The 70,773-nt window shown below is 41.6% G+C and overlaps 3 protein-coding genes across 9 annotated transcripts; 1 reads left to right on the top strand and 2 right to left on the bottom strand.

Annotated features, from left to right (window-relative positions):
* Positions 1 to 1,726: 1,726 nt before the first annotated feature.
* On the bottom strand, positions 1,727 to 16,940 carry PLAC9 (placenta associated 9). Of its 5 annotated transcripts, XM_039340759.1 has the most exons (8): positions 16,209 to 16,940; positions 16,022 to 16,098; positions 15,873 to 15,932; positions 12,974 to 13,126; positions 11,412 to 11,535; positions 5,036 to 5,136; positions 3,788 to 3,908; positions 1,727 to 2,029 (listed from the first exon to the last, which is right to left on the bottom strand). In XM_039340759.1, exons 4-8 carry the CDS (start codon positions 12,983 to 12,985, stop codon positions 2,019 to 2,021), a joined length of 369 nt encoding a protein of 122 aa, XP_039196693.1. In that variant the 5' UTR covers positions 12,986 to 13,126; positions 15,873 to 15,932; positions 16,022 to 16,098; positions 16,209 to 16,940; the 3' UTR covers positions 1,727 to 2,018. The 5 variants fall into 5 exon arrangements, with proteins under 5 accessions (XP_039196693.1, XP_039196692.1, XP_039196694.1 ...); XM_039340758.1 differs by having other exon boundaries at positions 15,873 to 16,098; XM_039340760.1 differs by lacking the exon at positions 16,022 to 16,098.
* A 4,110-nt stretch (positions 16,941 to 21,050) lies between these two features.
* LOC120306832 (L-threonine ammonia-lyase-like) lies at positions 21,051 to 47,986 on the top strand. 3 transcript variants are annotated; one of them, XM_039340753.1, is made up of 12 exons: positions 21,051 to 21,897; positions 24,037 to 24,063; positions 25,353 to 25,689; positions 29,109 to 29,225; positions 30,160 to 30,401; positions 32,337 to 32,502; positions 33,633 to 33,729; positions 37,966 to 38,035; positions 39,504 to 39,629; positions 43,039 to 43,206; positions 44,235 to 44,292; positions 46,085 to 47,986. In XM_039340753.1, the coding sequence occupies exons 1-12, from the start codon at positions 21,761 to 21,763 to the stop codon at positions 46,181 to 46,183; spliced, it is 1,644 nt and encodes a 547-aa protein (XP_039196687.1). In that variant the 5' UTR covers positions 21,051 to 21,760; the 3' UTR covers positions 46,184 to 47,986. The 3 variants fall into 3 exon arrangements, with proteins under 3 accessions (XP_039196687.1, XP_039196689.1, XP_039196690.1); XM_039340755.1 differs by having other exon boundaries at positions 21,052 to 21,693; XM_039340756.1 differs by lacking the exon at positions 24,037 to 24,063 and having other exon boundaries at positions 21,052 to 21,693.
* Positions 47,987 to 58,981: 10,995 nt separating this feature from the next.
* Positions 58,982 to 65,700, bottom strand: TMEM254 (transmembrane protein 254). The gene is made up of 4 exons (XM_039340757.1): positions 65,501 to 65,700; positions 63,396 to 63,499; positions 61,220 to 61,279; positions 58,982 to 59,112 (listed from the first exon to the last, which is right to left on the bottom strand). The coding sequence occupies exons 1-4, from the start codon at positions 65,609 to 65,611 to the stop codon at positions 58,995 to 58,997; spliced, it is 393 nt and encodes a 130-aa protein (XP_039196691.1). The 5' UTR covers positions 65,612 to 65,700; the 3' UTR covers positions 58,982 to 58,994.
* Between the last annotated feature and the right edge of the window lie 5,073 nt (positions 65,701 to 70,773).

The raw sequence follows: 70,773 nt of genomic DNA, 5'->3' as shown, positions 1-70,773 counted from the left end.
CCAGCAATGTCATTGACATCTTGCTGGAATTTATGTTGCTTCGGGCACGAAATGAGACCAGGCGAACAAATAGTTCTGAGTTCCTCATGTTCTCAACCAGCACGGGAGATGAAAACACAGGCAAACAGGTCTGTCTTTATTTGTAGCTAACAATGATCCTGTCCCATCACTGGCCATATCAATGTTTTGCAACAGAGGCATGTCAGAGATACAATCTAGCCTTGTGCCAATATTAACAAAACTCAGAACTTCTGGTGACTAGGAGCTGAGGAATCAGCTATGGCAGGAGTGTCCCACTTTAGCAACTTGAAGACTTGTGGACTTCAATTCCCAGAATTCCTCAGCCAGCATGTCTGGCTGGGGGAATTGCGGGAGTTGAAGGCCACAAGTCTTAAAAGTTGGCAAGGTTGGAGACCCCTGAGTTACGGGACATCAGATGTCATGCTGGTGTACTTTTCTGCTTAAGGTAGGTGGAGAGCTCTTCAACTCATGAGTGAAGAAAGTCTCAAACATCTGACTGTTGAGTCCTTCATTGGATTAGGAGCTGTGATGGGGAATCCATGCTACAATGGATGTTCAATCATGAGTCATTCATTATGGATCTAGAGAAGATGCCCATCAATGCTGCAAGAAGAAGGGGAATCTTTAGTCTCACCCATCACCTTAGACTGACTGCATGCTGCTCCGTACGGTGCTTCCTGAAAAAAAAGGACTTCTAGGTTTAAGAAGGCAAAGGAGTTTTTCAGATTAGTCTTCTCTCCAAAGGGCATTTTTCATGAGTACCAAACTCCATTTCCCATCATGCTTAGTCATCAAGGCTGTGGCTTGTGTGAATTGTAGGACCCTAGTTGAGAAATAATTTATGGACCAGTAAGAGAGGACAGGACCCTGAAAGTACTTCTTTTCATAATATTAGTGGACGTTACAGTCAGTGGACAATGTTCACCTTGTACTTCTTCACCATGTTCTATATCAGGGGTCTTCAAACTTGGCCCTTTTATGACTTGTGGACCTCAACTCCCAGAATTCCTTTAATACTTTAATAACTAGGGGGTCCTGGGTGCGCTCTGAGCTGGGTGGGTTTTCTTGCAGGCATTTCATTACCAAACTAGGTAACGTCATCCGTGCGAGAGGGGAGTGCTTGAGGGGAACTTTAATAGCTCTTTAAGGCAGATGAAGACGTGACATAGCTGTGCATGCTGGGAAGCGTAGAAGTTCAGTGTGGGAAGAACAGGCTCACCCATTGGCCTGTTGTCCAAATGCCTACTCAGCAAATTGTTTGCCAAGTTGAGTAAGTTTATTTATTTATTAAATTTATGCGCCGGCCATCTCGAGTGAGACAGTGGGAGGTTAAGTTTCAAGAAATGGAATAACAGAATTGGAAGGGACCCTGGAGGTCTTCTAGTCCAACCCCTGCTCAGGCAGGGGACCCCAGACCATTTCAGACAAGTGCTTGCCCAATCTCTTCATAACCCCACCCCACCCCGTGTGGGACCACTGTCTCTTCTTTTTCTTTGTGACCACCCTGAGCCAAGAACATTCTAGCTTCTGTGGTAGAAGCTTTGGCTTTCTAGAACAATCCCTTGAAACCACATTAACGAGGTCGATGCCAACATTTTCACGTTAGCCTCGGACCTGAATCCAAGACTTTCTTCCGAAGCTTAATTGTGTCTTTTTTTCCTCTTGCATTTTGAATGAAACCCCGAATTACCGTAATTTGCCATCATAAAATCCCAGCCTTTGGAGATTTATTTTTTTTTAATTTTCAACTTCCCAATCTAGTTTTATCGGTCTCCTGTGGAAGGACTGATCAAGGCCCACCTTGCTTCGTCTAACATGCACCTACGGACATGCTTTCAACTGACATGACAAATGTTTACTCAATGCTGCTGTCCATCACAACACTTTATAGACCAGCTGGGTTTCAAGGCTGAGGCAATATCAAAAGGCAACTGGGAAGGCTGACTCTGCTGAAGTAAAAGTTCACAATCTGGATTTTCAGCCCATCGACTGGAAGCTCAACTAGGATCTAGAAAGAGAAAAGGAAGCTGGGTTGATAACCTTTTCAGGCACAGCAAAGGCCACAGTTGCTGACAAAAGACAGCAACGGATAACATTCAGTCTGGTCCTTCCAATAACCAAAAAGAGGGAAGGGAGGGGAAGGGAAGGAAAGGAAAGGAAAGGAAAGGAAAGGAAAGGAAAGGAAAGGAAAAGAAAGGAAAGGAAAAGAAAGATAGGGATGACTTCTTCAAATTGTTCATCCTTCTCCACCCCTTGGTAGACTATTCCAAAGTTCAACCACTTTTTTTGAAGCAGTTTTTCAGAGGCCTTTAGTCTTTCTGTTTGCTAAAGCCTTTATTTTATTTTATTTTTAAAAAATGTCAAGTCAACTCCTGATGGCCACACAATCACATCCTATGTGTAGCAGTGGTTTGAAACTGTTCCTCCAGGATGTTCTTTTACCTTTTTCATTCTATCTTATAATGCTAGGACATCCTTCTAATCTTCTGTCCAAATATAGATGTCACCTGGCTTAAGCTATGGGTCCAAAGTCAGTTATTTATTCATCAAAGGACATTTGATTCATGGAACGGAGAAGCAATTCTTATGTTTCCATCCCTGTATCTAACGGCGCCTGGATATTCCTATTTGCACTTAGCTTATGGACGATGTATATAAATGCAATAGTTTTAATGGCTAACAATCTCCTCAAATGCATGCCATGATTACACCTTTATCCTCGGAGAAATGTCTATGGAGATTCTCAGTCATTCAGGTCCTGGTTGTCCCAAAGGTGCTTTAGGATATGATACCACCCATCTCCAGTCTACTACACAGTCCTTTCAGCAGTTCCAAGAAGATTCCACACCCATTGTCACTGTTATTCTATTCTATTCTATTCTATTCTATTCTATTCTATTCTATTCTATTCTATTCTATTCTATTCTACAAATGAACGTACATGATGCCATCAAGAGAGTCAAAGAATGGAAATAGAAATGGGCTCGTCACATGGCAAGAAGAAATGAGGGCAGGTGGACCAAGACAGTCACAGAATGGATCCCCCTTGATGAGTAGCATACATGAAAGAGATCTAAAACAAGATGGATTGATGACATCAGCAAGTATGGTGGACCCAATTGGCAAAAGGAAGCTCAGGACTATTATGGTTGGAAACATGTGGAAGAGGTCTTCATCCTGCAGTGGATGGACCATGGCTAGAATGATGGTGATGATGATGATAATGATGATGATGATGATGATAATGATGATGATGAAACCCATCTTAATGCAGATTCTCAGTCCTCTAGTCATGGTTGTCCCAAAGGTGCTTTTTCAAGAGGCAACTGGAGTTTCTTTGTCATTTTCTTTCCTTGAAGACATTTTGCTTCTCATCCAAGAAGCTTCTTCAGTTCTTCACTGAAGTGAAGTCAACTTGCAGAAACTTCAATGAACTGAGGAAGCTTCTTGGATGAGAAGCAAAACACATTCAAGGAAACAACAAAGAAAGGACAGTTGCTTTTTTGGGGAAAACATCTATGGGGAAACCCTTGTTAGTTTGTGAGTGCAACAGTACTACAAAACCCATATTTCAAGTCCATCCTATACATGGACCTCCACACAATGGCGGAAGCCCCCCAGAGGGTTTGTCCAGTAGCAGAGTTTCTAAAAAGGGAGAGCTGTGCTTTCAAAATAGTTGGAGAACTTCTGAGAACACTTGCACCCCATATCTCAACTCCTCGATTGGGTGGGGACATTCCACTTGGCTTGGCTCCCGACTTCCTACCTTCGAAGAGATCCACCAGTGGGGTCCCAGGAGCAAGTGGCTTGGTCCACGCAGTTTCACTAACATCGTTGAGCAATGACTTGACTTCGGAGTCCAAATGTTCAACTGTTTTTTCCAGTTGCTGATGGAAGAAGGAGAGAAGAAATTTGGCCTTGCTACTTCATGCTTAAGACCTAGTAACTCACTCACCCGACATGCTAAGGTTAGTGGTAAGCTTGATTTGGTTTCCCTGCGGCTTAAAGTGTTATGGAAACTCAACCTTTTTGGTTAGCCTCTAATTCAATTTATTGGGCAAGCTTACATAGATTAATTCAGGAACCAGGCTAAGAAAGTTGTCTAAATCGTGCCAAAAAACCCCCACTTAATTGCAAATAATAGGAAAATCAGAATTAAAGGATTATTTGTTCTCACTGTCAGGAAATTCTGGGGAAAAAATGGACAGAGATGGCTTTTGTCAACCGATCACTTATGTTGGAAGCAAGTCTTGTTGAAGACCACACAACTTCCAAGTTGTAGTTTGCAGCAAATGCTTCTTCTTCTATTCAAGTAATTTATCAAGGGGTATAGTCAGAGATGCCAGAATAAGAATTGTACAAGAAAGTCCTTAATCCAGGACTAATGCATCCATTGCGACATTGCATAACGGCTGCCTTGGAATCAACATACTCTGACTTAATTCTGAATGGAAAGGGAACATTCTTAATCGTTGCTCACTAATGGATTTCCATCAAATCACATATGACCCTGTTCAGCTTCTTTCACAATTGCTCAGAGTCAGCTAGGAGTCATCATCTGAGCTGGACAATACATGCAGTTTTTTTCTAAGTTATATGACCACGAATCATATAACTCATTTTTGTCTATTTTATCAGCAGGTCTCCATTCTTTAAGGTAAAGGTGATATTCCTAAATTTGCTACTCAAGTCCTTCCTTCCTTCTTCCTTCCTTCCTTCCTTCCTTCCTTCCTTCCTTCCTTCCTTCCTTCCTTCCTTTCTTCCTTCCTTCCTTCCCAAAATCTTCTCAATAGATTACCTCCCTCTATCTGGAAGCTGAAGTCCACAAAGCTTAAGGGTTGCTGAGATGGAAAAATACTGCTTTAGACCTTCTGATTTTGTTTTCCATTTTTCCATTTCCTGCAGCCCATCTCCAGAACTCTGAGCTTCCGTTTCCCCCATGGAACCGGGACCCTCTTTTGCGCAGGGAGGTGGCGATAAGCATTCTGCACCTTGTGCCATGGCATCTTCTTACCTCTTGAACAGTATCCAAACGCTTGTGAATAGTGCTGGGATCATCACACCAGTCATCTTGCTCTGAGGTTCCCTGGTGGTCAGCAGCAGGACCAGCTGCAACTGGGAAAAGGAGAAAAACAAATGATCTTACGGTTTTAAAGCTCTTGGTGAAACTTTTTCATCGTTGGGTTCATCCATCGTTCCCCCTCCTTGTTGTTATTTCTGTTTGGGTTCTTTTGGCTTTTCTGGTGCTCTCGGTGTTGACTCGGGGTCACCGCCTGCAAAGGTCCCTGTGGTTTTCCTGGCCATATTTCAGAAGCGGGGTGGCATTGCTCTTGTCTTCCTCGGATTGAGAGAGATTCCTCTGTTGGCTTTGTGCCTGATGACTAGAACTCACGGTCTCCCAGTTTCCTAACCTGCTGTCTTTAACCACTACATCAAACTCACGCTCTTGTTTTTATTCATTTAAGATGAACCAGTCAGACCCAGTTCAGGATCACAGTTGGAAAGCAGTTGGAAACCTCCCTCTCCAACTATTTCTCCGGAGATTAAAAAGATCTCTGAAGACTTTCCACTTCTCTTTTAGCTCTCTTCCTCCCTCCGAGTAATCAACTAGAAAAAGGTCCAGGTCTTTTATGAACTCCGTCTTGACCTGTGCAGCAGTTCTGTGTACTTGTAAATAAATAAAAACAAATGGGTAAGATACATACTTCGTTTTCAAATAACATGTCATTTGACCGTGTCTTAGAAGGAGCTCTGCAGCTGGCAACGTTTATACAATCATGAAGAAATTAAGAAGGTTTATGTTTGGTGAGGACATAGATTTTCTAGACTTACTAGAAAGTCTTATAGCTGTGGGCTAGATTGAGTATTCCCAAAGGTGCTTTTTCAGGAGGCAACTGGTGGGGAAGGGAAGGATTTATATTCCTTGCAGACAGCTGGTCATTTGCCTTCTTTTAGAGAGTCATTGAGGCCACTTGGAGGTTTACCTATGTCTTCAGGGTCACCTGAGTGGTGCAAATGTGTGTGGAGTCTCCTTGGCTGCAGAATGTTTTCTGCCCTGTCTCCCTTCAACACAGCATCCTGCAGCCATGAAGGCTCCACACCCATTTGCTCTACTCAGGTGACCCTGAGGACACAGATAAACCTCCAAGTGGCCTCAACGACTCTCTAAAACAGTGGTTCTCAACCTTTCTAATGCCGCGACCCCATAATACAGTTCCCCATGTTGTGGTGATCTCCAACCACTTATACATCACTGGGTGCCAGGGGCGTGGCCAAAGAAAAGGGGAAAAAAATGGCGGACAGCCTTGTTTGGCGACCCCCATGAAATGGTCATTCGACCCCAAATGGGGTCCCGACCCACAGGTTGAGAACCACTGCTCTAAAAGAAGGCAAATGACCAGCTGTCTGCAAGGAGTATAAATCCTTCCATTCCCCACCATCCAGTCAGAGCTGAAGAAGCTTCTTGGATGAGAATCAAAAGGTCTTCAAAGAGAAACAAGAAAGTCCCATTTAGTGAACTCTAGCTTGGAAAAATCCCAGATTCCATCAGTCCTTTTTTTTTAAAAAAAAAAAGTTGGAAAGACTACTTTCTTTGTTTTCTTCTCAATGGTTCCTTTCTCTCCTTCTTTTTTTATCCTACAAAGTTTTGCCCTCACCTCTTAAAAGGCAGAATAAGTTCCCCACTAAGGAAGAATAACGAGCCGAGCCGTGATTATAAAAGCAGGAGAAGCTTTCTCTTTTAACTCCTTGGACGTCCATCAAGCCTTAAATCTGATTTGTAGTTGAGTTCCCCACCCACTTAAGAATGAGGACAAGCCAAAACTATGTCCATCTTGCTGGTTTCAACATCAGGGAGTTGGCTTCAAAGAGGGCAGAAAGCCATTCCCCACACCCCCAAGACATTTGCAGCTTGAAATGGAAGGGAAGAGGCTTTCGACAAAGTCTTTCCTGACAAAGAAAGAAACCACTTTACAAAGGATTTTTTTTCCCATCATCGTGTCGTTATAAACTAAAAGCAAGCTCTGCGATTGCAAAAAGCATAGGTTGCCAAGCTTACAACTTGGCACTGAGTTTGTAACTTCTCAATTTCAGCCCTCAGGCACAACAAAGTTAAATCTCCATCTAGTAGTTGAACTTAACTCAGGGTGACTACAGTCCATGGATACATGTTTTTTGCTTGGCAACAACAACAACATCAGCATAACCGGCCACGACTTTCTTCTGTGCTGTTCCCTCCAGCTTCCCACACGAGGGACTTCAGGCTTAGATCTGACTAAGCTTTTTTAGGAGTCATCAAACTGGTTAGGTGCCGTGATCTCCTCTTGGCAGAAATCAATTATCAAATTGGGCCAGCTATCCAACTGTGAAACAAAGCCTGTGAGGCCTGGTCGCATCCGGACTGGTCGGAGCCGACGCTGGTCCACCATCCGGTGAGGCCCTGGTTACCTGCCCCTATCGCACTGCTGCTGCCAGTGTTGCTGTTGTTGGTCTCCTGTCGGGGAACGCCATCGAGACGTGCCTGACTATGATAACATCATCAAGGTGCCCCTGACTATGATGACGTCATCAAGGCGTGCTTGGCCGTAAACGAGGGCCTCGGAGAACGCCTTGCCATACCAACACTCTTCCATGTGCAACCAGCCGGTTCCAAGGGGCCGCAATGAGTTGGTGGGCCACAGCGGGCAGCGAGCAGTGTCCAGACTGTTGAACAGCCGACCTCACGCTTAGGACCAAGACGAGGACACTAGTGCATGGGGCTGGTGCTTGGAGATTGGATGGTGGCTAGGGTGGTGGGGTGGGGACAGGCAAGGGAGGGGCGGCTTTAGGGTGGGGCGCGTGTATGGTATATAAGGCACTTGGAGCAAGCCACTTCCAGTGTTAACTTTATTTCCAATATTGCAATAAAGCTGTTGGTGGTCTACACATTCCTGTTTACTGGCTTACTTGCTGAGAAGCTCAAATAGGACGGTTTGACAGCCTAATTGCAAAGAGAAGCTCTATTCAGATACTGATCTGTTTCCAAGATAGGCCAGCCTAGTCTGAAAGAGGAGGACAAATTCTTTGGCAGTAGAAATGGATGAAGGAAAAAGGTAAAAATTGCATTTTTTTTCCCCTTTGGTTCCAGAATTAACCTTCAAACTAGGTAATAATTAACTTCAGTTAGGGCCAACAAGAGAAAGCTTTCCTGCCAGTGGAACACAAAGGGGAAGGGAAATCAGTGCAAGAGAAATAATTTTTTCCACATGAGGTCCCAACATCTGCTCGGAATTTCACGGGCCACTGAGAACACACCAAGCCAACTTCAATCCTTACTCGGCACGCCCTCCTGACTTCACCGTGATTTTCTCCTTATTAAAATGCCTCTCGGTTCTGCTCAGATAACATCTGCAAATTCAAAATCTGGCCATTTCACCCGACTAACCAAGGAGGTAAGGGAGATGGCAGTGAGCAATCTTCCAATATCTCAGGTGTTGCCACAGAAAAAGAGGGGGTCGAGCTATTCTCCAAAGCACCAGAAGGCAAGACAAGAAACCACGGATGGAAATTAATCAAGGAGAGAAGCCACCTAGAACTAAGGAGAAAATTCATAACAGTGAGGACACTTAAACAGTGGAACAACCTGCCTCCAGAAGTCGTGGGTGTTCCATCACTGGAGGCTTTTAAGAAGAGACTGGACAACCATTTGTCTGAAATGGTCTAGGGTCTCCTGCTTGAGCAGGGGGCTGGACTAGAAGACCTCCAAGGTCCCTCCAGCTCTATTCTATTCTATTCTATTCTATTCTATTCTATTCTATTCCATTTCTATATTCCATTCTACTCGATTTCTATTCTATTCTATTCTATTCTATTCTATTCTATTCTATTCTATTCTATATAATAATAATAATAATAATAATAATAATAATAATAATAATAATAATAATAATAATAATAATAATAATAATGTTGGAAGGGATGTTGGAGGTCATCTAGTCCAACCCCTTGCTCAGGCAGGAAACCCTATACCATTTCGGACAAATGGCTGTCCAGTCTCTTCTTGAAAACTTCCAATGTTGGAGCATTCATAACTTCTGGAGGCAGGTTGTTCCACTGGTTAATTGTTCTAACTGTCAGGAAATTTCTCCTTAGTTCTAGGTTGCTTCTCTCCTTGGTTAGTTTCCATCCGTTGCTTCTTGTCCTGCCTTCAGGCGCTCTGGAGAATAGCTTGACTCCCTCTTCTTTGGGGCAGCCCCGAGATATTGGAACACTGCTATCATGTCCTCCCTCGTCCTTCTCTTCATTAAACTGGACATACCCAATTCCAGCAACTGTTCCTTATATGCTCTAGCCTCCAGTCCCCTGATCATCTTTGTTGCTCTTCTCTGCACTCTTTCTATTCTATTCTATTCTATTCTATTCTATTCTATTCTATTCTATTCTATTCTATTCTATTCTATTCTATTTGCATCTATGCAAATGAGGTACATAGTGCAATTTACTCTTTTCTCAATTTAGGTTTTTTTTTGTTTTGTTTTGGTGGGAAAAGAATACAGGGAACTGTGAGGACTCAGAGATGAACATCTGGACTTGTCTTCACGCTGACCAACTTTGCCAAAAGCATTCCTGTGTCCCCAATTTGGAACGCAACGGAGTTCCTCTGCAAACAGATCAAACGTCTATTGTTACCCTAAGATGGTCTGATTCATTCCATTCTGGTCTGTTTACTGGTGAAGGCTTCCTCTCTCCAACAGATGACATCAGTGGGGTAAAAATGATCTTGGCTTAAACAAGTGTCTGCTGTGGTTATGCTTGCTTGTGTGCCCAGAAAGCAGATAAATCTGTATTCGGATACTCACGTATTTTCAAGAGCACTGAATTAATGGGTCTTGTTGGGATTATAATACTTTGCCCTCAATATATTGTGGGTGTTTTCAAGCCCTTTATATTTCACTCTAATTCTTTTAACAATTCTGGGAGAACTGGGGTCTCTCCATTGACCTGTTAATAAAATCTGCTTATAACTTGTCCTCAGAATCCATTTTTTTAGAAGTCTGCAGCTCCCTAAATGCTATGTAAATATTTTTTAAAAAGCAATTAAATATTTAAACATATAAGTCTAGTAAGGCCACAGTGTAGTGGAAACATGTTCCCAGTGTTAATGCCTCGTTTAATTTGTGTTGGCTTGTTAAAAGTATGTTCCCTGTCTCAGGACAGCAGAGTAAATATTCCCAGGAGGTTATTTTAAGATGCATTTCTGATTCCTTCTCCGTCTGAGCCTACAATAAAAACACCTTTAAAGAATACTTTTGTGGTTTTGCCAAGATCAGAAAAGGTTTGAAAAGGTTCTCAAAAGAAAATGGATTTCTGCTTTGGCTCTCAAAACTTAACAATCCTATGACCTGCTAAAAGGCTTCAATGAATTTGCGATATCCACCCAAGTCCAGGAATAAATAAATAAATTTCATGGACTTCAAGTGAAACAATGGTAGAACTTCACAAGTTCTTAGAATAAAGGGAAGGAAGGAAGGAAGGAAGGAAGGAAGGAAGGAAGGAAGGAAGGAAGGAAGGAAGGAAGGAAGGAAGGAAGGAAGGAAGGAAAGATGAGGGAATGGGAGGGAGGGAGAGGGAGAGAGGGAGGACGGAAGGAAGGAATGAAGGAGAGAAAGGGAGGAGGGAGGAAGGGAAGGAAGATGAGAGAATGGGAGGGAGGGAGGGGGAGAGGAAGGGAGGAAGAGAGGAAGGAAGGAAGGAAGGAAGGAAGGAAGGAAGGAAGGAAGGAAGGAAGGAAGGAAGGAAGGAAGGAAGGAAGGAAGGAAGGAAGGAAGGGCTAGCTCCAAGTCAAGCTCAGATCTTGCTGGCTTCATGGTCCTGTCTCTGCACAGGATGATGGTCAAGGTGTAGTCAAATCAAAATGGCAGTTGTAATGGTTGGATCAAAGCTTTTTCTGTTTTTTATATTTGTCACAGGGAAAAAATAGCATGGGGAAAATCACACCGATAAAAAGGTTTGCTTCCTTTTCAGCAACTTTTCAACTTTTTGCCTCTAAACCTGGATTTGGAGCAAACTCGGATTTAAATATATAGTTTTGCTGAACATTTGGGCTATAGCTTTGGCTTTATAAGGCCAAATGATGCATTTAGAATATCGAAAACTGATTTGGCTGAGGCAAGTGTTAAAATTCAAAACCTCCTGAGGCATCTCGAATAAGCTGCAAAAGTTTTATAGGATTCTTGTGTTTTGACAGGCCAACTAAGCAGTTGAGTTGACCAGGAGTGGGACAACCTGTTCTCCAAAGCGCCTGAAGGCAGAACAAGAAGCAACAAACGGAAACAAACCAAGGAGAGAACCAACCTAGAACCTAAGGAGGAATTTCCTGACAGTGAGAACAAATAATCAGTAAAATGACTTGCCTCCAAAAGTTGTGGATGCGCCAACACTGGAGGTTTTAAAGAAGAGATTGGACAACCGTTTGTCTGAAATGGTGTAGGGCTTCTTGCTTGAATAGGCGTTTGAAGACCTTCCAGTTCTGTTATTCTGTTAAGCATCCAGCAATAGCAACAGTACTTAGACTTATATGCCGCTTCACAGAGCTTTACAGCCCTCTCTAAGCAGTTTGCAGAGTCAGCCTATTTGCCCCCCAATAATCGGGGTCCTCATTTTACAAGCCTCGGAAGGCTGAGTCAATACAAATAGCGATAGCACTTTGGCTTATAGACCACTTCACAGTGCTTTACGGCCCTCTCTAAGCAGTTTACAGAGTCAGCCGATTTGACCCCGACAATCTGGATCCCCATTTTACAGACCTCAGAAGGAGGCTGAGTCAACCTTGAGCCAGTCAGGATCAAACTGCCGAAAGTGGGCAGAGTCAGCCTGTAATGGTGCCTTCAGACCACCGTGACACCATTCTAGTTGATCTTGACTGGTCGGGAAAACCAAGCAGAGTTGATCTTGGCCAGGATTTGGATGGGGGACCATCAGGAATCCCTAAAGACACATCTTAGAAAAAGCCAAGGGCAAACCACTTCCATATCAAGCAAAAACAAAACCCCAACCCATTTAAATGTATCCGGGAAGAATCCGACTTGGCTTAAATTGAACATTACATATTATTGCCTGGAGCTATCTGATAAAGCGGTATTGTTCTTATCCAGACATACCACTACAGCTAGTAACCATACCTTTCTAAGAGTAGGACGTTACATCTGTGGGATTTTCTATGCAAGACTAAAAATGTTCTCCTTGGGGAAGGAAAAAGAGATGCTGGAATGTCACATATGCCTGTGTGTTTGTATCTGTGTGTATTTTGACGAGACATTTATGATCTTGCAAAATGCTCTACCGAAAGACCTGGAAACATTCCTTTGAGCTATGTGTCATCTGAATATAGCAATATTTACTCTCAGGTAAATAATTACAGGCTTGATGCCTTCCTAAAGTTAGAGGGCAACTTTTCAAACTGATCTGATATAAATACACTTCAAAACCATTCCTGCGTGTTGAGCGTCAGATTCAGTGTTTGCTTTGCAAAAAAGCATTCTCCCCCAGCAGCGGCTGTGCTATTTATTTAAGCAGATGTTGTGCAAGCAAATTCTTATTAGTGCATTAGCCAAGGAAAAGATTAGTTGTTGATTTATTCAGTTCCCTGTTAATTGGGCCACCGAGACCTTCCTATCAATAGAGCTTCTTTGCAAAACCCTCACAGCCGAATGCGTTTCCAGCAACATTTGCATCTGCAAAAGGGATAATAATCCTCTAACCTGGCTTCTGTCTTGTTAATATCACTCTTAAGATTTGGGGAAAGGTTTGCATGCCTCCTTGTTGTTAGGAAATCCATCCACTTTTTTTAAAAAAAGAAAAAAAACCTCCACCCAGTTCAAACAAACACCTTTTTCTCTCTTGCAGAACCCTCTGGATTATTTCACCTTTGCAAAAGAACGCAGAATGTTGCAAGCAAGCGTTTAAAAACACTTACCCAAGTCTCCATGGTTGAATGTGAAAAGTAAAAAAAGAGACACGGTGTAAAGCATGGTTTCACCGCCTCTGTCCCTCTCTCCTGCTTCAGCAGATGGCGAGAAATAAATAGCTTTTCTTCCCAGGACGCGCAGATCAACTTTTGGCAGAATAGCTGGGATTGGTAAGAAAGAGTCTGAGCTGAGCCAAATTTCTTACACAGCCCTCTTTCCTTCTTCCCCCTCCCCTCTCCTCCCCACCTTCAAACTACACTGGGTCTAGTTATCCATCAAGCTCATTCTGAGCCAGATCTGCCACAGGGAAAAGTAGAGTGTTTGTTATTAATTTATGCCCTTCCTGAATGGAGTGGGCTGAAAACAGACTGCATCAAAGAGGGTGAAACAGCTACCTTGGTCTGTATGTGCAATTTTTTAGCAGGCAGAGAAAAAAGGAACAAGGGATCAACACAGTCATTAACAGGAATTCAGCTAGACCAGCGGTTCTCAACCTGTAGGTCGGGACCCCATTTGGGGTCGAACGACCATTTCATGGGGGTCGCCAAACAACGCAGGCCGCCATTCCCCCCCCTTTTCCTTAGCTGTGCTACTCCCTTTTATTCTATTGGCTTTTGAAAGCCAATAGAATAGACTCTCTTGAATAGAGTCTAATCCTATTGGCTTTCAAAAGCCAATAGGAATTGTCCAGGCTGTCTCTGCCCTGCTGAGCCTGCCAAAAGTCCCATTCTGCAAATGGGGCTGCACCAGTTGAGTAGTCCTCGACTTACGACCAGTTGAGTAGTCCTCAACTTATGACCGGTTGGGGGTCGCGGCATTAAAAAGGTTGAGAACCACTGGGCTAGACATTGGGGAAACCTTCTGTTTCCCAAAAGTGCTTCTTCCAGAGGACACTAGACTTTCTAGTTTTCCTTTGAAGACGTTTCGCTTCTCATCCAAGAAGCTTCTTTAGCTCTGATTCAGCAGAAGAAGCTTCTTGGATGAGAAACGAAACGTCTTCAAAGAAAAACAAGAAAGGTTTCTATGGAGATCCTCCATCATCCAGGTCATGGTTGTCTCAACCGTGCTTTTTCAGGAGGCAACTGGACGTCCTTGTTTTTCTTTGAAGACTTTTTTGCTTCTCATCCAAGAAGCTTTTTCAGCTTTGATTCAGCGGAAGAAGATTCTTGGATGAGAAACAAAACGTCTTCAAAGAAAAACAAGAAAAGTCCAGCTGCCTCTTGGAAAAAGCACCTTTTTCTTTGGGACAACCAGGACCTGGAATGACTGAAAATCTCCACAGAAATCTTCTGTTGCTTACAGCAAGGGTTTATTTAGCTTTTCTGTTGTACTCCATTCCCTGCCTCGGTTTTTAGCCTGGCTAAAATTTAGCCTGGTAACAGAATGGCTATCAATTCATAAATCACTTGGAGGGGGCTGCGAAGCACAAGGAAGCAGACTATAAGTGCTATTGCTATTTTGTAGATCGCAAAAAGTGTCGGTGGATAAAACAAATAGATAGAGGTAGTCCTCAATTTGCAACAGTTCGTTTGGTGACCGTTCAAAGTTACGAGTACACTGATCAAAGTGATTTATGACTGCTGTAGCATCCCCTAGTCTAGTCTAGTGAAAAGAAGGACTAGAGGTGACAAGATAGCAGTGTTTCAATATTTGAGGGGCTGCCCCAAAGAAGAGGGAGTCAAGCTGTTCTCCAAAGCACCTGAAGGCAGAACAAGAAGCAACGGACGGAAATTAATCAAGGGGAGAAGCAACCTAGAAATGAGAAATTTCCTGTCTGTGAGAACAATTCATCACAGGAACAGCTTACCTCCAGTGGAACAGATTCATCAGTGGAACGACTTGCCTCCAGAAGCTATGAATGCTCCCGCACTGGAGATTTTAAAGAAGGGTCTGGACAGCTCTTTGTCTGAAATGACGTAGGGTTTCCTGCTTGAGCAGGGGGCTGGACTAGAAGACCTCCAAGGTCCCTTCCAACTCTGTTATTCTGTAAAGTGCATGCGTTAAGGCACGTTGAAGTTGTCCTTAGCTGTCAAATTGTCTTTTTTCCAACAATGGACAACCTCCGTATGTGTGTAAGATCTGCCAAACTTTGTCACCCATCGCTTTTGCAGGGAAATCAAGTGACTGGGAAACTAAAACAATAAAGACAGGCGGAGGATGGAGATAATCCATTACAAGCTTGTGTCGTTTTCTGCCCATTAAGCACCTCCACACAGCAGTGTGGGAAAGTATGTGAGGAAACACGCTGGATTGGCAAAATATCCCTTTGGGTTTTTGTTTTTTGTTTTCATTCTATTTGCAACTTAACTAAACTTTCAGGGATGCTACAGGATCCAGATGAGACCTTCCATCCGTATCCATTTCTGAGTCCACCTAAATCAGTGGTTCTCAACCTTTTTAATGCCGCGACCCCCAACCGGTCGTAGGTTGAGGGCTACTCAACCGGTGCAGCACCGTTTGCAGAATGGGGCTTTTGGCGGGCTCAGCAGGGCAGAGACAGCCTGGACAATTCCTATTGGCTTTGGAAAGCCAATAGAATTGGACTCTATTCAAGAGAGTCTATTCTATTGGCTTTCCAAAGCCAATAGAATAAAAGGGAGTAGCACAGCTAAGGAAAAGGGGAAAAAAATGGCGGACTGCGTTGTTTGGCGACCCCCGTGAAATGGTCATTCGACCCCAAGTGGGGTCCCGACCCACAGGTTGAGAACCACTGCCCTAAATTCTCTAGGAAAGAGTTTGAGAAACCTGGATTGATCTGATTTGTGGGGATTTTAGAAAGCTGTTAAAGGCCTCAGAATGAGGGTGGTTGTACCCAGGATTTGTACAGGGATAATCCATGTCATGTTGGGTCAGACAAGGATGTCTTCCCAACTTGGGTTGATGAGAATATATAAATGTTCAGCTCACGTTTATATCACGAAATCATTCGCGCCTTGTGTCTGCTGAATCTTCCAGGATCTTTGTTTACTAGAGGAGAAAACGTGATAAATTCTTTCGTAAGTAGATGGTCAAAAGAGCTTATTTGCAGAACGTAGAATAATAGAGCTGAAAGAGACCTTGGAGATCTTCCAGTCTGGAGTCTCTTTTCAAAGTGATGACTTTAAGACACTGGAATGTGGGCTCCATGCTACAACTGGGTTAAAGACACAATTTTTGCAGGACAACTTGTGACCATTTGTTTATAAGTTACAACATTAAGAGACATGAAAAAAAAAGCATCTGACATCCAGTTTTCACACTTACAACCGGCGCAGTGTCTCCACGATCGTTGACCAGAATTCAGTCGCTTGGCAACTGGGATATATTAATGATAGTGATCACCATTTGCAATCTTCCCAGTCCACGGGAGAAGCCAGATCCATTTCACAATGAATAAATGACGATTCCTGATTAAGGCACAAAAGCTTGTCAATCAGGTATGACTCATTAACAGTCACATTGCTTAACAACAAAAGGGCCAGTCCTAGCTGTTGTTGTAAGTCCAGGATTACCTGCAGAAATGAAAGCAAAACCCAGAAATTAACTGTTTTGGAATTTGCTAAAAAAATGTTGCCGATATCTTTTTGGATTGAGTCAGAGTTGGCTAGGAATGAATATTATTTTAATGCATGCTTGCTTCCCTCTGGCTTCCAGGGTTGAGTCCAAAACACAACGAGTCTCTCATATTTTCGCCATATTAGGAAAACGGCTCAATAAAATCACCACTAGCACTTCCTACCCATTTGGGAACGTAGGAAGTGTGTGAAACAACACAACCTTCCACTTTGGTAGTAGCCAAAAGAAGTTGGCTCGGGCTGCAGAGGAGAGAGGAAGGAATCTTGAGGCATCAGGTTCCTCAATCAAAATTTCAACAAGGTCTTCAGACGGCAGTCAACATTATAACAGAATTGCTTCCAGAACCACCTGCCTCCAGAAGCTGTGAATGTTCCAACACTGAACGTTTTTAAGAAGAGACTGGACAGCCATTTGTCTGAAATGGTATAGGGTTTCCTGCCTGAGCAGGAGGTTGGACTAGATGACCTCCAAGGTCCTTTCCAACTCTGTTATTCTATGATTCGGTAAGAGTCTCCTGTTTGAGGAGGGGGTTGGACTAAATAACCTCCAAGGTCCCTTCCAACTCTGTTATTCTATTCTATTCTATTCTATTCTATTCTATTCTATTCTATTCTATTCTATTCTATTCTATTCTACGCTACGCTACGCTACTCTACTCTATTCTTTCATTCCATATTCTATTCTATTCTATTCTACTCTACTCTACTCTACTCTACTCTACTCTACTCTACTCTACTCTATTCTACTCAACTCTACTCAACTCTACTCTACTCTACTCTACTCTACTCTACTCTACTCTACTCTACTCTACTCTATTCTATTTACAGAGTTGGAAGGGACCTTGGAGGTCTTCTAGTTCAACCCCCTGCTCAAACAGGAGACCATTTGAGACAAATGGCTGTCCAATCTGGTCTTGAAAACCTCCAATGATGGAGAACCTACAACCTCTGAAGGCAAGCCATTCCACTGATTAATTGTTCTCGTGGTCAGGAAATTTCTCTTTAGTTTTAGCTTGGTTCTCTTTTTTATTAGTTTCCATTCGTTGCTTCTTGTTCTGCCTTCAGGTGCTTTGGAGAAGAGGTAATCAGAATAGAGCTGGAAGGGACCTTGAAGGTCTTCTAATCCAACCCTCTGCTCAAGTAAGAGGATCTATACCTTTTTAGATAGGTGGCTATCCAGCCTCTTCTTAAAAACCTCCAGTGATGAAGCACCCACAACATCTGAAGGCAATCCCTTCCACTGATTAATTGTTCTAACTGTCAGGAAATTTCTCCTTAGTTCTAGGTTGCTTCTCTCCTTGATTAGTTTCCACCCGTTGCTTCTTGTCCTGTCTTCAGGTGCTTTGGAGACTAGCTTGACTCCCTCTTCTTTGGGGCAACCCCTGAGATATTGGAGCACGGCTATCATGCCACCCCTTGTCCTTCTTTTCATAATTAGACATACCCAATTCCTGCAATCAGGAGCAGGCCGAATGGCTGCAAAAGAAAAAAGGGCAACAGGAACGTTCAATATTAATTCTTTAATATTGAAGAGGATTGGAGGGGATTGAAAAAGATTAGGAGGTCAGAGTAAGGGGAAAGAAAGAAAGCCCAGCATATGCCAAGGAAGAAGAACGACCATGGATTTTATTTAACACTGTTCCGTTGAATAATAAGGCTATTTTGTCTCCATTTGCTCCAAATCTAAGACGGAAGCTTAAATACTACGCTAGTAATTCTGGGCAAAGGCTCCTTTTTCAAGACTTTCCGAAAGCTGTGTCTGGAGCCAAAATAAGAGGATTTCTCCGAAGCCGTGGAAGGAACGAAGAGTCAGGATAATAATAGCTCCTTTTCCAGTTTATCCTGTCTTAAGACACTAAACACTTCTGACCCTAGGCACAGTTAATTTTAAACCAAGGATGGCTACTCTTCACAAGGTAATCGCTATCACCATAGTTAAATTTTGGCCAAGGTCTTATCTAAAACCACTCTGTCTAGGAGCCTTCATGTCCTGGGAAAGTCTCTGAGTTTGCATTATCTCTAGAAAAAGTGAGATCTGAAGTAGCCTTGGGCTGAGCCAGAGCGATTTGCCTAATAATATCTATTAAATTGCTTCCCATGCTGGTGAATGTTTGCTCTCTGTTCCTTGGTCTCTGCTCTTTGGGTGGTTGGCTTCATTTCTTCTTTCCTGGACTTGGAGCAATTTCGAGAAGTTCTAACTACACATCAGGAATATGGATTTTTGCAGCTAGAATATACATCCTGTGCTTTCTTTTAATGTGCCATACATTCTCAGAAAGCTACCCCCCAAATTTTGGTTCCTTTGGATGGTTAGGATTATAGTTCATCATTGAGAAAGCCTTTTCTCATTGTTGAACTGAAATGTTCTCTGACCATCCAAATCAATGTTCTCAGCCATGAATGGTTGAGGGAACTAGGTACGTTCAGTCTACTGAAAGAAGGAATAGGGAGGGATGTAACAACTATCTTGAGGGGCTGTCACAGAAAGTTGTGGGAGCTTCATCCCTGGAAGCTTTCAAGAAGAGACTGGACAGCCATCTGCCTGGAATGGTGCAGGGTTTCCTGTCTGAGCAGGGGGTTGGACTAGATGACCTCCAAGGTCCCTTCCAACTCTGTTATTCTATTCTATTCTATTCTATTCTATTCCATTCCATTCTATTCCATTCCATTCCATTCCATTCCATTCTATTCTATTCCCATTCTCTATTCTATTCTATTCTATGCTATTTTAATTCTACCTTTACTGAACGTGATGGACCTCGGTGAGACCTATAGCCCTTCAAAGAAGAATTCAGCAGTTACATAATGAGATTCCTTACAGATTGGGGAATTCTGGGAGTTGACATCAATATGTCTTAAAGTCATCAGAATTACAAGAGAATTACACTGGATATTGCTTTGTGGGCTGTCCCAGCAGGGGGCAGTATTTAGCTGGCCTGACCTGATTGCAAAAAAGCTAAGCAGGGTTGGCCCCGGTTAGCCTTTGAGTGGGAGACCATCAGCTACACTGGGCAGTTGGGGAAGAGGAATCCCAAAAGACAAAAAAAACAACAGCAACAACCAAATGCATAATTTCAAAGTGCACAAAGACTCCATGAATGCAGAAGTGGAGATCAACTAGAGGGCAGTGTTGTTATTTATGATTATTACTATTACTATTATTATTATTATTATTATTATTATTACTATTATTATTATATAATTGAAAATTCTATTCTACTTGAACAGGCAGTCTAGTTTATTCTTTTCTAGAAATCCCAGATAATTGCATTTGGACATGAAAGAAGAGCTCATTGTAACTCTAGTTTTTAGATGACTGGAAGTGGGCAGGAGAGAGAGAGAGAAAAAAAGAGAGAAGAGAAAGAGAGAGAGAGAGAGAGAGAGAGAGAGAGAGACAGAGAGAGAGAGAGAGAAAGAAAGAAAGAAAGAAAGAAAGAAAGAAAGAAAGAAAGAAAGAAAGAAAGAAAGAAAGAGGGAGAGAATGAATCACCTTTGCTGTCATTTAGTAGTAATCTGGTTATTTACAACCTAGATATGGCAGTCCTAATTACAAGCTACTTATCTTAAACCGGGGTAGAAATTCCAGTCTTCAAAACCTCTGTGTGCATTGATTCCTTTCCAAAATTGAAGCTGCTTTCAGACAGAAAGGCTTTCAGCGAACATTGCTGTGAAAATGGTTTCCTTTCAAACTTCCTTCATTCTTTTTTATTTTCTTCCCAACCCTGCCTTACACAGTTTTTCCTGCTCACACACACACACACTCAAGTGCTATTCGTATCTGGCCTACGGTCAAATCCTCCATTCTTGGCAGGATAGGGCAAAGAAATACTGTAGCCCGGAGCCAAAGAATTGCAATGCTTTTTGGCTCTTAGTTTGCATTAGTTGATCATTTCTTCATGAAAGCATGTTGATTGACGTTGTCTTCTCCTTGGTCTTCTTTAGGGTTTACCAGATCTAGAATAGAATAGAATAGAATAGAATAGAATAGAATAGAATAGAATAGAATAGAATAGAATAGAATAGAATATGGAATGGAAGGGAAGGGAAGGGAAGGGAAGGGAAGGGAATGGAATGGGATAGTATAGGATAGAATGGAATGGAATGGAATGGAATAGAATAGAATAGAATAGAATAGAATAGAATAGAATAGAATAGAATAGAATAGAATAGAATAGAATAATGCAGAATGCAATTTGTAATAGAATAGAATAGAATAGAATAGAATAGAATAGAATGGAATGGAATGGAATGGAATGGAATGGAATGGAGTGGAGTGGAGTGGAGTGGAGTGGAGTGGAGTGGAATGGAGTGGAGTGGAGTGGAATGGAATAGAATAGAATAGAATAGAATAGAATAGAATAGAATAGAATAGAATAGAATAGAATAGAGCTGGAAGGGACCTTGGAGGTCTTCTAGTCCAGCCCCCTGCTCAAGCAGGAGACCCTATACCATTTCAGACCAATGGCTGTCCAGTCTCTTCTTCAAAACTTCCAGTGTTGGAGCATTCACAGCTTCTGGAGGCAGGTTGTTCTACTGGTTAGTTTGTTCTAACTGTCAGGAAGTTTCTCCTTAGTTCCAGGTTGCTTCTCTCCTTGGTTAGTTTCCATCCATTGCTTCTTCTCCTGCCTTCAGGCGCTTTGGAGGATAGCTTGAGATATTGGACTACAGAATCCGAATCCTTCTTCTTGTTTTGCTCTGATTTCGGGGATCGGTTTCAGTGTCAATTTGCCACCACCACCACCCCGCAACAGAGAAGCTGTAAAGAGTTTAAAACCCACAAACTGTCAGCCGGACTGAACTATAAGCGTCACTCAGGCCCTGACTCAAATTGACAGGGACAGGTTGCTCTCTGCGAAATAATCTCTTTATATAGCAGCCGCCCATCTTCAAAGTCGTTTCTTTGTCCCCTGTCACATCAGAGGGCCGTGTGTAGCCGGACTCTAGACCCACACCATCTGTGGGTCTTTTTGCAGCCCATCTGGCTGTCTTCTGAAGTTTTTTTTCTTTTTTCTTTTTAATTCGTCACTGGGGGGGGGGGAATCTTCCCGTTTCAGGGATCACCGAGAGGTTGCGATGAAATTCGCCGCCCAGCTGTTCTATTCCACAGGTTTAAAACATGGATTATCCAGGGAAGAGGGCGAAGAAGAACGAGAATACGATCCGTTCTGGGAAAGGTTGGACTAAGTTGCCCTGTGATGTAGAACGTAGCGTGTTGCTTTCTTTTTTTTTTCCTTTAAAAAAATGATGGACAGTCCCACCTTGGTACCTGCGGCCAAATCCGTGGCTCTTCCCTCCCGTGGACCCCACCTGCCTTCTTATAGTGCAGTAGTTGGAATGCTAGTTCGCTTCTTCCTTTATTTCATTGCTGTACTTTATAGGTAATTGTGACAATATGATGGACTATCTCTTTTTCCTCTCATTTCGGTGAAATTGTAGATAGCATGAATATTGCAAAGAATGGATAAAAGCTTCCTTCCTTCCTTCCTTCCTTCCTTCCTTCTTTTTCTTTATTATCCCTTTTCTTTCTTTTTCTCTACCTCCTTTTTCTCTTTCTCCTTTCTTTCTTTTTCTCTATCTCTTTTCTTACTTTCAGTTTCTCTCCTTTCTTTCTTCCTTCCTTTCTTTCTTTCTCTTTCTTTCTCTTTTTTCTTTCTCTTTCTTTTTTCATTCTTTCATTCTCTTTCTTTGTTTGTTTCTCTTTGTTTCATTCTCTCTTTCTCTCTCTCTTTTCTTTCTTTCTTTCTTTCTTTCTTTCTTTCTTTCTTTCTTTCTTTCTTTCTTTCTTTCTTTCTTTCTTTCTTTCTTTCTTTCTTTCTTTCTTTCCAAAGACCTTGTTAGATACATTGCACTTTCCCAGTAATTAGATTGTTGTTTGTCTAACACTGTAGATGATGATGATGATTTTGTCATTTTCTTCTTAGTTTCTATGTCCCAAAGGTGCTCTTTTACTCAGGAGGCAACTGGACTTTCTTGTGTTTCTATGGTTTTTATCTTCTAACTTCTTACTACAGAGGTGAACTGAAATGAAGAAACCATTTTATGGGCTATATGTTTTATCTGAATTCCTTTGTGTTCTGTATGAACCTCATTATTTGGACAGCTGATTATGGACTGATTTCAAAGCTAATTGTATGATAGCCCCAAAGCTGTAGGAGCCGATCCTGTTTATGTTCCTATAATAGAAATCATAACTAAGTTATACTCAGCAGAGGGAGCTTGCTGACAACTTACAGACTGACTAATTCTAATCCTTCCACACATTATAAAATGCATTTCTGTCTCCTAGCATCTCGCAAAGCAAGTTTTGCTAACACTGTAAAATAACACCACACTTTAAAACGTAACTACAATCAGAGTCAGTCATTAAGAAAATAATTTTTAAACAGCAGCAAGCATTACATTCCCATAGCAGCTTGCACAAAATAGGAATAATTATGACCTAATTGCATACATTAAGAGAGAGAGAGAGAGAGAGATAAATGTTTGTAAAATATCAAGACTGAAAGCAATAAAGGAGCTGAACCAGCAAAGAAGTACGCTTTGCTTAAAGCCAGAGAAGCTCCAAAAAGCATTAGCAAAAGTAGTAAGGTTAAGATAAAGAAATAATTTATTAATTGCCCTAGGATTTCTTCATCATCAAATGACTGACATTTTTTTTTTTAAAAAAAAACATCTTTTACCATTATTTGATTATAGAAAGAAAAAGTAGATAATGGCATATATTTTTTTTCCTCAAAGGCAATTAATCATTCATCCATCTATTATAATGACAGACGTTGCATGCCAAATTAAATACGAGATCCTGTCTAGAGTATGTTTATAGTATGTGCACCCAACTTTTACAATTTGATTACGTGTAGAACAGCCAAATTCCGTTCAGCAATACAACATCAACCAGGATACTGATATAGACAGGCGCTTTTATCCAATCCAGAAATTTATCAGAATTTGGGGAGAAACCAGATATGAAACACTTCTGAGGAATCACTGCTTGATTTAAATATTTAATATTAAATACTGTGTAAGAACTCTACTTGGCTTTTTAAAAATATTTCCTGTTTATTATAAGGAGTAAGCAAACAAAGTAGTGATTCCTTGGCAATGAAAGGATACTCACACAAAGATGTTTTCACGCAATCTTTAGATTTTGTTAGATTTATACCAGAAGATGATTCAGTTTTGTTTCCAACATTTGTTTTCTTCTTCTTCTTCTTCTTCTTCTTCTTCTTCTTCTTCTTCTTCTTCTTCTTCTTCTTCTTCTTCTTCTTCTTCTTCTCCTCCTCCTCCTCCTCCTCCTCCTCCTCCTTCTTCTTCTTTCCTCTTCTTTCTTCTTTCTTCTTCTTTCCTCTTCTTTCTTCTTCTTTCTTCTTCTTTCCTCCTCCTCCTCCTCCTCCTCCTCCTCCTCCTCCTCCTCCTCCTCCTCCTCCTCCTCCTCCTTCTCCTTCTCCTTCTTTTTTTTTTGTGGTTATTCTTTTTATGTAAACATATCAACGGTTTTTCTCTGTTTCTATCCCTAGCTCTGGAAAGATGTTATTTGCAAAAAAGTAGGTTTTTAAAATCCCATGACTTGTCGTTAAACTGACTAAAATTAAGAATGCAAACATGCATCTGTGTGTATTTGTGTGTGTGTGTGTACGTGTCTTTGTAAAACATTTAACTATAAAACAATTTTATTAAAAAAATGTTCCATATCACATTTTAAAAACTATGCATGTAGAAACTAACTAGAATTGTGATTTTGCAATTACTTGCAAATGAGCTGTTGAATATGTTTTTAAACACACACACACTGGACCCCACTGTTAGCCTTTGTTCAAGAATGCAGGATTCTGAACCCATATTAGATATTAATACAGTTCAGCTATCAATAGACAAATATGAGCAGTGTATATGACAGTCTGGAACAGGGGTCTTCAAACTTGGTCCTTTTATGACTTGTGGACTTCAGCTCCCAGAATTCCTCAGCCAGCATAGCTGAGGAATTCTGGGAGTTGGTCCACCAGTCATAAAAGGGCTAAGTTTGAAGACCCCTGACTTAAGTAGAGATGAAAGGCCTTGGGGGGAGAGGAACCAGAAAAATTGGGGGGAAAAACAGGGTTGTTGTTTTTTTTTTTCCAAAGCTGTTTGGGGAAAAAAAATCAGTTTTTTTTTTCCAGGCCTTTCCATCTCTACAGCTGGGGCACCTGATTTTCCTAATTTTCTCATAGAATGCTCACAATGTCCACCCCTAACCCTAACCCTTCCAGCATGTATAGGTGTGTGCATGGCAATGAATGACATGATGAAGAACATGAGTGAGAATATAGGCCAGTGATGGCAAACCTTTTAGACACCGAGTGCTCCAAAACCGCCCTGCAAGAATCCTGCCCTGCCACCATTCTGCCCCGCCTCTGCCCCGCCCGCTCCACCCGCCTGGCCACCCACCACCTCCATGGCCCGCTGCAGATTGTCCAGGCAGCCCAGCAGCATCATGGCAGCCATGCCCCCTGCCCACGCCCTGCAGCATCATCTGGGCATGACGGGGCACAAGGGCGGAGTCTTGTCCCCGCTGTCTGGCTGCCATGTCCTAGGTTGCAGTACTCTGCACAGGCTGCGCCGAGGGGTGACTGTCCTCCAGGGGGTCTGCTGGTGAAGAGGGGGCCATGGCGGGAGGCGGGGCTGGGCGACAGCACGTGTGCCCACAGAGAGGGCTCTGAGTGCCACCTTTGGCACGTGTGCCATAGGTTCGCCATCACTGATCTAGGCCCTAAGTAGATAATGTCCTCAGATCTCCCACGGTTGATGTTCAACACGATGAACCGTTCCTAACCCATTTCATTCCCTCTTCCTTTAGGAGTGGCGAAAGCAAACCCAAAAAGCTAACGGCATCCACCACCTCTGACTTTCCTTTGCATAAGGATCGGCAAAGAAGAAGCAGCCGCGCTGAGCAAAGGCTATCGTCCATCCACCCGGAGAGGCTGAAAGATTTTGGAGAGGAAGAGGAATTAAACGGGGGAATGAAGACATGGGAAATGAAGATCGTTAGCCAGGCGGAGGGAAAGTTGAATGATTCTGCCACCTGCCCGGAAGTGGCCGTTAGCAAACCGCTTTATACCACCTGCAAAAAAATCCAAGAAATCAATGCTGCGGCGCTCAAGATCCAGCATGGAGTCCTGAAAACCCCGTGCACGGTATTGCTCTTGATTGTTTTTTCAATGCCAGTGAAGTTCCAAACCATGTTAGAAATCAGAATTACACATTCCTTTCAATACATAGGGTGGGGAAGCTGTCCCAAAGATGCCTTTTCAGGAGGCAATTGGACTTTCTTGTTTTTCTTTGAAGACATTTCGCTTCTCATCCAAGAAGCTTCTTCAGCTCTGACTGGATGGTGGGGAACGGAAGGATTTATACTCCTTGCAGACAGCTGGTCATTTGCCTTCTTTTAGGGAGACATTGAGGCCACTTGGAGGTTTATCTGTGTCCTCAGGATCACCTGAGTGGTGCAAATGGGTGTGGAGCCTTCCTGGAACTGCTGAAAGGACTGTGTGGTAGGCTGGAGATAGGAGGTGTAGTATCCTCCCCCCACCTCTGTTGAGAGAGAGCTGTTCAGTTTGGACATAGATGGCCTCTTTGACCCCTCTTTCAAACCAGTGGTCTTCTGTCCAAAATGTGGACTGATAAGCCTCCAGGGACATCAACGACTCTCTAAAAGAAGGCGAATCACCAGCCTTCTGCAAGGAGTATAAATCCTTCCATTTCCCACCATCCAGCCAATCGACACATGCCTAGTCTGGTCCATTGGTCAGATAAGATAAGTAGGGCAGAACTAATGCTTAACCTTGCTTAGAAGACACACAAACCTTCTGAGATCAGTCCAGTGGTGGGATTCAGCCGGTTCGCACCCCTTTGGCAGAACCGGTAGCTAATTTTTTGATGCCCAGGCCCAGAATGGACTTCCCGGAAGCGGCATCCACACAGAGAACTGATTGTTCACATACTTGAATCCCACCACTGGATAAGTCCCAAAGGTGTTTTTTTTCAGGGGGCCACTGGGTTTTCTTGTTTTTCTTTGAAGATGTTTCGCTTCTCGTCCCAGAAGCTTCTTCAGCTCTGACTGGATGGTGGGGAATGGAAGGATTTATATTCCTTGCAGACAGCTGGTCATTTGCCTCCTTTTAGAGAGTCTGTAGGGGCCATTTGGAAGTTTACCTGTGTCTACCTCAGGGTCCCCCTTTATGGATTACTGCCTTGTCATGGCGAAGGGCTTGCGTAACTCAATGAAGCTATAAGCTATGCCATGCAGGGCCACCCAAGACGGGCAGGTCATAGCAGAGAGTTCTGACAAAATGTGATCCACTGGAGAAGGAAATTTATTTATTTATTTATTTATGAGACTTATATACCGCTTTAAGTGCAAGCACTCTCTAAGCGGTGTACACCAGTAAGCAATGTATATATATATTTTTACATTGCCCCCAACAATCTGGGTCCTCATTTTACCTACCTCGGAAGGATGGAAGGCTGAGTCAACCTTGAGCCGGTGAGATTTGAACCGCTGACCTGCTGAACACAGTCAGCTAAAGTGGCCTGCAATATTGCACTCTAACTGCTGCGCCACCTCGGCTCTTTTATGGCAACCCACTCCAGTATCTTTGCCATGAAAACCCCTTGGACAGTACTAAAAGGCAAAAAGATATGACGCTGGAAGATGAGCCCCTCAGGTCGGAAGGTGTCCAATAATCACTGAAGCAGTAGGTATGAACTTAAATGGACTCCAGAAGATGGTAGAGGACAGGAAGACCTGGAGGAACGTTATCCATGGGGTCACGATGGGTTGGACACGACTTCCCAATTAACAAACAACAACCTCAGGGTCACCTGAGTGGTGCAAATGGGTGTGGAGCCTTCATGGCTGCAGGATGTTTTTGACCTGTTCCTGTGGTCTACAATGTTTTCTGGAAATCCGTTCACATTCCTGCACCTTCTGAAGGCTGTTCACCCCAAAGTGCATGGCTAAATGTCTGTGGAGACATTCCACAGACATTCAATGCATAGCATGTTCCCCATAGTAATCAACCACCACCTTGATAAACACGAGCCATTGCTTTATCAACTTAATAACTCAAAGTCATTTCAACAATCACAGCTGAAGAACTAAGCCTTCCCAATGATCTTTCCCATCAGAGAGCTATCAATAATCCTAATCTCACAGGAAGCAAGCAAGCCCAGATAAGCCAGGACCAGCTCCTTGTCGTCCAAATAAATAATCGACCAACAACATGATATCAATCCCTTACAACAGAACATCTGTCCCCGGCAGATCTCTTTATCACCCATAAGGCTTTGTTTGTGATTGTTAATCTGAACTGTGCTTGTTAGCATCAAGTGTGATTGCTTAGAGCAAATAAAAATTGCCGCTGGGTGATTGAGGGAGGGAACTTTTCAATGACACAAATCACATCTGCCGCGGTCCTCCAAGATTTTGCAGTTCGCAGCATTAAGTGGAATGACTTCAGCTCTATTTTGTGGATCGACACAGAACATTATAGCCACCACTCTTATCGTTTTGACACTTCTCCAAAAGCTGGGGTACAGTTCTAACAACTAATTATGGTAAATCAAATCGGAAGGCAGTTTACGGGAGAATAAACTCAAAAATAAGACGTTCGGAAATAATGCATACGGTATTTCACTAAAAGCAAGACAAATCCGTGCAAAAGCCAGAAGACCACGAATTCAGTAGCAAAACTGATGTAGACCAGAAATAAATTAATCCACACTTCCGTGCAATTTCCTTTACTGTGAGTTGTTAAGAGAGTTTTGCTCCAGTTTACAACCTTTCAGGTCACAGTTTTTAAGCAAATCACTAAATAAATTGTTGTAAATCTGTATGTTTGCCTTTTTTTAAATTAATTTTATTCAAATACAAATAATACAAACATCATGCATATAAGTCTACATAAAAAACAGTATCAAAAATACAAATATTACAGTGCACCCACCCCCCTGGGGACCATTTTTATTATCTATATTTCTTATATAAGAACTAACAATATACAATATATTTCAATTGTGCCCTTATCCCCTCCAAAACAACACATTCAGCCAGAGTTTCATTCCATACAGCATTAGCCTTGAGAACTCTCAAGCTTCCTCCTTCCATTATATATTCAAGATGGACAATATTTAATATTTATTTGCTACATATATGTAGGGATGTGGGTATATACATATGTTGTTCATAGTATGCTTAGGTGTGTGTCATGTATGTGTTTCACTTTGAGAGCAGGCAACTAAATTTCATTTTTGATGTGTGCCATTGTGCCCACAGTATAAAAATGACAATAAAGGTTATCTTATCTTACCTTATCTTATTCCCTTTGCCTTCCACCAACACCGTTTTTATAAAATCATCCCATATTTCCTTATAATTATATACTTTAATCATCCCTTTTTTAAATCAAACCCAGGATCATATAGACCAATATCCCTTACTAATCAGGATGCTAAGATTTTTGCAGCAAGATTGGCAAATAGATTGAATAAATTTGTAAGTCTGCATGTTTGCAAAAGTAAACGGAGTTACTCAATCATGTCCCGCTGTTTTCAGTATTCTAGGCTTTCAAAGCAATATGGAATGGACATATATCTAAAGAAAGAGCTTCTTCAGTACACAGGAACTGCGAAGGAGCGAGGCGTGCTTTACCTTCTGCTGTCCTTAAGAGAGGTAGGAAAATCAAAAAAGTGAAACACGAGCACCGGAGTGAATCAATGCTTGGCGAAATTTTGAAAGGACTGCAAGAAGTGAGCTAAGCGAGTCCAAAAGATAATATGCTTCCAAGTTCTTTTTACATTTCCCAAGGGGAGAATTTTTTCTCCCGGAAACAAAATGTCGTAATAAGTGTTGCTGTTAAATTGGAATTGGAAGCTGGGTTTCCGTAAATCAACGGACACTTGACATGTTTTTGATCTTGCACATTCTATAAAGTCTTTGCATTGAGTGAAATATGAGTTCTGCGTTGTTTTCATTTACCTGGTACGTGGAACAAAATCCCAGTGGTTCCTTTGAGGGGGAGCTGTCAAGGCACCATTCCCCTTGGAAGACCTGAAACCCAGAAAGCAATATGAATGATGAAGCAGGAGCACTAAAAAATAAGAGAACAGACTACTTATAAGCTCTACGGAGGACAGCATTTTAAAGAGTAGTTTTACATGCTTAACGTGCTTTCTTATATATTATTGCTGAACCCAAAATCAGAATTACAGAAGAGTGAAAAGGGATTTTGGAGGTCTTCTAGTCCAACCTCCTGCTCAAGCTTATAAGTAGTCTGTTCCCTTATGTTTAGTGTTCCTGCTTCACCATTTATATTATTTTCTAGGTTTCAGGAATTAAGGAGGGATTTCCTGAGAGTGAGAACTGTTAATCAGTGGAACAGCTTTTGCCTTCAGAAGTTGTGGGTGCTCCATCCCTGGATGCTTTGGAGAAGAGATTGGAAAGTCATTTGTCTGGAACGGTAGAGCGTCTCCTACTTGAGCAGGGGGTTGGACTAGAAGACCTCCAAGGTCCCTTCCAACTCTTGTCATTCTATTCACGTGATTGGGGAGGCTTGTACCCAGCTCCTAACCAAAGTCCTGAACATTTGTGCGTTTGCATTCTCCAGGACCAGCAAAGAAACGGTGTGATTGTGGCCTCGGACTGCAACTTCTCCATGGCTGTCGCGTATCATGCCTCGGAACTCCACATTCCTGTCTTTGTCATCATGTCTGCTTGCAGCCCGCCAAGCAGGGTGAAAATGTGTCGTGAGTACGGTGCCATGGTCATCTCCTATGGCTCTACTGTCAGAGACTCTCAGTTACATGCCAGGAGACTTGCCCAAGAAAACAGCTACTTATACCTCGAAGAGTAAGTTGTTCACTTGCAGAACGGTGTTTGCAAAACCCACACTTGAAATGAGCACAGCAGAAGAGTCTGAGTAGCTGTTTTCATTCTTACCTGCAGGTGGCAGTATCTAGCTGATTTGGGGCCCAGAAACTAAACATGGTTCCCAACTGGTCAGGATTTGAATAGGGTGCTTTTTCTCCAAAGGGCAACTGGACTTTCTTGTTTTTCCTTGAAGACGTTTCGCTTCTCATCCAAGAAGCTTCTTCAGCTCTGACTGGATGGCAAGGAATGGAAGGATTTATACTCCTTGTAGACAGCTGGTCATTTGCCTTCTTTTAGAGAGTCGTTGAGGCTACCTGGAGGATTATCTGTGTCTTCAGAGTCACCTGAGTGGTGCAAATGGGTGTGGAGCCTTCTTGGAACTGCTGAAAGGACTGTATTGAACCCATTTGCACCACTCAGCTGACTCTATTCCAGAAATCAAACACAGGATGACCTTAGGTTGCCCCACAGTAGTTAGCATGAATAAGATCTGGAAAAAGCAGAGATATTGATATAACTACAAAAGGCAGGACAGTTAAAGCAATAGTCTTCTCTATCATGATGAGAGTTGGACACTTAGAAGGGCTGATCAAAGAAAGATCGATGCCTTTAAACTATGGCGATAGCATAAATTATTGCATTTACCATGGACAGCCAGAGTAAGTAACAGAGACGTGTTAAATCGTATAAAACCAGACACATCAATAGGAGCTAAAGTCATAAGACTACCTCTGCTTTCTTTTGGCCATATCATGGGTGCAAATTCAGTGGACAAGTCTAAGATGCTAGGAATAGTTGATGGAACAAGGAGAAAGGGCAAGCGAAGAACACGCTGCTTGATAACATCAAAGCTGATGCAAAGTTGAACATGCAATAATTGAACGAAGCTGTGCTTGACCAGGTAGCCTGGAGAGCACTTGCTTATCAAACAGCCAAGAATGGTTAAAAACAACAAATCAAATGGAACAGTTCCTCAGACCACAGAGCTCGGAGGAGCGATGACAGTAAAAAGTTTAAGGGGAGCTTGGTGTCCTGAAACAGCCAAGCTGTTTCAACATATATGACAGTGGTAGCAAATCTATGGCACGTGTGCCACAGGTGGCACATGGAGCCCTCTCTGTGGGCAGGCACCATCACTCCAGCATATTTGGTCTCTAAAAGTTTGCCATCACTGGCCTAAGGCCAGCCTGCCTGGAGCCACCATTGGGGAGCCCACATCCCACCCACCAGAGGCCCCCTGGATCTCCCCCAACCCTGCCTGGCTCCCACAGGTGTCCCTCCCCATAAGCAACATCAAAGTGGCCATGCCCATCCCGGCCATACCCACCCAATCTGCCATGACTACTGCAGCCACACCCATCCAGTGGCCATGCCCACCCAATCTGCCATGACTACTGCAGCCACACCCATCCGGTGGCCATGCCCACCGAGTCTGCCAAGGCCACTGTAGCTGCACCCGCCAAGTGAGCCACACCCACCCGGCACCTGGCGATACATAAGTGAGTTTTGGGTTGCAGTTTGGACACTCAGTCTCTAAAAGGTTCGCCCTCACTGATACAGGAGAAGGAAAAATAGCCCTTTTGATAGAATGGAATATTTGTAGCCCAAGGTTGAACCGTGGGGTCCTTGGAGCTCTCTTCCTTGCAGACGTTTCATTACCAAACAAGGTAACATCATCCATGCTAGTAAGGAGTAGAGTTTACCCTCATTTTATATTGAACCTTTCCAAGTGAAGAACCTTCTGCACCTGGTTTTGATGAGACATACCACATCGGTGCCGTTACCTGTACAGAGAGAGTCAAAAGAAGAAGAAAGGCATAAGGAGGTGGGTTGAGGAAACACAAGAAGGTAGAACATACACTATTGCTCTTTGTTAAATAGCCATTCCTTTTTTTTTCCTGCTTGTGTCTGCAGAGATGATAGTGCTATCTACCTATCAGGGCTGGGGACCATGGGTATGGAGATCTATGAACAGGTGCCCAAACTGGATGCAATGATATTGCCAGCAGGGATTCCCAGTGGATTGCTGGCCAGCACCTCTGCAGCCTTGAAACATTTGAACCAACACATCTTTGTGGTGGTAAGCCTCCGTACATCTTTGCTTCCTTTGGATGTGCATTTGGAAGCCTTTACTTCAGCTTCAAACCTGGTTAATCCACCGAGCCAAGGAATAGAAAGATACTAAATCTCAGTAGGATAACAGAAAATAGAGCCATTTTCCTTCCCTTCGCCTCCTTGTAATACGGACTGGTGAACACAAGATTAAAACAAAGAAGCGGAACTGCCAGTACAATTTTCCCAGTTTTTGAGCACAGGAATTTCTTAAGTCACCTTCTTCAAAGTAGATGTCCTCTAGAAGTATTTTGATACTTTGATCCTGCAAAGCCACAACTGCAATGCAGAATTTTGATCTCTCCACCATTGGTCCAGCACAGGGGTAGGCAACCTTGGCCCTTTTATGACTCGTGGACTTCAACTCCCAGAATTCCTGAGCCAGCCTGGCTCAGCTTGAAAACCTCTCCCTTTCCCCTCAGCATGGCTGCCTCAGGAATTCTGGGAGTTGAAGTCCACGAGTCATAAAAGAGCCAAGGTTGCCTACCCCTGGTCTGGCACCCTAACCATAAAACCACATTGACTCTCCAATTTCTAGCAAACGCATTTGCAAACATGCCACGTTTGGTTAGTTATGACTGTTGGTGATTGCTCTCTCTTAGTGCTGGGGAACCAACTCAGATAGTATGAAGCTTTAGTTCATCTATGGAGATCCTCCTTCATCCAGGTCCTGGTGGTCCCAAAGGTGCTTTTTCAGCAGGCAACTGGACTTCCTTGTTTTTCTTTGAAGACGTTTCGCTTCTCATCCAAGAAGCTTCTTCAGCTCTGACTGGAGGGTGGGGAATGACTTCATACCATAAGTGTACAGTATTCTCTTTTCCAGAAATATAGACTGATACTAGATGAGGGCTGTTCCTTCCAATGTGTAGCAGCTGGAAGGTACTTGTTACATTTTGGGATACATTTTAATTTCACCCTAACAATGCCGAGTCTAAAGTTTCCGCAGAAGAACAGAAGAGCCCAGATGGGGAAATGAAAGGGTATTCTTAATATAAACTCTTTGGAAATCTGTGGAACTGTAAAAGATACTGACGTTTGGAGGTGCAATAGGTGTGCGCTCAACTGAAACACTGTTCTTATTTGCTTCCTGTTCCTCAGGGTGTAGAACTGGAGAACATCCCTGTAAATCAGCAGTCATTAAAGACAGGACAACCGATTCAAGATCACACCTACAGCCACCCTCAATTTTACAGAGGTAAGAGATTTGGGCCTTTCCTCTCTCGACTGTAACTATTGTGCAGATATTCCCGGGAACCTCTTTTGTGTCCATACAACTTTGTCTTCCTCCTACTCCCTAATAGTGCATGAGTGAGACAGGCTCAGAGGTATTTCTGGAGATATCTTCCTATTCTTCTAGCCCTCTTCAAGGACAGCCTGAAGGTCTGTCAATTTTGTTAGGGGATTGGAGTGACTGGGAAGCGAGGCAATTGACACTGGAGAGCAACTGGCAACCAGGAAAGGAGATTTCAAGATGGTGGAGGTTTCTGCCAACTGAAGGATGGAGGAGTGAAGCACATCTAGCTGTGCAGAAAAACCTAAAGGCAGCTTAGCTTCCATTATGTCATTCCAAGTCATGAATGAGGCCATTTTATGCTAAGATGGTAGGCAAGGCCATTGATCAGAGTTGCTTTATTGCAGCTTGTCACTGGCCATTCTTTCGCTCACCCCATGGTTATAAAAAGAACAGGTTTGAGAATTCTGTGTATAACTAATATTTGAAGTAATTCTGACTTGAGTCTCCCAGAGTTGAAATCTGACAAGAAGATGAACAATTATTGCTCAACTGAGCTACAGTTTTTCTTTTTCTAAAAGATGCTCTTGACGGCATCTCTAGACATACAAAAAACTGACATTAGATCATAGATAAATGTAAATTCATATTAAATGGCAATTAGTCTTCCTGGATTACCAACACCACTTACCCTTTATTATTAGAAAGAAAGTCTTTTCTTTTTCTTTCTTTTTCTCTTTCTCCTTCCTTCCAGTGGAACAGCTTGCCTTCAGAAATCGTGGGCGCTCCATCACTGGAGATTTTTAAGAAGAAGCTAGACCATCACTTGTCTGAGATGGTATAGGTTCTCCTGCTTGAGCAGGGGGCTGGACTAGAAGACCTCTATGATCCCTTTCAGCTCTATTCTATTCTCTATTCCTTCCTTCCTTCCTTCCTTCCTTCCTTCCTTCCTTCCTTCCTTCCTTCCTTCCTTCCTTCCTTCCTTCCTTCCTTCCTTCCTCTTTTTTCCCTATCTCCTTTCTTGTTCTCTACCTCTTTCTTTCTTTCTTTCTCTTACTTTCTCTTTTGTTCTTTCTCTTTCTCTCTTTCTTTCTCTTTCTCTCTTTTTCTTTCTTTCCTTCCTCCCTCCCTTCCTTCCTCTTTTCTCTATCTCCTTTCTTGTTCTCTACTCTTTTCTTTCTTTCTTTCTTTCTTTCTTTTGTCTTTCTTTCTTTCTTTCTTCTTTCTTTCTTTCTTTCTTTCTGATAGCAATTAAAGGAAAACAGTGGGTATTTGTTAAGTTGCACAATGTTTTTCAGTAGGGAAGTCAGGCAGCAGTCTTCTTGAAAACAAACCCTGCTTTTTTGGCAGCATTTTTAAAAAACACCTAGGATAACTAACAGAAAGGTGTATAAATAAGTACCATGGCACAAACAGAGTATAACTTTCAAATTAGTTTTTTGGAGACAGAAGGGTTTTTAAGGGCCAGTCCTAGTTTTCTAGCAGCAACTAGAAAACGGTCAGTTTTCATGAAGTTTTGTTAATAATAATAAGAAGAAGAAGCAATTTGGGGGCATTTACACTGGTGGAAGGAAAAAAAAATGTGGCGATTGGCCTTAACTATTTCATCTTCCAGTCCTTTGCTCTCAAAAAGGAGAGAGTCGCTTACTCTGAATATACTCTCCCTTTACACAGCCTTCCAAACAAATCAGCTTAAAGGGCACACGGAATGCAACATCTGAGAGAGAGGCCAAATTTCTCCAGCTGTAAATCCTTAGGATGGAGCAACGCCCCAGCAATCCCTTGATTGGCCCGTAAAGATGAGAGGCGTTTTTTTCAGAAAACTATAAATTTTGAGCCTGCGAGATGAGGAGCGTTCCAGGGTGTTGCTTATGGGTTGGAAAAACTGGTCCTGTCTGCTAAAGTGCTGGGGTTTTTTTGGAGTGGAGGGGCAGAAAAATGGGATTTTTCAGACACAACTGCTTGCTTAAATGGCAGAAACCGTGAAGTTTTGTTTAAAATGGGCAGAGGGGTGATTTTTCTGTGCCAGCTACTCGTTTGAGCTGCAAAAACCACAATGTAGAAAGTTCGGTGAGGCTCCGTAGGAAATCTTACGTTGAGTTGTAGAGGGTGGAGATTTCCTATTGTAAACTCTTCTTTGAAAGAGAGAAATGCCTGTTTTAGATGTTTGGTGTCCTACCAGGAAGGGCTACAAGGGATGATTCATTTCCTTCAAGCCCATGTTGGTTTGGCTTGCAGAAACTGGTCATTTCCCACAGAAATCTCTGGTTTAAGTGATAATTTGATTTTAAGCGCCACTTTAGGCTAATTCAGTGAGATAGCTAAAGGACTATTAGTGACTTAATACCTATTTACTGAGGGTTTCACTGCAAGACAAGGGCAAAAACGAACATTTTTTATATTATATGCAGCATTTTATTTCTATAGCAGGCTGACTCTTGAGTAGAGCCCCTGTATTGTAGATTGTGTCTGTCTTTTCTCTGCTGGGAGTAAAACTATTAAAAACTAGGAGGGAAGAAAAAAAGCATTTATTTCTTTTTTACCCTGTTTTAATGTTCCCTGTTTGAGACTGCTTTTAAATGGAGAAATGTGCCAAAGATGAAAACTGGGGAAAAATTTAATCCTGCACAGCAGGCAATTGAAATTCTAAACATTGTGATGTAGTAGCATTTTTAGCAACTGCAATTCTCATTGGCTTATCTTGGGCTACAGCTGGCTGACAAACCCCAAAAGATGGTTTGTAAAGGCTGTTTTACCTCATGGAATTCTACCTCTGCTCAGGGCAGGAAACTAATTAAACTACCCCCAGAATGATACATCAGTCAATAATATTTATTCAGTTAATGACCAGCAAAATTAAAAAGAACAAAAAACAGTGCAGCAAATAAAGACAGTAATGTACTAACAACTAGCAATAGGAATTGCATAGTATAATGTTCACTGCTCTATTACAGAATTAATAGAGTTATTAGCTACCCCCAAATGATAGCTTTCCAGCAACATTGTACTAATAATTGGTTTTCCTGTGAGGAAGTTTTCCGCCAATATTCCCTTGAAATTTACTTTCCCATATCTTAAACTCCAGAACTATCACTAGAACCACAAGTGATATCAAATCAAATCAGCTTATTACAGCCACATGGCCAGAAACAACAAAATATCCAATTGTAGGCTACTTACATACTACTTACTAGTGATATCAAAAAAAAAAAAAAGATTAAATCCACCGAAGATTTAAAAGGGTTCTATCTCCTTCAAAGAAGGTTTAATTGTTTATTTGTTCATTTTCTATAGCCAGTCAATGATTCTGGGTGGCTTAACAATTGAGAAAAAGATATTGGGATTAAAAATTTTAGATATATAAAAGAACCTTTTAAAACAAAAACAGTAAAAACATTACAAACTGCCAATTCAAGATATACGAGAGTAAGATATATTTGGCTTGTTAGCAATATAGCCAGGAAACAGAGGTCCTGGCCAAATTCAGTACCTCAAACTTAGGACTATAAACCAGGTTTTAAGGCTTTTACAAAAGGCTAACAGAGTTGGGTCCATTCTGGTCTCTGAAGGGAGGGTGTTTCACACAGCAGGGAAAATTTTGCTCTCCCCCCCCCCCCCTTTCAATCTGTCTTCCTTATGCTTAGTCTCCTCTCCCAAGAGTTTCTTTATTTTCCCTCATCCTTCTCCTCCTGTGCAAATAAGGAAACAGTTTAAAAAAAAACATTACATTCCCTTGTAAAAATATCATGACTCTGAAGAACACAGCCAGAATATTTTCCATTAAAGACTTGATGCCGCGGACTTAAAAGTAGTGCTTTTGAATGGTTGCTTCAAATGCAATTCTGACGATGAAATCTAGATAGTTGTATTCAATTTCTTTCATATTCCCAGTGGCTTCCTATTTTTTTTTAAACCCCCCTGGTTATCTTTTTGCCTCGATTATCCATCCTGTGTCCTGCTTTATGCTGCTCTGTTGATGGGTTCTTAATCTCAGAATAACCAGTGACAACTTGAAAGAAAATTTTTTTGGACATTACAAGAAAGCCTTGCCTGAATTCTAACATTAGTCTGCAAAACAGTCAAAACTTGTACGTTGATTTAGCATTTATTTTATAACCAGTGGGTAAAACTATTCATGTATTCCTTGTTTTCTTTCTCTTTTTTTCTTTTTTTTTCTTTTTTTGTTGCTTCGTTTTTCAGAATTGAGTGGTTTTGGCACCAACTCTTTTCAACTGACAGGGAACTGGGTTGATAAAGTTGTAACGGTGAGGTATGTAAAGGCCATGTTTTACTCTGATTAAAAAATTAGCATTTGTGGTGGTTCCTTTTTGGGGTGTTTCCGGGTGATCTTAAGAACCAACCCATAGATTGGGTTTTCTAACTTGGGTACAAAACAGATCTGAGTTTAAAGGAGGAAATGGAGAGCAAGGAGATTCTAATTGGGATATAATTGATTCATATTCAGAAGAGCATAGAATGGAAACCTTACAGATGCAGTCATTTGACCATATCCAAATATAATACAAATAGACAAGTAGATTCAAAGAAAATAGGACGTGTTCATAGCAAGTCCATCATCCCTGCAGTTAACCCCAATCTGATCTCAATATTCAATTCTCTTTGGCCTTTGACTTGCTAGCCATCTTCCAATACTTCAAGGGATATTGCAGGGGAGGAGGGGGGGTCTATTTATTCTCCCTAGCACCTAAGGATAAACAAGAAGCAATGGGTGGAAGCAGCTCAGAGTGAGATTTCCAACATGGAACTAAAAGAGGAATTTCCTTGATAGAACAATCAATGGAACAGGTTGCCTTCTGGAGTTGTGGGTATGCTCCATCTCTGGACATTTTTCAAGAAAAGACTGGACAACCATTTGTCCAGGATACTATAAGCACTCCTGCCTTGCGCAAGGGGTTGGACTAGAAGACCTCCAAGGACCCTTCCAGCCTTATAACTCTATGATTGAGATGCAGGTTTGTTCCCTGCAAAACATTTAAGCTGCCCCAATATTATTTAGTTCTGAAATAATCTAAGTAAGCAGCCTTTTCTGTAAAAGGAAAGTGTCCAATGTCTCGCAACAGCTGGTTCTCCACAAATACAATCTTTCTTCAAATGGAACTCCACGAAACCTCCTAACAGATTTGTTGGTTCCAGAGAACAGAACATTGGCAGTTTTCCCTGTGCCTCTGAGAGTTGAGGTCCTACTAAACACAAGGTCCCTGGTTTTTCTTTTCTAGTTCTGCAGGAAAACCTTGCATTTTAAAGATGGATGTGCCATTCATGGTTAGTTGCACCCTAATTGTGTAATTTGTCCCTTTAAACTTGAAAACCCCACACCTGAGTTCCAGATCTGAACTGCCTTCCCAGATGTGAGTGCAATTCCTTTGTAATTTTTAATGCAATTCCTTTGCAATGCCAGCTTTATAGGCTATACCTGAATATCGTCCCTTTCAGCTCAGACCACGGAGCTTTAAGAAGAGGGAAATTAAAGTGATTCAAATCACTTAATTTTTTTTTAACTAGAATTAAAATCCACTGCAGCTCCAAGACATCAGTTTGAGAAACGTCGTGCGTTTCCAGGTTATCCCATCGTAAGTCGAGGACTTACGTGTATTGGGCATGGCAAAGATGAGCCTTGCTCTGTTCAGTGCGATGCTTTTGAATAATTGAGAAACCAAGTGTCGTATTCGCACGGGGGTGGCACAACTCTGTCTGACTTTGCTGTTCTTCTCCTTCAGAGAAGAGGACGTCTTGATTTCTATGCTGAGGTTGCTGGAGTACGAACGTGTTGCTGTTGACATAGAAGGAGCAATTGCACTGGCTGCTCTGGTGTCTGGGAAACTGCCAGAGTTAAAGGGCAAAAGGTATAAAATTATCCAAAAGCTCAATTTTTGTATATTATTGATATTACCTGGGGATATCTTAGTGCTTGGACTGGATGACCACCCAAGGAATTTTAAGGTTGTACACTAGACTGCAGAATTGCAAAAATTATCCCCAGAGAGTTGAGTTTGACTCAAAGGAGAATTATCTTCCTCCAATTTGATTGGCAACTTCTAGTTGATCTTGGCTGATCTCAGAAGCCTAGCAGAGTATCGGGTTTTGGTTGAGAGATTACCAAGATATCTCAAACAAGGAAAAAGCACTTTCTTATCCTCACCAGAAAAACTACTTGGGCAAGTTAGTCTCTGTTAGTCTCCAGCTGTTAAGCTCAACATCTAGAAAGCAAAGGGGACATTTATTTCCAAGTCAAAAGAAATGCAGGGGGCTGGACTAGAAGACCTCCATAGTTCCTTCCAACTCTGTTATTCTGTTAAATGAACCTCCTGCTTCAAGCTGCTGCTTGTCGTGGAAGCTGGTGAAGGAAAGCTAGTTGAGGGTTTGGAAGGCTAATGTAGTCAGATTCCCTTTATTCCATAAAATGAAACCAACTTAAACGTCTGAGTTTAGGACATTGTAGTTGTCCACTTGATGGGTAGTTGATGAATTGGAGGCACTTCTTCATGGCTTCTGATGTGTGACCTGGGAAGTGGGGGTCCAGTACTGTAAGGAGCTCTCCCTTTAACATCCCCATCTTCCAGAGATAGTCATTGTGTCATCATAGAACCTTGTCATCCTCCGGGGACCATATCAGGTGCTTGGTAGGTAGGGCAGCTACCCATTCGGCATTGTGTTTTAACCACACTCAGCAGGTAGTCCTCAACAGAACTACATCTACATGGAGAGACGTGTGCAATGGGGGAGGGTGTACCTCAAGGTTCTGTTTTACATCCAGTACTCTTCAATGTCCCCAAATTTATCTCGATGTGGGGATAGATGTGGGTGCTCCATCGCTGGTGTTCAAGAAAAGAATGGACAATCGTTTGTCCGGGATGGTAAAAGCTTTCCTGACTTGGCCAGGGGTTGGACTAGAAGATCTTGTTGTTAATTGTGAAGTCATGTCCAACTCATCGCGACCCCATGGACAGTGTTCCTCCAAGTCTTCCTGTCCTCTGCCATCTTCTGGAGTCCATTTAAGTTCACACCTACTGCTTCAGTGACTCCAACCAGCCATCTCATTCTCTGTCATCCCCTTCTTCTATTGCCCTCCATCTTTCCCAGCATTAGGCTCTTCTCCAGGGAATCCTTCCTTCTCATTAGGTGGCCAAAGTACTTGAGTCTCAACTTCAGGACTGACCAGTTTGAACGCCTTGCAGTCCAAGGGACTCGCAGGAGTCTTCTCCAGCACCATAGTTCAAAGGCCTCAATTCTTTGGCGCTCAGCCTTTCTTATGGTCCAACTTTCACAGCCATACATTGCAACTGGGAAAACCATGGCCTGGACTATACGCACTTTTGTTGGCAGGGTGATGTCTCTGCTTTTTAGTATGCTGTCTAGATTTGCCATAGCTTTTCTCCCCAGGAGCAAGTGTCTTTTAATTTCTTGGCTGCAGTCCCCATCTGAGGTGATCTTGGAGCCCAGAAAAATAAAATCTGTTCAAGGCCCCTTACAACCCTATTATTCTATGCTTTATGTTCTAGTTATGATGGTTTTGGTTTTAGCATGATCAGGATGCTGTTTCTTAGAAATCCTTTAAAAAAAAAAAACCTTACAGGAGTTCTTAGCCTTTTTTTGTCCTCTTTGAGAATCTGATGAATCCCATGGATCGTTCTGAAAAATGCCTAGTTTAAATGCATAGAATGAAATGGTGAAAATTACATCGTCGTTATTATTCCCATCTAAGTTCACGGAATCTTGAAATCTTACCCTGCCCTTCTTTGTGATTCTTGAGATGTGGTCCTTAAAGGATAAATCAAATCCTTGGACTGTCTTAATGCTATGGTGAAGAGATGTGGGGGAAAAATGATGCAAATGCTTCCTGCATTTTTCCATCCCTGAATTAGTGGTAGGTGGGTCAGATGGCTCTAAAATTAGCAGTACTTGGAGACTGGCCATATCCACCAGGAACTGCAAGTATGTGGCTGTGACATGAAGTAGATTCTGTTTTGCTCCTTTTGGCCAGATTGAGGAAACAGAAAGGCAGGTGTATGAAATTAAAAAAATTGTATAATTCCTAAGTAGAATTTTTACCCTTAAAGGGAGCTGCTGTCTATTACTACAGACTTTCTTGAGTGTGAAAGTTCAGGAGATGATGTCCTTCACCTCCTTGCTAGGCTGACATCTTTGCCTTCCCAGGTGGCGTAAAATAATAATTGTTGTTAGTTGTGAAGTCATGTCCGACCCATCGCGACCCCATGGACAACGTTCCTCCAGGCCTTCCTGTCCTCTACCCTCTTCTGGAGTCCATTTAAGTTCACACCTACTGCTTCGGTGACTCCATCTAGCCACCTCATTCTCTGTTGTCCCCTTCTTCTACTGCCCTCAATCTTTCCCAGATAATAATAATAATAAGATGGAACAAAACCTGTGCTGGTTTTGTTTATAAATATTCCCTCTAAAAAAATGGGTGAAGGAGTATGCTACCCTCACTTGGAATGAGACAAGAGAAAGAGACATTTTAGTCCATTCCACTTTGGAGAACTCTGATCTCCAAAATCTCCTGCTTTATTGGCTTCATGTTACCCAATATTCATTCAAAGGAATTAAAATCAGAAACTGGGTGGGTTTTTTTAACCTGGAAACTATTTTTCTCCAGCCCTGTATACTTCTGATAGTTGAGCCCACATGAACAGGATGATAAAAATTATAATCCAATAAATGGATGATTATATGTGTGTTGTTCGTCCATCGATTTTTGATGAAGACCTTGACATCTTGTGGATTATGGGCCATCAACGATGTGTCCGTAGGTAGCTAATAAGACCGATGTTAGCACGGAATGTTCTGCCACATACTGAACAAAGAAATGTAAACACTGTTACTTCAGCATTTATAGCTCTGGCTTTGCGGAGTGCTCGCTTCTCTTGTGCCAAGATTGTCCTTCTGTGTTCATATGTCTGGCAACCCTGGTACACCAAGGTGCGCCATGTTGGTCGATCATGCGCCAGAAGTTCCCAAAAGATGGTGTTAATATCCAGGGACTTGAGAGAGGCTTTCAATGTTTCTTTGTATCGCTTCTTTTGTAGAATGTAGAAGAATGGAAAGAGCTGAGTAGATATGGAGGCAAAGGTGTACAAATACTGAAGCCTTGTAAAACAGGCATTGACTAGAAGGCTATTGTTACAGATAGTCAAAGGGGAACCATGCAATATATTTTAATCCTTGAACCTGTTAAATCTATCAAATAAGCTATGAAGGGGAAATGGTTTATTTCATTTTCTCACCTTGTTTCAGAGTGGCTGTTGCCGTCAGTAATGGAAACATGGAATTCCCTCAGATGAGGCAGTGCATGGATCACGCCCTTACTCTGGACAACAGAGTGTGTAAATTCACGGTCACCATCACCGATTGTCCAGGAGAGATTTCAAAACTGTTGGAGACCTTAGCTCGCGAGGAAGCAAGGTAGTCTAAACCGTGGTTTGACTTTGATGGGGACCATAATCCACCAACCTGGATAGTAGGTTGAAAAGATTGAATAAAACAAAAGAATATTCAGTGTTATCACCAGGAAATCTATCTGGATGCGTCCCGAGAGTGACCAGGACCTGCGGTTGTCTTGATTACGTCATCTTTAGTGGAGATTTTTGATGTGGTAGGAAGCCAATTACTTCGCCCATGAAAATCCTCCATGTCTAGAATACATGGACAATGTATTTATTTGTTAATTTTATTTGCCACCTATCTCACCATGGGGCTACTGTAGGTGGCTTACAATAATCAAAAGGGAAATAAAATGAAAGCCATATAAACGGAAGTAAAACCATAGGACAATAAAATAAAATATGATAACCAACAAGACGGACGGGTGGAGAGCAGAGAGGAAGGAAGGAGGTAGAATCTGCCCTCAATTCAGCAGCCACCCCTAGTGTGGAACTCCCCCATTTGAACCCAAGATTGACCCGCAGGTCTTCAGGTTCTTGTGGAAGGATAGGAGGGTGAAGGTGGATCTTACCTTAGATGTTCCACAGGATGAATGCTACAGCAGAGACAGCTCTTCTTCTGGATCCCAATAGTCGGACCTCTTTCACTGATGGATCCAAAGTAGACCTTCTCTGCCAGGACATCAGAAAGGACATTTTGCATCTGAAGATGAAAAGGTCACTTCATTTATTCTGCTGTAGCTTCAAGTCACTAACCTAAAAGGTTTAAGGTGTCCTATCAACATAGCAACTTCATTTATTCATTTTTTTAAAAAATCTCCATTTAAGAAAAATACAGGGGGACCAAAATAATCCTACTCTCCAAGCAATGGAAACAGTGCAATTCAAGGATCCTGGGCTAGATTTTCTTTAAACTTTCTTAATTTCCATGGCTCTTTATTCAAACGGGCCTTGATTGGTTTGCAGAAATTCTGCCAAAGACTCAGTTATTGCTTCATGTCTGTGAGACTGAACTAGCTACAATCTTACATAAAAACCTCTTTGTTCCAGAATCTTGGATATCAGACAAGAACAGCCATACATGAGAGCTGATTTATTCACCAGTGAGGTAAGCAAGAGAGAAAAAGCTCAGTCAGATGCCATTTTAACTGCCCTATGCCAAGTTCTACATATAATACTTCTGAGCTATGCAAGGAGTCAGATTTCTAGCAATTCAATTAAACAACTTAGCTTTGGATTCAAGATAATAAACCTGAAAGCTCTAGGCTAGGGGATGTTCTTAATTTACAGACAATTAAACAACTTAGCTTTGGATTCAAGATGATAATCCTGAAAGCTCTAGGGGATGTCCTTAATTTACACGGCCAAAGATGGTTATTTGGCTTGAAGATGGATTGGAGGTGTCTTTTTAATATGAAATTTTTAACGGAGAGATTAAAACTGTAAGATTAAAACTATGGAAATGTCAAACATGAGAAAGGAAAATGAGAAAGGAAAAGTCGAGGAAAGGGGGAAAAGGAGAGGAAAGGAAAAATATTTAAAGCAATCTCTAAAGTTTTGGGCAGCAGTTAACAAACAAAAGAATAAGAACTGTCTTCACCCTTCCACATTGCGCATCTTGGTCCCCACCTTCCCTTTTTAATCAGTCAGCCTTGAAACCATCCATTTGTTTTTGCTAAGCTTCAGCAAAAGAGTCCATAAAGGCTTTCTAATCTTCTATTAAAAATAGTTCTTTCTCCTTTCCTAATCGGATAAAACAATTTAGCCACTTCACGTTCTACCATTTTTACAGTCTACTCCATTGTGGGTTTGTGGGTATTTTTCCCCATTTTTTATGCATATAGTAGCCTTGCTGCAAACAAAACCAATAATCTAATATAAGACGGAGAGCACTTGGTAATAAAGTTGCCCAGAATTGGATACAACTGAAGAGTTAAAACAACAACAGTATAGATGATTATTATACAGATGATTACCATAAAATAGCCTTGCTGCATACAAAGCCAGTCACCCATGAATCTTTTCTAGTTGGCTATCCATAAATCCTAGTAAAACTCTAGTAAAACAGTACACATGTATACATACCTACATATATATTGCTTAAATTGATTTGAGATGTCTTGAATTTGACTGTGTTGATTTTATTCTTGATTTTAGATTTGGCATTTTGGTTCCATAAGCTTTCTTGAATGCTTACAAAAACAGGAAGATAGAGGGCAAGATAGATAGTACTAATAGTATAGCAGGTTCCTACTTACTCCCAACTTACTGCCACAATTGTACCCTAACAGTATTTAATTTCTCCCTTTTCCCACGTTAATGTCTTTTTATCCTGCCCATCAACAAGAAGGCTCTTAAAATGCTCTTAAAATACAAGTCTGTATTTTTTCCCCCTGTTATTATAACATCATGCAGTGAAAACTTCAAAGTGGGTAAAATTTGTTAGGCTCCATCCATTTTGATGGAGAAAAATCAAGGTACTGAGTAACTGGGAACAGGGGTGGAATACAGATTGGCAGTGATTACAACCCATTAAAATACATTTATGGAATTCCATACATTCCTGCCTACCTTTATTTTATGATTTGAGGTCAATTGGGAGAGGTGTAATGGCCTACAGGTGGAACTCTTGCCTCACTATGAGGCGGCTGTGAGTTTGATCCTGGGTGGCGGCAGATATTTCTCTGCCTGGGAGCAAAGAGGAAATATCTGCTGTGAGCTTTGTGTAGGCATCAGGAAGGGCATCCAGCCAGTAAACGCTCAGCTCCATTCACTCACCCAACTCCACCCCGATGCAAGGGATTACAGGGTCATTAAAAAAAAAAGATTGAGATCAATTGTTTACTAAAGCCCTGATTTAGGTTCCTGCAACTCAATATGCTTTGCCCCCCCCCCTCCAGGTCTCCTGTGTTGTGGAAACGCGTGACAGAAGCCATACTACTCAATTAAGAAAGATCCTCACGGAGCGTTATCCAATGATAACATGGGTGGAACGGTGAAGATGACAGCTGACTGAGACGGTCCACTTTAAAAAAAAAACAATATGGAAAGCTCAATATATTGCAAGTAGCATTTCTTTCTAGAACACCTTTATACTTTGTGATACATGAGTGACAGAGCTGACGTACACCTGCCTCCAGAGGTTGCAATCTAAAAGAACCATCAATGTGCAGTGAATAGCTTTAAGTTTTCCCAAAGCATAAACCTTGCAAAATCACAAGTAGCTTATTTCTTTCATTCAGGAGAGTTTTTGTTCAGATCCGTAAAAGGCGTCAATTAATAGTTCATAATTCCATCTTTCTCGGTTTATGGAGAACCAATAGAGATGCAGTATTACTATAGAGGTTCTACTTGATGACAATTCGTAATTTCTGAGTTAATCCAATATTGCTGTATCAGTAGTCCATAAAAATTACAAGTTAAAATGTTTACTTTATCTGTCTACTCACTGTGAATTATTTCTGGCACACTTCTAGAAAAAAAAAAAAAAGACCATCTGTTTTCTTTAACTCTTAGGAGAGTTGACCTTGCAAATATATATTTTTTTCCAAGTCTGAATTGTTTTAACCTTTTCTTAATTTAAATCATTTTGGATCTGGCAAGTACTTTGCATTAGAACCCAACCTTGCCAGGGCTCAATTTAAAATTTTAGGTTTTTAAAGAAAACACTGGACTGCATTTTGAGTTAGAGGTTGTCGGGTTTTTTTTAAGTAAAATATATTCAGACCTTAAAGCAAGTTGAGTTTAATCCTAAATCATGCAGATTTGCCTTGTGTTTCAGCTTTGTTGGAAGAAAGAACAATGAAGGAAAACTAATAAGCATTAATAACTATTAAGTTGGCTTTCCCGTCAGGAATCCCACATTGATGTATTCTTGGCAAAAAGTTCAGCCACTTGTCATCAACCCATGTTTTGTTTCTCAACACAGAAAGCCAAAGTTTAGCATCGTTTTCCAAAATGTGCAGATATCTGAGTAAAGGCTGCTGCATTTTTTCTCACTTAGTCAGAGATAGCTGACTAGTGGTTGATGTTGCAAATACGAGTCAATTGCAAGATTTGCTGTTATGTGTGTGTGTGTGTGTGTGTTGACTAGCATAAAATGCACGAACACCAGGAAATTTATAAAACTATAAAAGTTTTAATGAGATAAAATACCAAGCTTTTGCTGGCTACTATCAGCATCATCAGGGTAACTTCCAATCGATGGGGGAAGCTATTTATGGGTATGGTGCTCTTTGCGCCTGGCTCCTAGACCTCGTCATAGGTCCCAACCAATCCACCTGTGTTTTGGTTGTAATTTCTGTATTGCTAGCCATTGTTTCCTTGCTTTCCTTGCTTGTATCCACATCACCACCCTTTCTTCCCTCCACTTATTTGCATGACCTGAAGAATTTTGAAGATTTTCTTTTTTCCCCTCTAAAAATCGCTCTCTACCTAAGTAAAGTTTGGTTAATGCATTCAAGGGTCCTGAGAAGATGCAAACCTGTGTCTATTTAAAATGTTCTCAAGATTTTAACTTTAATTTTTTGGGTTTGGGCTTCTTGCTTCCTCGGTCAAAAGGATATTCTGAAGCTGAATGGAAGCTACTGTATAATGTATTTGTTAGATTCGTATTCTGCCTTTTATACAGGGGTGCAAGGCAGCGTAGCTATTACTGCCTCTTCCATTTTTTTCTTGATAGCCACAATTCTGTGAGAAGGGCTGTTCTGTCAGATGCCCTGGTGAGTCAGTTTATTAGGGCCAATGACCACAGTTCCTGTTCAAATTAAAAGTCTGACCAAATAAAATGAAATAAATATTGATTCCTTAGTTATTGTTACTTTTTATTTCTTTACGAAATTTAGAGGCTGCTTGACTGTAGAATGACTCTGGACAGCTTCTATCACAAAAATAGAAAATGATCATTTTTAAAAAAAAACGATTGGTTATTATAGCAGGTTTTACAAACAATAAAACAAGACTTGGCTACCTTTAAAGAAACTAAGTAGACTTATTGACTAACAACATCAGTATATCAAATAAGCCTGACAGATGTCAAGTTTAGTTTTAAAAAAAGGGAAAATGAAACCGCACTGTGCATTTTTATACAACGGGCATTGCAATAATAAATGGACCAAAGCTTCAACTATCCCAGTGGTTCTCAACCTTTCTAATGCCGCGACCCCATAATACAGTTCCCTATGTTGTGGTGACCCCCAACCACTTATACATCACCAGGTGCCAGGGGCGTGGCCAAAGAAAAGGGGGAAAAAATGGCAGACAGCCTTGTTTGGCGACCCCCGTGAAACGGTCGTTCGACCCCAAATGGGGTCCCGACCCACAGGTTGAGAACCACTGAACTATCCCTTACCACAAGAACAGATTTTTCTTGAGGTTTTTTTTTCAAAGAAATTGCCTAGAATTAGTTAGAATTGGGTGGCATCCAAATAGATTTTTTTTAAAAAAAATAAATAAATGTTAAAATACATCAGGGTTAACGCTCTCCTATATTGCAAGGTGGATGTATGGTTTAAATATCTTGCAGGTCTAAAAAAAGGGAACATGGTTGTTGGTAGCAAAGCCATTGAGTTGAATCTCAAGACTAAAATATTGGTCAAGATTGAATGGGATGGACCCAAGACAGCTTTTCAAGGGTGCTTCATTTCATAACTTTTGTCAAACTTTTGTGCTTTGCCAGCTTAAAATAATTGATAGTTATCAAGGGAGAGAGGAAAAAGGCATTTAAGAAAATGCAGTGAAATGAAACTTCACCACTATTAAGATTACATGGGTCAAGCAGCCAAAAAGAAATGATTTATTGGTGGTTCTGATAATACTGCCTATTTCAAGAGTTCTGCTTTCTTAGGAGAAAGGCAGGTCCTTACATTAGACTTCTGTTAAAGATCTTGCCAGCTTATCAACGCCTCACCCACAAGGAGTTTTTGAAATTTGATTTAAATTTAAATTTAATTAAGTAACAAAACATCATGCAAGTGAGTGGACTTATTTATTCAGAGTAATAACAGAGTACTGAGCTTGGGAACCCTGAGATCAGAAGAGATACACTAAAAGCACGTAAAACCGGTCTCAAGTCTCACAAGTCAAAGAGGGCTGGTAAAACTGATTGAATTTAAACTCTACCAAGTTTAAGTTCAACAATATTTCTGAGTGGGAATCTACAACAGCGGTAAAATAAACGTTCAGAAAACAGGTTGATCCACCAGCTTGCAGGGTTCGTGTTCAGTGACTCAGCTGCCGGATTCACAGGTTGGTGAGGAATCACAACAAAAGGCACAAGACTTTGGAGATCTCTATAGAGTCTCTACATTCACCCAATAGGCTCACCCCAAACGGTCTGAGCTGGAACGTTTGAGAAATTCACAATTCCACTTGCTCAGAAAATCAGTGTGAGTCTTCTTCTGACTGCCATTAGCTCCCCGTCAGCAGTTTCAGGCTGTCTTGCTCTTCTGTTCTGAAACCAGACCTACGTCCTACCAGAAAAATAAGCTCAGGAAGTTGGCGGTAAACTCAAATCATTGAAAACAGGTTGTGTTGGATGGTGTAGAAAATTCACAATCACTGTTACCTGATTTAACTTAGGAAGGAACTTAGCTTGCATCTCCTCCTGACTGTCCTCCTCCCCACAGAAAACAGATTTAGGCTTTCTTGCTCTTCTGCTCTCAAACCAGAGTTAAGCCTTATCAGAAAAATAAGTCTACCATCATTCCACTGAGAAAAGAGACTTTTGAAGTAAAATAATATATCAACTAAAGTCCCTCATGGGCTTTTGTGTCCTTCAATGACAATAAAATGGTTTCAATGTTATTGAAAACCTTCATTGGACCAAAAGGATGTTTCTTCCTTTAATTACATTTTAGTCTGATTCGTCTGCTTCGTAAACCATGAGATACATTGACTCAGTCCAAATAGCTCTGCAGGAACGGGATGGCGAGTCCAACTCCCAAGAAGTCATTTTGAGAAGTGAAAGAAGTCTCTTCCTGGTTCTTCCCCAAAGGCTGGAGTAATTGGAGACCTCTCCATGGAGATTCCAATCTCTCCCTAGTAGGCTCAGATCATCCATAACCCACTGTTCTGGATTGTGTAGAAAATTTACAATCCTTATTGCTTCATTTACCTCAGGAAGTCAGCATGGGATAGTGAGTCCAACTACCAAGCAGCCATTTTGATAAGTGAAAGAAGTCTCTTCCTGGTAATTCTGCAAAGGGGAAGTAGTTGAAGACCTCCATGGAGACTCCAGTCTCTCCTTGGTAGGCTCAGATCATCCATAAAATGCTTTTCTGGATTGTGTGGAAAATTTGCAATCCTTATTGCTTCATTTACCCCAGGAAGTCAATTTGCATCTTCTCCTGACTGCCACTTGCCCTCCTAACCGCAGATAACAGATTTAGGCTTTCTTGCTCTTCTGCTCTCAAACCAAAGTTAAGCCTGATCAGAAAAATAAATTCACCATCACTACACTGATAATATATACTTTTGAGGTGAAACAAGATGTAGACTCAGATTATTGAAAATAGGTTGCATTGGAAAGTGATTTAGATTAGGAAGTCAATGTGAGTCTTCTCCTGACTGCCACTTGCTCTCCTCCCCACAGATAGCAGATTTAGGCTTTCTTGCTCTTCTGCTCTAGAACCAGAGTTAAGCCTGATCATAAAAATAAGTCTACCATAATTCCCCTGAAAAAAGAAACTTTTGAGGTGAAACAAGGTGTCAACTAAGTTCATCATGGCCATTTGTGTCCTAGCAAATAACAATAAAATGACCTCAATGTCATTGAAAACCTTCTGTGGGCCAAAATGGTGCTTTTTAAATGACATTTAATCTGATTCCTCCTCTTCATAAACCATAAGATACAGTGATTCAATCCAAATAGCTCTGCAGAAATGGGATGGTGAATCCAATTACCAAGAGGCCATTTTGAGAAGTGAAAGAAGTCTCTTCTTGGTTGTTCCCCAAATGCTGGAGTAGTTGGGGACCTCTCCATGGAGACTCTGACACCTGGTAGATCATTGAAAATAGGCTTCATTGGATAGTATGGAAAATTCCCAATCCCTATTAACTGATTTAGCTTAGGAAGTCAATGTGAGTCTTCTCCTGACTGCCACTTGCTCTCCTCCCCACAGATAACAGATTTAGGCTTTCTTGCTCTTCTGCTCTTGAACCAGAGTTAAGCCTTATCAGAAAAATAAGTCTACCATAATTCCCCTGAAAAAAGAAACTTTTGAGGTGAAACAAGGTGTCAACTAAGTTCATCATGGCCATTTGTGTTCTAGCAAATAACAATAAAATGACCTCAATGTCATTGAAAACCTTCTGTGAGCCAAAATGATGCTTTTTTAATTACATTAAATCTGATTCCTCCTTTTCATAAACCATGAGATACAATGACCCAGACCAAGCAGACCTGCAGGAATGAGATGGTAGGTCCAACTGTCATGGGGCCATTTTGAGAAGGGAGGGAAGCCTCTTCTTGGTTCTTGTCCAAAGGCTGTACTGGTTTGAGACCACCATAGAGATTCCAATCTCCCCATGGTAGACTTGGATCATCCAAAACAGGTGGTGCTGGATGGTGTAGAAAATTCACAATCCCTGTTGCCTGATTTACCTCAGGAATTCAATGTGAGTCCTCTCCTGACAACCACTTACCTTCCTCCCCACAGATAACAGATTTATTTATTTTGTTTTTATTATAAATACACATCCAATGACTCTGGGTGGCTTACAAGATAAAGACATGAAACATTAAAACCATCAATTATAATATAATACAGCAGATGGCAAAGGAGAGAGCTGGACACATGAGGGGGAGGGGGATTAGATTTTAATTAGTCAATGATCTCCAGTAAGAAGCTCCCCAATTGCCATCTGGCCAAGGCAGGTCTTCAGTCTTCTACAAAAAATCAGGAAGGTGGGAGCCATCTTGAAAGTCATGATGTTCCAGAAGGCAAGTCATGATGTTCCAAAAGTCATGATGTCCCAGTGTGGCCCCTCTGCCAGTACAAGTGGGGTGGACCAATCCCTTTGGAGTGAGATAGTTCCCAGTTGCCTGATTTAGCTCAGGAACTCAATGTGAGTCCTATCCTGACTGCCACTTGCCCTCCACCCCACAGATAGCAGATTTCGGCTTTCTTGCTCTTCTATTCTCAAATCAGACCTATGTTATCAGAAAAATAAGTTCACAATTGTCCCCCTGAGAAAAGAAACCCTTTAGGTAAAACAAGATGTCAAGTAAGTCCCTCAGCAGCATTTGTATCCTAGCAAATAACAATAAAATGGCTTCTGTCATTGAAAGTGTTCTGTGGGCCGAAACGCCACTTCTTTAATTACATTTTAGTCTGATTCCTACTCTTCATAAACAGCAGATAATCCAAGCAGCAATGAGAGATGCAGGGTCCATTCACCATTAATTTCTTTTGAGAAGGGAAGGAAGTCTCTTTTGGTTCTTCCCCAAAGGCTGGAGTAGTTGGGGACCTCTCCATGGAGATTCTGACCTCACTCTGATGGGCTCAGATCATCCAAAATAGGTTATGCTGCATGGTGTGGAAAATTCATATTCCCTGTTTCCTCGTTTACCTCAAGAAATCAGCTTGTATCTTCTCCTGACTGCCACTTGCCCTCCTCCCCACAGTTAACAGATTTAGGCTTTCTTGCTCTTCTGCTCTCAAACCAGAGTTAAGCCTGATCAGAAAAATAAATTCACCATCACTACACCGATAAAATAAACTTTAGAGGTGAAACAAGATGTAGACTCAGATCATTGAAAATAGGTTGCATTGGAAAGTGATTTAGGAAGTCAATGTGAGTTCTCTCCTGACTACCACTTGCCCTCCTCTCCACAGATAACAGATTTAGGCTTTCTTGCTCTTCTGCTCTCAAACCAGAGTTAAGCCTGATCAGAAAAATTAGTCTACCATCATTCCACTGAGAAAAGAAACTTTTGAGGTAAAATAATATATCAACTAAGTCCCTCGTGGGCTTTTGTGTCCTTCAATGACAATAAAATGGCTTCAATGTTATTGAAAACCTTCATTGGACCAAAAGGATGCTTCTTCCTTTAATTACATTTTAGTCTGATTTCTCTGCTTGATAAACCATGAAATATACTGACTCAGTCCAAATAGCTCTGCAGGAATGGGATGGTGAGTCCAACTATCAAGCAGCCATTTTGAGAAGTGAAAGAAGTCTCTTCTTGGTAATTCTGCAAAGGGGAAGTAGTTGAAGACCTCCATGGAGACTCCAGTCTCTCCTTGGTAGGCTCAGATCATCCATAAAATGCTTTTCTGGATTGTGGGAAAAATTCACAATCCTTATTGCTTCATTTAGCTCAGGAAGTCAGGTTGCATCTTCTCCTGACTGCCACTTGCCCTCCTCCCTGCAGATAACAGATTTAGGCTTTCTTGCTCTTCTGCTCTCAAACCAGAGTTAAGCCTGATCAGAAAAATAAGTCTACCATCATTCCACTGAGAAAAGAACTTTTTGAGCTATGAGAATATGTCAAGTACGTTCCTCATGAGCATTTGTGTCCTAGAAAAGGACAAAAAAATGACCTCAATGTCATTGAAAGCCTTCTGTGGGCCAACACGATGCGTCTTTCTTTAATTACACTAAAGATTTTAATTACTCCTCAGAACAGGACCAGGAAAATGCATCACAAGAATAATAAAGATGAATCAGAGTAGCAATGTGATACAGGAAACAAATACAACAGAGATGAATGATAGAATTGCATATAATATATTATATTCCCCTTTTCATGTTAACCAAACAACATTGTGAAATTTTGGATGAGAACCAGTAACAACACTTCCTATAGATTAAATCTGTTGGGTGGTTGTGAACGTCTGCCACTCCCATTGAAGTACCTCTTTGTACTTTTTCCAACATCTCTGAGGTGGCTTTGCTCTTCTCACCACTTACTGGGATGTTCTGTGTTTGACTGCTGTCAGTACGTTCTGTGGTACGACACATCTCAATTGCTCCTTGTAAACTTAAATTATCTTCCCTCAAAAGGCAATGGCGTGTGCTTTCACTAGTGATACACAGAACTATTTTATCATGAATAACTTAATCTCTCAGAGAGCCATATTCATGGCTCGCAGCTTTTCCTTTTCACCGTGTGACAAAATTGTCTATTGCTTCACTCTCTTCTTGCTTACAGCTGCCAAATATATATATATATCTTTCTTATAGGACATTTTTAGAGGGTCTGAAAAAGACTTCTAAGGCATCTAGAATGGCTTTAGTGTCACTTTTTCTCTCCTCTGTGAGGGTTAACTTATGCTTGTAAATGTGGAGGCATTTGCGGCCCATCAGCCTCTTCAGTTGTGGCTATTTGCCCTGTTGCCAGCTTGTCATTTAAGCCTGTGGCTAGGGTGTAATCCTCAAGCTCTGCTCTGAAGTTGTCCCAGTTTATTGCTGCAATCTCCACTCACCCTCATTGCCTCAGGCAGTGGTATGCTGTTCACAGCTGCCATTTTTCTTGCTTCGGATGCTTGGCTTCCAGGACAGGACCACAAGTGATAGACTGGCATGCATCAAATACGTAGAGACAAAATTTGTAGACCAGTGAAATCGGAGGGAACTAATTCCTGGGCAAACTTTTCATTGGTGGAAACAGTAGGACAAGCGTGTTTTTTTTAAAAAATATATATATATTCTGAAACAAAAAAAAAATACTTTTGTAATAAGGCAGCCGAGTTAGGGCTTCCATGGTTGAGAAGAACAATAAGAAAAGCAAACACTTTCCTGCAGTTGGTCACCTCATTAAAAAGGACTTAAGTGGACAGGTGAGGATCTTCTCTCTGTTTTTGCATGATAGATTAAGACAAATGTTTCAGTAATGGAAACCTGGTTATTCTTGAGTCATGCAAGAATAACCTGGGGTCATGCAAGTCGGGGGGAGCAGGGAAACGTGGGGAGAAATGGTTTGCAATGGGAAAAGCATAGGAGAGGGGCTGAAAAAGAAGCAGGAATATGCAGCTATATATTGTCATTGATTTATTTGCACCCTAATGATGTTGGCAGGAGCCAACGAAAGCTAGGTCTGCTTTTTAAAAAACTTTAAATGTTTTATTTATATTTAAACTTTTAACGTTTTATAAAACGTTTAATGTTTTAACTCTTCCTGGTGCTCACGTTTTATTTCCTAATATATATACACTGCAGGATAGAGTGAGAGCGGCTTGTGAATTAGATCCCCTGCCTTACTCCCTACGCCTGAAGAGAGCCACGCCCCCCGTAGTCACATGGGAGGGGAACATCTACGAGGCTCTTGCTTCAGGAGTGACTACACACTCCCGAACAACAGCGCGACAGACGAGGAAAGACGAAAATATGGCCATTAGACTGGATCTCACATCAAAATCCATGGGGGGGGAAGGGCAAAGATTACCAACTAGACCGTATGCGGAAACGACCACCCCGAGGAATACCCACTGCCCCGTTCAACGGGCACCAAGAATCACAGACTAATCCCCAGAGTGTATTGGGAGTCACTGTGGGAAAGAAGGGGATGGACATTGTAAGGGATTGTGACAATGGGGATGTTAGAAAGATGGAGGGGAAAAGGGAATCAGACAGTGAGAGTACGTGCAGGATAGTTGCAATGGAATCTCGGAGCAGAGAGTATGAGAATGACGGTGGAGGGGGGAAGAGACCCGTCCGTGCAGAATGCCTCAAGGAAGAATGGAGGGGGAAGCAGCCAGACGAGGATGGCTGCATGTTGGATTGGAATAAAACTAATTGCCCTCTTGAGTCACAGATACGGAAATGTGGGGGAATAGCAACCGATACGTATATGGACAAAGGGGATGAGGACAAATTAACTAATTGTGTAGAGATTGGTACAGACACAGGGATTGGCCGATTGAGACCTATTACACGTTCCAGAAGTCGAGCGCAGGCGTTGGCTTGCCTATAAATGTTTCTCCCATTGATTTGTTTGCGCCCTGATGATGTTGGCAGGAGCCAACGAAAGCTAGGTCTGCTTTTTATCAAAAAACTTTTAATGTTTTATATTTAAAACTTTTAGCGTTTTATATTTAAAAATTTTAAATGTTTTACTCTTTCCTGGTGCTCACGTTTTATTTCTTAACACACACACACACACACACACACACACAATATATGTAGGTCTTTGGTTATTCGGGTTTTCTCCCGCGTAAAATTGGAAGTGTCTTGGCGACGTTTCAACGAAGTCCCATTCGTCATCTTCAGGCTGGTGTTTTCAGCTTCGTGCTTCGAAGAAATATATATATATATATTGGCTAGCGGTGTTTGGAGGATGTCCACTGGAAACAAAGCTAGCTGTCCCACTGGAAGGGTACCTATTTATCTGCTTACACTTTCACATGCTAGGTGGGCAGGAACTGGAACAAGGACGGGAACTCACTCCGTCAGGCAGTGCCGAGGACTTGAACCGCCAGGATGCCCACTATCACTAGCTGACAAATCCAGTGTCTTTAAGCCATTGTGCCACTGCGCCCCCTAAAGTGAAACTGTCAAAGTGCAGTAAAACAAATGCAGTTACAATATTGCCTTGGCAGATCCACAGTTTGTACGAAGCTCTTTCTTAGTGCAAAGTGGAATGTAATTTCTGCTCCGATCTTTCAGTGAGATGGGGCGTTGTCTTACCTGAATGCCTTTTCTCAGCACGGAGATGGAGAAATGCAACACTTAAATTTTAGCACCAAGAAGCTGCCACAGCCAAGGATTTGACTTTCCTTGGATTTGAAGCCGTTTTAGAGGGAGTTTGCAGGATGCCTAGTGTGGAGGGAGCTCATTCAGTCTTTGAGCTGAGGGTCAGCTTTTCAGAATCTGCGGAAGCATCGGCAGCCATTTTATTGCTCATAATAATCCATGATTTTCTGCCTTGCCATGATCTTCAGTTAGATTACATACAAGTACCACACGTATATGCAGCATTTGATTAGCCGATTGTACACAATAATTTCATGATCCAGCTAATAGTGACAGGATGTAGTTCTCCCACTTCCCTTTGTAACAAAGTAGTCACAGATTTTATTTTGGAGGTGCATTGTGCTTTTTATTGAAAGTAGAAGGCAGAAATGAACTGACATTTTTATCATAGGCTTTCCGTCAAGCCTCAAAGAATGTCTATGCTGTCTTAGCCATTATTGCTTCTTAGCTTGCCTACAAGCTGGGGGGGGGAGAGGAGCTGGGAGAATGGAATGCAAATCTCTGATAAGTTCTTTGTGAGAACTAAGAACTCTCCAGACTTGTTTACTGAGAACAAAAGACATTCTCTCATAATAACTGTCTGACTTATAATTGGATAATGTGATCTGCACTATGAGGGGAAGGAGGTTTCTATACTTTTAATATAGCAATTTAGGTGTGAAATAATCAGAGCTGGTTTTCCTTTCGTCCGAGCCAAAATGATTTGCTCAATAAAGTTTTGCATTAGAGATTGGATCATCTCAGCTATGCTTACTACGTTGGGTTCATCAGTCGGAACCTTGACACTTACTACCGTATATTCCGGCGTATAAGGCGACTGGGCGTATAAGACGATCCCCAACTTTTGAGAAGATTTTCAGGGTTTAGAAAGTCATCTTATATGCCAGAAAATACAGTACAATATTGAATTTCTGTTTATAGATGAGCACAATAGGAGCTCCATTCCTTTGCTGCTAGAAAGCTTTGACCTGTTAGTGCTTATTTCTGTAAAAAAAATTAGGGCTGGCCACTAGGGGGCAGATTGGTTTTAAATTCAGAGAACAGCTACCCATATATTCCAGCGTATAAGACGACCCCTGACTTTTGAGAAGATTTTCAGGGCTTAGAAAGTCGTCTTGTACACCAGAATATACGGTAGATTATTCAACTCAAAATCCTAGACCCTTTTGAGAAATAGCAACTCCAGACAAGCCCAATAATTCAAATATGAGTGTGGGAAACCCAAGATTACCATAACATTCTGGAGCTGACAAAACAATTAAAGTAAAACATGGAGAAGTGGTGTTCTTCAGCGTGACCTGACAATAAACCCAAATGTATTCCTAAATGAAACATGCACATAATATAGAAGAAATATTTCTATTGTTTCAACAAAATTAAACAAGAATTAATAGTCCGGAAGAAAGGAACGTCCTTTAGTAGGCCCGTGCGAGACAATGTTGAAGTGTCTTTAACAGTTTGCGTTGGGTAAACTCTTTTGTGTCCCATCAAGAGGATTATTATTGCAAACAGGATTTTTGCCCCAAATTAACAGTGTAACAGCTCCTACCCTAAGACCAACGCTTCTTTTTATTATTAAACACAGAATAGAAAAGGCAGGATATTTCTGTAAGAAGAACCTTTCATTCTGTTAAGGTAATGATTTAACAGCTAACCAGCTTATGTAATGTAAGATGTAATGATGGGGATGACTCAGCAGGGTCTGTGTCTCTTTAAGAGCCTAAAGGGAAGGCTCTGCTGATGTGTTCTCTCTCTTCCATTTCCTGCTGTATCTGTGGTACGTTGGATCCTGCTGTATTAGCGCGTGTATGTATATTGTTCCTGATGCATGATATTGTAGATAGTGTAAGATAAACCATCATTTAATAGAGACTGCTGTTTACTGTGTTTACTCCTGGGTTATCTCGCGCAATAAGACTGTGCCCGCTCTAACAGATTCCCTATTTAAAATGTGATTTCCCCTTTATCAACTCGTGGGTTTATCATCAGGGTGCTCCAAAACTAAGGGTTTTTGCCTTTTCAGGTAACAGTGAAAGGTGAGAGATCCTAAGGGCAATATCATCATGGTAGACCACGTTTCTGTTTGTTTCTTTTTCCTTTTCCCGTTCCAATTCTTCACTGGGTTTTCTTGTGCGGCTTATAAACTAGCAGAAAATAAAGCGACGCGATTCCGCACAACAGGGTCTGAATGAACCAACAAAGCTGAGTCTTGCTGTCCGTGATGCCTTTCTTACTGCGAGGGAAAGAGGAAAAGGACACTTGTATTTATTTAGTGGGACAATAGTTCAAGCTCCAATAAAGAGGTGGGAGGTTCTGCACATGTTCCGCCATCAGAAAAACAAAGCTGCTCGCCTCCTTCCCGATTGTTTGCGGTGTGGAACCCAATTCCCAGTTACTAAACCTATTTTTGGATCTGAATATAAATCCGGAGGAAGGTTCTTTTGCTTATTCTTCTTATTCTGCACTGAAAATTGCACTGGTGATGTTACCTAGTTTGGTAATGAAACATCTGCCAGAAAACCACCAAGGACCCCACAGTTGTTGTCTTCTGCTCCTTCTTATATAACTTCTCACCCTACCGTATGTATGTCTTCAGATCAATTTGCTTGGGTTGGACTGCATTTAATTATTGGTTAGCAACCCACAGAGAATCAACAGTGATGTGAATGTGTTCTTCTGCAACAAGAACACTCTGGGTTGGGCAATTAATTGCTTCTATCGGCCCAGATAAAGGATTAAAAGAAATAAACTTTGAGATCCTATCTACAAATATCATGTGGCAAAAGGAGGGTTGTGAAATCACACAAAAGTTGTCTTCTGCGTTTTGCACACTCCACCCTCTATTGAGTAAGATATCTCCTCCAGAAGAACGCATCGAGCAAGACAGCTTTGGCTGTCCTAAACTGAGGTCAACTCCCTGATCTTTCATACCTGGACCATCTCCATGTAACACTGGCCCATTTTGGACTTTATTTCAACGTATTTGGTTTACAGCTCCACAACGAAAGGACAGGTGGTCCTCAACTTATAACAGTCCATTTAGAGACGGAAGTTACAACAGACCTGAAAAAAGTGACTTACAACCCTTTTTTTCACACTTACGACGGTTGCTGCATTCACTGCGGTCTTAAGTTGGAGACTACCTTATAACAAGGAATAGAAAACCCTATTATTTCTGAATACGTTGCAGCTGTCCAATGCCATGATTAACGTGGGAGTCCTTTCTACAAGCTTTTAGATGCGGGAGGCACTGTCCCTCACTCCTACACCAAACAAGACAAACACACACTTCGAGGGATAGTTAGGACTGCAGGGAAAAAAAAAAAACCACAATTGCTACCAGCCTGCCTTCCACGGAGGACCAGTATACTGCACGAGTCAAAAAGAGGGCTGTGAAAATATCCACAGAGCTCTCACATCCTGGACGTAAATCTGTTTCAACTTCCTCCCTCAAGACGACGCCATCGGGCATTGCACAACAAAACAACTAGACACAAGGACATTCCCCCCACCACCACCCTGGGCTATCCCTCTGCTAAACAACTAATTCTCACAACACTAGGATGTCAAACCACCTAGTAGTAGGACTGTATTACTATTATCCTTCTCATCTTTCCTACTACCTATTTCCTTAGCTTCTTATGACAATAACTATTTGAATCTGATGGTTTATGCTGATCATTTATTTAGTATCCTATGATTATCACTGAGTGTTGTATCTTATGATTTATGGTGATTGTATTTTATGACTGTGATCGTGATTTATCACTTGTGGCTTCTAAGCAGACTAAGAGCTCATGCACCAGAGACAAAGTCCTTGTGTGTCCAATCACACTTGGCCAATAAGGAATTCTATTCTATTCTATTCTATTCTATTCTATTCTATTCTATTCTATTCTATTCTATTCTATTCTACTCTACTCTACTCTACTCTACTCTACTCTACTCTACTCTATTCTTATCATTATTCTATTCTATTCTTATCATTATTCTATTCTATTCCATTCCATATTATTCTATTCTATTCTATTCCATATTATTCTATTCTATTCTATTCTATTCTATTCTATTCTATTCTATTCTATTCTATTCTATTCTATTCTATTCTACTCTACTCTACTCTACTCTACTCTACTACTATTCCTATTCCTATTTTGCATTGTATTGTATTGTATTGTATTCAAACTCTATTCTATTCAAACTCTATTCTAACTCTAACTTTACTCTACTCTATTCTATTTTATTCAAAAAGAGTATTCCTAGATGTAGAAAACTACCATGCCAACACAACTGAAACTCTGCCACCATCAACTCCTGAAGAAGAAGTTAGGAGAACTTACTTGCATAACCAGATACTCAAGAATGCTTCTCCGATATGAAATAAGCAAGCCGCCAGATATCTGTAATTAAGACAAACAGCACCAAGAATAAATTAGACGCCAGTTCAAATAAAAGGAAAGGCCAAAACTCTCTCTTGTGTCTCAATAATTCAAAGGGGGGATGAAGTGATTCAAATTCAAAAACAAAGAAGGGGTGCAGAGGGTTTTCCAGCAACACCTTTAAAAACAAATCGCAACTTTTCCTGGACTTGGTGCAGCCTCAGGAAAGGACACTCTCGTTTTAAGGCTGTATGTGTTCCTTCCTCTTAATCTTTCACCTCCAAATTGAGTTGATTGCCCTGCAAATAGATATAGTTGTGTTGTATGGTATGTCTGTGAGAACGTCCCTGACGATCTGGATGTTGTTTTAAGGAAAGCCAACTCTTAAAGCCAAAATATACTGGGAGCTGAGTTCTACCCCTATGTCTCTTTTTTTCATTGCATTCTCCACCATCTATAATAAGACCTTTGATGGAGTCACCCACTGTTGGCTGATGGGTTACCTAGAACAGTGGTTCTCAACCTGTGGGTCAGGACCTCATTTGGGGTCGAACAACCATTTCATGGGGGTCGCCAAACAACGCAGTCCGCCATTTTTTCCCCCTTTTCCTTAGCTGTGCTACTCCCTTTTATTCTATTGGCTTTTGAAAGCCAATAGAATAGACTCATTCTGCAAACGGTGCTGCACCAGTTGAGTATTCCTCGACTTATGACCGGTTGAGTAGTCCTCAACTTACGACGGTTGGGGTCGCAGCATTAAAAAGGTTGAGAACCACTGCACTAGAAGAAAGCTCACGGTCTCCAATATCTACACTAAGTTGGCAAGTGTATTTTCCACCATCTACCCCAGAAGGAGCATTCTTCAGACCGAAGCATTCCTATGTTTGATGCCTCAACTTCGATGTCCAGAATTTGGTCTTGCTTGAGGCCGAATTGGCACAGATTCTAGAGTTCCTTTCTTTTCTGGTCTATTCTGACTTTGGAATTTGCCTTGTTATTCGGTCTAAGGTCAATGAAAACGTTTAGTCAACTGGGGGCATCAGTTAAAGGAAGGGAAGGTTGAGAAGGAAGAAGGCCAGAGAGGGGATAGGAGGGAAGAAGGAAGAAGAGAAGGAGAAGTTTGTGTCCCAAGTTTATGCAAAACTCCTCTGGGATCTGTCCACATTTTGTGGAACTCGGGAAACCATCCTGAGTTTGGTTTCTGACGACTTCCAAAACACCATGTTTGGTCATAGAAGTGTACTTCTATGTTCTGGGTTGGGATGACTTGATCTCCGAACATCATTCTGGGAGAAATCTTTGATTTCCATCATTCCCCATAACCCTGGTCTTTCCAAAACTGGGTTTCAAAACCCAGAAGTCAAGAAATTGCTAAGAATTCTGAGAGTTGCAATAAACACTTCTGGAAGTTGGTAAACACTGCCCCAAACTTATCAAAGGCCAGCTTTCTCTTGGCAAAGGTAGTCAGCGTTCTGTTCTCATTTGTCTTCTTCCGGCAGGAAAGTTCGTTGTGTTGCTGTCTGTCAAACAGGTGTTAAATTCCAGTTAAGCTGATTTATTGCTCATGCCTATCTGGTCAACTAAGGTCAGCATTAAATTGGCATTCAATAAGACTTAACAGAATTCAAGAGGACTGGACATAGACCATTATTTATGGGAACGCAATGACTCCAGGCTGATAGCTCTCTTGACTCCACCTCCAGGCTCTGCCTGTCCTTCTCCTATGCCACCTTTCCAAAAACGTTGTCCTCTGCAGCAAGACAAGGTGTCTGAAGATGCATGTTACTTGTGTATTGCCTGCCTGTTTCCCAACCATATGGAAACCAAGTTTCCTGCATATCCATATAAACATCTGGCTTGTATGAGCCATGGTGGCACAGTGGCTAGAATGCAGCATATTGCAGACGAACTCTGCCCACAGCCTGAAGTTCAATTCTGACAAGCTTGTGGTTGACTCAGCCTTCCATCCTTCTGAGGTCAATTAAATAAGGAGCTAGATTGTTGGAGGAGATAGGCTGACTCTGTTAAACCGCTTAGAGAGGGTTGTAAAGCACTATGAAGTGATATGTAACTTTAAGCTCTATTGCTATTGTCTAAACAGCCCCTAAACAGTCCCCAAGTGTTGAAGTCAACTTACACTACATGGAAAAGAGTTTTGTGGTTCTCCTGCAGATATTTTGTGAATCTTCCTAATGGACCCAGACCATCATAGGGGATTATTGAAGGCGCAAAGACAGCACACTAGAGAATAAAAAGAAAAGGCCCATAAGCATCACACAAGTATCTTCTCAACAGATGGTTCCAACTTGTACACCTGTTCCCTTTTCAATCACCTTGCCATCTTCACAAACCAAATTTACAGTGTACTAAGAAAAGAGGTTCTGCTGTTATGGAAAGTATAACTTGTACATAACTGTACAAACCAAGAAAATTAAAAAAAAAAAAAAGGACACGGTTTATAAAATGTGCACCCTTCCGAAGCAGAACATCCAGAACATTCAGTCACAGTTTTGTTCCATGCATTATTAACCTTGTGACCTCTAAAGCTTCCTCTTTCAGTTGTGCATTCAAGATGGACAGTGATTAATATGTATATATGTTCAATACATCCCTGCAGTTGTTCCATAAGTCACACGGTCCTCCCATTTGGAAAAACGAAACAAAAAAACCCTCTTGAGATCGTCTCCTCCTTTCCCTGTGTGGGAAGTCAGCCCCCCCCCCGAGAAAGAAATATTTTTGGAAATATTTAAAAGGCAGAATATATTTCCCTAAAGGATTTTAAAAGCAGAAACTAACCCCCCCCCAAGTCTCTCGGTCCCAAACAGAAACCAGGTCTGCAGAAATGCAGATGTGACAATCTTGTCAGAAAAAATAATTGGACACGGGAAGCTGGGACAAAGGTCCCTAGAATCAACAATCCCTCACGCCAAAAAATCCAACAGCCGTTAGCCACAGCCCCGGGGAAGCAGGATTGACCTTTGGGACATAACAGGGTTAACCCACCACCATCAGAATACCAGAAAGGCACACTCAGACTCAAGTTCAAATTCATGCCACAGGAACAACTCCAAACACAAAAGCCCAAGAACAGTGCTTCTCAACCTGTGGGTCAGGACCCCATTTGGGGTCAAACGACCATTTCACGGGGGTCACCAAACAACGCAGTCCGCCATTTTTTCCCCCTTTTCCTTAGCTATGCTACTCCCTTCTATTGGCTTTTGAAAGCCAATAGAATAGACTCTTTTGAATAGACTCTTTCAAAAGCCAATAGGAATTGTCCAGGCTGTCTCTGCCCTGCCCTGCCCCTGCCCTGCTGAGCCCGCCAAAAGTCCCATTCTGCAAACGGTGCTGCACCAGTTGAGTAGTCCTCGACTTACGACTGGTTGAGTAGTCCTCGACTTACAACCGGTTGGGGGTCGCGGCATTAAAAAGGTTGAGAGCCACTGCCCTAGAAGGTATAAAAATGCACTCCCTACTACAGTGATGGTGAACCTTTTAGAGACCGAGTGCCCAAATTGCAATCCAAAACCCACTTATTTATCGCAAAGTGCCAGGGCTGCTTTAGCATTGTGGTACCCTCAGGGGGGGCCACTGGATGGGCATGGCTGCACTGGTCCTGGCAGACTGGGTGAACGTGGCCAGGACAGGGCAGCAGGGGCCAGTCCCTTGCCATTTCTGGGGCATCGGGGGGGGGGGCAACAGCGCTTGCTCGCTCACTTCCTGCCCTTGCTTCCAAACGTTACTTTCTCGCTACTCTGGTGAACTTTGCTGGGGCAACGGTGCGTGCCCACAGAGAGGGCTCTGAGTGCCGCCTCTGGCACGCGTGCCATAGGTTCGCCACCACTGCCCTACTATATGTGCTCTCTCTCTTCTCTTGCAGAGCCACCTTCCTGTCTGGCTCGCCTCTTCAATATAATTGCAACTTTCTTTCTAAAGCAGCCTCTACATTGTTTATTCCAGGCTTGGGCTGGACCCTGATGAAGACTTTTCCTTCAACACCTGCAATCCCTCCCCTGCCCCCTTGCCCCCCCCTGTTGCACACGATGGGGGGGGTCTTCTGGGGAGAAACCCCCCCTTTGTCTCCCCCCCTCCCCAGGGAAAGTAGCAGGTGGGGAAGGGAAAGGCTGGTGCGCATCTCTCCAAAGGATACTGCGCTTTGCCGCTCACCTGCCTGCTCCTTCCTTCTTTCCTTCCCTTCCTTCCTTCTCCCTCCCTCCCTCCCTCCTTCCTTCCTCTCCTTACACCATAGTAGACCATGGCGGCCACGATCACCACCACGAAAAACGGCCGCGTCCTTCGGAAGTAGGTGGCGGGGTTGTCGGAACGCGGGGCGCATGCCGCCCGGGAGGCCATTGTCCGCGGCTGATTCTAGCCCGGCGCTGCCCGCGCGGCGGAAGAAGAAGCGCTGCCTGGCAGGCCGGCCCAGCGAGGAGGGACCGCGATGCGCGGAGCTCCGCCTCTGCCTCCCGCTGAAGGGGTGGCAAGCGGCGGCGGCTGGCGCGGGCGAGGAGGGAGAGCGGGGCGCGCGAGGGGAGGTCGCGGCTCTGGAGCCGCCGGGCGGGCTGGGCTGGGTGGGCTGGGCTGGCTCCGCTCTTGCTCTCCAGAGGGGGCTTCAGTAAGGGCTTTTGGGTTGGGCTGATTTTTTTGGGGGGGAGGTCCCTTTGTTTGTTTGGGGTTTTTTTGCTTATTATTTGCTTCATTTTTGTTTGCTTATTTGTTTGCTTATTTGCTTATTGTATTAATAAACAAATATTTTAATAGATAGATACAAAGATACATAGATAGATATAGGATGGATGACATATAGGTAGGTAGATATAGATAGATTAGATAAACAAATGGTAGACAGATTTATTAGATAGATAGATAGATAGATAGATAGATAGATAGATAGATAGATAGATAGATAGATAGATAGATAGATAGATAGATAGATTAGATAGACAGACTAGATAGACAAATGATAAATAGAGATAGACAAATGATAGACAGATTTATTAGATAGATAGACAGGCAGACAGACAGATTAGGTAGACAAATGATAAATAGATATAGACAGATAGATTTGTTAGATAGATAGATAGATAGATAGATAGATAGATAGATAGATAGATAGATAGACAGACAGACAGACAGACAGACAGACAAATGATAGATAGACAGACGGACAGACAGACAAATGATAATAGATATAGACAAATGATAGACACATTTATTAGATAAGAGAGACAGACAGACAGAGACACAGACAGACAGATTAGGTAGACAAATGATAAATAGATATAGATAAATGATAGACAGATTTATTAGATAGATAGACAGACAGACAGACAGACAGATATGGATGGATATATGGATGGTCACAGACAGATTTATTAGATAGACACATGGGTTGGATAGTGGATGAAGGTGACTGGTTCAAGTTCCCTCAGTTGGCTTTCATGGCTAAGGTGGGACTTGAACTCAGGGCCTCCTTAACCACTAGACCAAATGTGACTTAATGATCATACTTTTCTGTCTGAGGTGAGGAATCAAACTGACCTTAGCAGCACTCACCCCTTTTTCCATGTGTCTGTGTGTTGGTGTGTCAAAATGCTTCATTATTTTTGAATCAAGCAATAAAACATAGATCTCAAAAAAAAGTAGAAAAAAGAATAAAAACAAGTGCAGAAAGTTTTCAGCCAAAAGCCCATTAGAGTTTTCCATTCTTATATATATATAAAAAAACCTATTGTTTTATCCCAGACCCAAACAGGTCAGTTTCGCCATTCCTGACACTTTTGAAATCATCATCAGTCGTTCCTCCATTGTGAAAATTTAGGTATTTAAAACACTTCCTTATAGTTTCCCTGAAAATTTGCTCTCATTTTCCTGGACAAATTCAAGTGAATTTTGAGGGGAAACAATCTAGAGCCATTTCCTGCTATGATGTGGCATTTATGTTAGTTAAGATTGATATTTTTACCCGTTTTTAACCACATTTGACCTTTCTAGCCTTTTCAAAATGGAAATGCTTTGGGGGAGAGGAAAGAGCCTCACCTGCCAGCTGGGCAAATAAAATAAGAAAAGAGGATAAAAGCCGTGTGGTTGGTTGGGAATGTTTATTTCCTGTTCCAACAAGAGCATTAATTTTTATTTGTTGCTGGGGAATCCACCTTGGCGCAGATTCGCTTCTCACTTTGCAAGTTGCACTCTTGCAGATTTGGAGCTGAAAACAATTGCCTTGGCCCTGAGATAGATTTAAGGCTTTAAACCTGCAGTTTCAGAAAATTTTGAATTTCTCCAGATCAAAAGAAAGCAGCAAGGGTTAAAAAAAAAGAAAAAAAAAAGGCCTGCCTATTTTCATAAACGAACACTAGGGGGCAGTCTTTTCTTTTAAAACCAGCCAGTTCTTTAAAAGTGCAAATAGGAATAGTTTTGTTCTAATCTATTGGAACAACAAAAAAAAGTGTGTTCCCCCTCTCCCCTTCTAAACCAGGGCTCTCCAACCTTGGCAACTTTAAGACTTGTGGACTTCAACTCCCAGAATTCCTCAGCCAGCTTGTTGCTAAGCGAGACATTTGTTAAGGGAATTTTGCCCCATTTTACAACCTTGCTGTGAAGTCAGTAACCCGGTTATTAAGTGAATTTGACTTCCCCGTTGACTTTGCTTGTCAGAATGTCACAAAAGGTGATCATGTGACCCCAGGGAGGACACTGCGACCGTCATAAATACGAGTCAGTGGCCAATTTGATCACCCTGGGGATGCTGCACGCAACGGTTATTTAAGTGTGAGAAAAATGGCCATGCATTCCTTTTCTCAACGATGTTGTAGTTTTGAGGAGTCACTAAATGAACTGTCGTAAGTTGTATTTTTTTTTTCTCTCTCTACTGGGATTGTTTGTTTTTCAAGCAACATCCCAAAAGGAATCCTGAATCATCCCAAACTATAAAATCCATGATTTGCGTAAGATTTCACAAACTACAAGCCAGTTATAAAGGGCTGTACAGAACAAAAGCTTATATTATAATATACTTGATAGTCTTCAGGGTGCGGTGGGGCTCCTAATTTATTTGTAGAAACCTGTATAATGAGAGAACTCCTGATTTCCTAACATTGGGGTGAAGTATTCTATTAAATGAACATTGGCAAAATACAGGCAGTCATCTTTTACTGTAATCAATACTCTCTTTTTTTGTGACTCCTGTCAAAGTAGGAATGAAAACACTGGGTTAGAATCCATATAATCTCAAATTGTAATTATAACGCTCTAAGTTGAATTGTGTTATTGCAGCGGCCTATCAAGTTATCTGCTGACTCCTGGAGACCACAGATACAAATCTTGACAGGTTGTTTAGCAAATTTTTAAAGATGACTTGGAAAAGAGAGAGAGAGAGAGAGAAAGAGAGAGAGAGAGAGAGAGAGAGAGAGAGAGAGAGAGAGAGAGAGAGAGAGAACCACTGGCCCCCCAAGACTTTTATATCCGAAGCAAAATTAACTCCATTTCCTGACTTCTGATCCAATGCTTTTAATCTGTCCACAAAACTGGCACCCTAATCAAATAAATTGAGTTAATAAATTGAGATGTTTGCACAGGTATTTAACAACAACTCCATCTGTTACTGTTTTTTGGATGAAAAACCAGCATTTGAGGAGTAGGGAGGAGGAGGAGGGGGGGAGGAGGAAGAAGAGGAGGAGGAGGAGGAGAAGGTTTAATTACAAATTTCTGGCTATTTTTGAGTTACATGGAATGCTTTTATCTGCTGAGGGGGGGGGGTCACACTGTTAATCATTAATATATTTTCAGGGTTTGCCCACAGCCTTCTCTGCAGATCATAGCTATCTGACAAATGCAGAAGTCAGGTGAGGAAAAGCACAGACTGATTTATTTGTGCCATTTTCCCACAACGTGAGCTTCCACTGGGTTAGCAAATCCTAAAAATTTTCCATCTGCGTAGCCCTCAGCCTCTCGTTATCTCTTAAGGATGTGTTGAGACATGGATCTCCATGTCTGTCTAATCAAGGATTTAGTGCTACTCAGAGGTCTGACTGTTAACAGCACCTGGATCCCCCTTGAGGGTTTTGAGTGACTCGAAGTGCCCTTTTTGTCAAAGACATGCCCCGACAAGCAGAGATGCTTGACACAAGAAGCTGGACATGGCTCAGACCTAGTCTACATCAATGAGTCATTTTTTGCACATTTCACTCCTCAGTGGACCAAGATATTTGCAGAGCAACTGTGGCAATTGTGTTGTCTCCTGGATCAGTCAAGTTAACGTTGCTTCCCATCTGTAATTCTCCTAGATTTTCTAAATATTTCCTCCTGATGTAGCTCAGATAATTCATCAGGATTATTGTATCTCCCTCAACATCCAAAGTGGAGGAGGAGGAGGAGGAGGAGGAGGAGGAGGAGGAGGAGGAGGAGGAGGAGGAGGAGGAGGAGGAGGAGGAGGAGGAGGAGAAGGAGAAGGAGAAGGAGAAGGAGGAAGGAGAGGAGAAGGAGAAAAGAAGGAGAAGAAGGAGAAGAAGAAGAAGAAGAAGAAGGAGAAGGAGAAGGAGAAGGAGAAGAAGAAGAAGAAGAAGAAGAAGAAGAAGAAGAAGAAGAAGAAGAAGAAGAAGAAGAAGAAGAAGAAGAAGAAGAAGAAGAAGAAGAAGAAGAAGAATTTTTTGGGATAGATTTCTAGAGGTGTCAGCTTATACATATCTTTTCTCAATACTACTAAATGCTTAACTCTCCTCACTCAGCTTTGGCTGTGACCCAGAGAGCAGGATCAACAATGCATTTCAGAGTTTACATATTAACTGATCAGGATCACAATGGGAACTTGGCCCTTTTAGTAGGGTTAGTTTATTTTTTTTGTTTATTTGTTTGGAAAAGCAATGGGAACATGCCCCCTTTAATAGAGTTAGTTTATTTGCGTGTGTGTTTGTTTGGAAAAGCAAACAAAGGTCTAGGAGAAATTTATTTTTCAAACTAAAATCATCCCATTGGTGAGAGCAGGAAATTTTGAAACAGACACAATAATGGTCGTTCTTTGGACAAGCTGTTTAAAAAATATATTGTTATAGAACATAGATGTTTATACACCCAAAGGAGATTTTCTCTTCTTTCAGATATCCATGACTACACCCAAGAGAGAGAAAGAGAAGGATCACTATCATACAGCCACACAGAGATTATTTTTATTTTTTAATTTATTTTTTTATTATTTAATTTAATTTTTTAATTTTATTTTATTTTTTATTTTTTTATATTTTATACTATATTGTATTATACTTATACTATACTATATTATATTATTTGTTATTTTATTTTATTTTGTTACCTTATTTTATTTATTTTATTATTACATTTATTTTTGTTTTGTTTTTTTATTTTTATATATTATATTATTTATATTATATTATTTATATTATATTATATATTATATATTATATTATATATTATATTATATATTATATATTATATTATATTATATTATATTATAACCTTATTTTATTTTATGTATTGTTTGGTTTTATATTTTATATTTT

This window comes from Crotalus tigris, unplaced genomic scaffold (assembly GCF_016545835.1).
Source record: "Crotalus tigris isolate CLP2741 ecotype Arizona unplaced genomic scaffold, ASM1654583v1 scf7180000017753.6788120, whole genome shotgun sequence".
Lineage (NCBI taxonomy): Eukaryota > Metazoa > Chordata > Lepidosauria > Squamata > Viperidae > Crotalus > Crotalus tigris.
This window is presented reverse-complemented; position numbering and strand designations above follow the sequence as displayed.

Coding starts and splice junctions, on each gene's coding strand:
- PLAC9 (XM_039340758.1), bottom strand. Junction 5,137..11,411: donor CGCATCCACAACTTTTGGAG/GCAAGTCATTTT, acceptor TCCTTTTCCCAG/TTGCAGCTGGTCCTGCTGCT. Junction 3,909..5,035: donor GTTTGGATACTGTTCAAGAG/GTAAGAAGATGC, acceptor TTCTTCCATCAG/CAACTGGAAAAAACAGTTGA.
- LOC120306832 (XM_039340753.1), top strand. CDS start 21,761: ATGATGGACAGTCCCACCTTGGTACCTGCGGCCAAATCCGTGGCTCTT. Junction 29,226..30,159: donor TTCTGCTGTCCTTAAGAGAG/GTAGGAAAATCA, acceptor TGCATTCTCCAG/GACCAGCAAAGAAACGGTGT. Junction 32,503..33,632: donor ACCAACACATCTTTGTGGTG/GTAAGCCTCCGT, acceptor CCTGTTCCTCAG/GGTGTAGAACTGGAGAACAT.
- TMEM254 (XM_039340757.1), bottom strand. CDS start 65,611: ATGGCCTCCCGGGCGGCATGCGCCCCGCGTTCCGACAACCCCGCCACC. Junction 61,280..63,395: donor AAAACTCTTTTCCATGTAGT/GTAAGTTGACTT, acceptor TCTTAATTACAG/ATATCTGGCGGCTTGCTTAT. Junction 59,113..61,219: donor TTGAGTATCTGGTTATGCAA/GTAAGTTCTCCT, acceptor TTTCCCTCGCAG/TAAGAAAGGCATCACGGACA.